General features: G+C 42.6%; 1 protein-coding gene across 2 annotated transcripts; it reads left to right on the top strand.

Annotated features, from left to right (window-relative positions):
- The first annotated feature begins 21,958 nt into the window (after nucleotides 1–21,958).
- Nucleotides 21,959–63,500, top strand: lancl2 (LanC lantibiotic synthetase component C-like 2 (bacterial)). 2 transcript variants are annotated; one of them, XM_033638819.2, is made up of 10 exons: nucleotides 21,959–22,430; nucleotides 24,060–24,264; nucleotides 32,183–32,300; nucleotides 33,605–33,812; nucleotides 36,678–36,825; nucleotides 46,293–46,439; nucleotides 49,954–50,136; nucleotides 56,963–57,139; nucleotides 58,475–58,547; nucleotides 62,447–63,500. In XM_033638819.2, the coding sequence occupies exons 2-10, from the start codon at nucleotides 24,100–24,102 to the stop codon at nucleotides 62,521–62,523; spliced, it is 1,296 nt and encodes a 431-aa protein (XP_033494710.1). In that variant the 5' UTR covers nucleotides 21,959–22,430; nucleotides 24,060–24,099; the 3' UTR covers nucleotides 62,524–63,500. The 2 variants fall into 2 exon arrangements, with proteins under 2 accessions (XP_033494710.1, XP_078019086.1); XM_078162960.1 differs by lacking the exon at nucleotides 49,954–50,136.
- Nucleotides 63,501–66,479: the final 2,979 nt, after the last annotated feature.

Here is a 66,479-nt window from a genome sequence, read left to right as displayed (position 1 = left end):
TATTTATTTAATCTTGAGCCTCCTTGAATCAAATACTGATCAAACTGTGTGCAGAACTGAAACAGTGTAAAGAGTATAAAGCTATCAACTCTCAGTTTTACAGTTATACCCACTTTATGTAATTCCACGACTCCTCAGGGACCTCAGTATGCAGAAATATTTAAATACACCTTCTTCAAAAGTGGCAATATTCCTTTTTCCCTGGCCAAAGTTTTGCAGAACTTTGGAGCGTTATTTTTCCCCTTCTGTCCATCGTCTCTCTTCTCCTTTTATGTTCTTGTTAGGAAATATAATCGACCGACTAATCTTTACATCTCTATTATTCTCACTTTATATTAATGCCATCAGCTCAGCTGTTTTAATATAATCGGCCATCATGTCTTTGTTCAGTCTGTGTTGTGTCTGGAGGAGGACTGAACTCTGCACCTTGTCAATGATCATCTCTTCATAACAGGCTTCTTCCTTCTGTTGGCATCACCTGGTCCATGGCAGGCTAGCTGCAGTTACCGGAAGTCACCACTGGGGGGCGCTGCTGTCTGTCACATAACTGCACCACATCAGAGTGGCTTCAATGCCCCTCTCATCCCCACTCATGACACGATCGCCTGTTACCAATCAGGAGCCCCCACTTAATGCATGTCCCCCGCAACGTCAGAGCAAAATGACGCCCTTGTCTTTATCACTGTATGCGGATTAAAATAAATACGTGAGTAAGCTAAACATGTTTCTGTATATAACTTTATTTATTTGTTTCCACATTGAAGACAACATGTATACAAAAATACCCCTGGGAACAGTCACATAAAATCCAGTATGAAATAATAATGTGACCCCATAAATAAATAAATAAATAAATACTGGAGACTGGAGAAGGACATATGTTCTCCTGTTCAGCTCCCCAGCTCCTGCACTCATCCATCATCCACCCCTCCTCCTTCTCCTCCGTCCCCCACCACTCTGCAGTTTGATTGGATTGGCCAGGATCGGATTATAATTGATTGTTCCCTATTGATCCCTCAGAGGGAAATTCCGTCGCAACGCCCTCCTCCTTTCTCTCCTTCATGTGCCTCTCTTCTCCCCTCCACATTTATAAAGACAGCACACTATAAATCTACATCTGAGTAATGCATTATTTCTCCACCACATCACCTCACGCCCAGCTCTGTGCGTGTCTCCATTTTATTTACATCATAAACATCCAGTGAAATAAAGAGATGCACTTTATGGACACAGGCTATTTTTGGCAGACATTTAAATATTAACACAACTGAAATGGACAAATCCTCAAACCTCTGACTCCACAGCTCCATCTCATCTGTCGGCTGAGGGAGTGACCTCATATAGGATCCTTGTGTCCTGAGGGTAGAAGCTCTTCCTGAGACTCTCGGCGTAACTGGTACCATCTTCCTCAACACGTTCTCACGCCGACCTCGTCACGTATCGACGTTTAGTCATGGACTTTCCACGTCCACATATGACGTCCAAGGTACCCTGGGTGTGTTGGTTGTTGACGTTCTGGGACGCTGTGTCAACTTCAGCCTGTTACATGCATTGTCTGTTTTCAAAATACACTTCTGTTTTCACAGGAAATGTACAGTTTGCATACAGTCTCTTTCGAGTTGTTGTTGGACCCTACTTAGACTTTCGTCACCTTAACTTTCATTCTTGTCCTGCTGCGTTTTCTCCCGACGCCACCAACCGCTGTCAAACTACAATTGCAACCAGCTGCGTATCTGCTGACGTTAGAGGACGGTACTTTTCGTCGGTGTCTTACGACGTAAGTCACTGCCCAAGGGTCGGACTTTGACAGCTTGGGAGTGAGACCAGGTTGTCTTCCCAGTCTCAGCAGGGTGAAAAGGCCGTTATCAGGGTGGCTGGGATCTTAAATGACTCTTTTATTTATTATTTTAGCTTTTATTTACTTTAATTTCACAGATAAGAAACAATAAATTGTGAAGACAATAAAGCCTCAGCAAAAATAACATTTTAAGTCTTGTGTGTGATTTATCCTGGCTTCATATGAGCAGAGGAAATCTCTGCTAGCTGCTAGGCTAATTTATACAAAATGCCATTGACTCGTGCTAATAATGTTAGCATGTTGTATTTGTTGGTCAGTGGACCTTGTGAGCGTTTGTAATGTTACCTTTGTTACATGCTGCTGTTGTCCCTGGTTTTATATGAGTAGAGGAAAAGTCTGCTAGCTGCTAGGCTAATTTATACAATGTAAAATGCCATAGGCTTGTGCTAATAACGTTAGCATGTTGTATTTGTGGGGAAAATGTGTCCAGATAAAGACAAGTGTTTGTCTGTGAATGCTGCGAGTTATAGTGAAGCTGATTTGTGTACTTGTGTTTGAAATTGTCTCTATTAAGCCATGTTTAATGTGTGTTTAATGTGTGTTTTGAATCAATTAAACTTTACAACACTTCACAGAAACCTCCGCCGCTGACTAGTGTTTTGGAGGTGTAACTGCAGAGTGACACAGACACACCACCACACAAGTATAAGTGCTCACAACAGCGTAGGCCACATGTGCAGGGTCTGCGCACAAATATAAATCCAGCTTAAACCACAGCCACCTCATTTCATCCTGCAAAGTACCATACTAATAACGTCTCTTGGTAACAGGGGTCTGATCACAGAGTATGAGCCCACCTGGGATTAACAGTCAATTTACTGTTAAATTAAACTGTTTAACTGATCATTTGGTGCAGGATATATAAAGTCCCTCATTTGAATTCATATGGTAATGTTGTCATCAGCCCCAGTCAGCCCATAAGACTAAAAAACGATTACGAGAGCATCACGAGGGAAACTGCCAACAGTGAGGTTCAGCTGAGGACACCGGGGTGTGTTTGGAGTATTTGGGCCATCTTGCGTATCAGTGTATTATGCAGTGTGTGTAAAAAGATTGGTCTTGGGGGGGTATGGAAAATGATGAGTCAGCGTTGGCACAGTTTACTGTATTTCCATGATGTTCCAAGACTCCCTGCTCTGATGAGACCAAAAATACACATCAGACAAGCTCTGCACGAGGCGTGTGTGTGTGTGTGTGTGTGTGTGTGTGTGTGTGTGTGTGTATATGCTGCTCTCTGGCAGCAGCGCCTCTAATATGAATGCAATTATGGAGCAGCAGCAGTAGTGTTGTTGTTTGTAATTAGATGTCTGTCTGTCGAGACCATAAATTGTTGAGGCTGATGTGACAGGCTTCTCAGAAGTTGTAGCATAAATGCATTAATTAACACCAAAATGTGTAACAATAATTAATAAACCTCAGAATTATTCATGCACATGAGTTACGACAAAATAGTCAGTGGCGTGATTGAGCTCAGCTTCAAATATCAGAATGAATGAGTTAAAAAATTAACAACACAATTTAAATCCACCCTTTGAAAACAGAGATTAATTAATTTAGTACACAGCAAACCACATAATCAAGTTCTTTATAAATGAAAAGCTTTATCAAACTTATAACTACACAAACAACAAACACACACATGAAATGAACAAATGGTAAATGAATGAGCACGATGAACAGTATGAATACAGCGATGAAGATTTAATGAGTAAAGGCTGACCACCGTTTAGGTTTGGGTCTTTTCGTCAGATTTGTTGAAAATAAAAAAATAAGTAACACTGGACTAATCGTTAAAGCATAGAAGAGAAGCACTGGGAGTCCCCTGACCTGATACTGGGAGCCGCTGTCCCCAACACTGCTCTGTTCATCCCACTACAAGCTCTCAGACAATGTGAATGTCAATATAATTAAAAGTCCAGGCCTGGAGAGTGACCACTGGGCAGAGGTCATTGTCTTAATGCTGAGCCACGACCCACTTCTCTCTCTGATTAATTCCTGTGTGTGTGTGTGTGTGTGTGTGTGTGTGTGTGTGTGTGTGTGAGGATATGGCCGGCTATCCCCTCGTAAGGCGAACAGGCTGCTGCACATTCCCCCAGAATTCCTGCAAACTGTCATCATGGCGATGTAGCAAGTTGCCATGGTGATAATCTCCCTCGTCCCATCCACAGACACTGTGATCAAAGTCTCACAGAGCTTGTAGATGAGGTGGTGTTTGCTGGGGAAATGGAGGGGCTGAATGGGGTCACTGTAGGGATGCAGTTTTGCATAAATGTACTCATGTGAATTCCATTTAAATTCATATATAAGTGAATGCATTCATAGACACAAGCCACCAGAGCCCTGCTCACACTGCACTTAGCTCCAGGCTAGGTGAGCTGTTAGCCTGGAGCGCAGAGAGTCACTGGGGATAAAAGTAGCCAGTGCCAAGCTAACGGAGATTGCATCATGGTTTTGTTGTCCGGTCACCACATCTTCATTTTATTTTCATTTTTATTTAAGAGTTTATTTGGAAGAGACAATGCATACTGACAAACATCAGTATAAATACATCTGTAAATACGCCGGAGTTAGCAGAACTGCTAATTTACACCAGTTGTCCCTTGGCAGGTCACAGAATTAAAATCAATCATCACATCATCAGTACGCATGTGCTTTATCTTTACATTGTAACTATGGTGATAAGCGCAACTGAAACAAGACTAGTGATGGCCAAATGAAGCCTCATCAGGGGTGGGTAGAGTACAATTACTGCCATAAAAAATACTCAAGTAGAAGTAAAATTACTATTTGAGAAACCTACTCAAGTAAAAGTAAAAAGTACCTGGTTAATAATTCACTCAAGTACAAGTTACTTTCTGTTTGAATATTTTTTAGGGTGTGCGGACCAGTGCAAAATAATGAAAAAAACATATAATATATTTTCACCTATATAGCAGGCTGTGTGCTTACTTACTTCAATATGCTTGCAGAGATTCGACGATGAGTTTTTGAAAGCAAGGATCTCCTGTTTTTTTGGCAGGCACAGGAGGAACTTCATCAAGTAACTGTTCTTTTTTATGGATTTTGGCACAAAAAATGTGGCGAGATGTGGCCAGGGATGGTCGAAGGCAGCTCCAGCTTGCTCTTCGTTTCGACCTGGCTCTGACATGATCTTCGCGGTCGGGGTCAGGTCAGGACTGGAGGACTGGTGCTTGCTTGTTCACCGGGTTCAGAACATGGCGCTTCAGCGTGGTGTTTGTTTTTCTTCTGTTGGCATCTTTCCATCTGCAGTAGAGACGTGCCTCGCGCGCCACCCTGCATTTAGAGCAGACTAGTTTTAACAAAGGTAAATGGCAAATGTAGTTAAGTAAAAAGCAGATTACTGGCTCAAAAATATACTTGAGTAAGAGTAGAAGTACAGTTTTAAAAAGGGAACTTAAAAAGTACTTGTTCCTCAAAAAAAAAACTTTTTTACTCACATGTGTTACTTGTAACGCGTTACTACCCACCGCAGAGCCTCATGAAGCATTTTCTGTCTTTTTTTGTGCGCCCACCCTCTGGCTCCCTCCTTGGTTAACACCATTAGCTCTGTCACCACTGTTGTTGTTAAGTGTTGTCTAGTGATGGCCAAATGAAGCTTCATAAAGCATTTTCTTTATTCTATGAGCCCACTAGATGGCGCTTTTTGTTCAACAAAAGGTTGAAAGCACACTGAATTGCCATTCTTTGAGCCTCTCTCTTTAAACCACGAGCGCCATCTAGTGGGCTCAGAAAATAAAGAAACTGCTTCACGAGGCTTCGTTTGGCCATCACTAAACAAGACGCTAGCTAGGTACGTCCGATCTTAATGACTCCAAATAGTTCATAGTTTCGAATGATGTGATTAAACCAACTGACTAGAACATGAGCCAGTTCAGAGTGCATGTGGCGCAGGTGAGTTGGGTGTTGATATCAGCAAAGGAAATCTGAGAGGAAGAGGAGAAAGAGTAAGATGTGGTGAAAAGAAGGAAGAGTAAAATCAGGAACAGTAACGTTCATGTAATGACAATGTCGGGAGCAGAACAGAAAGTTGAAACCCAGGTTGTGCAGACTCTCTGTAGCCGTCAGGAGAATAAAGAAAAGGTGTTTGCTTTTGTTCATCAAACGTTTGTTGAATACAGATGTTTCAGTTCTTCACTTCGTCAACAGAGAGGGGACCAGAGGAAAACATACAATAATTTATTGATGTCTGAAGAATCAGGTCCAGACGTTGTCCTGAGTTTCCTTTTCACACATGTAGCACACAACAGCAGACTGGAAATACAACGTTTGGTTTAGGCAAAAGGTGGCATCAGGGTAGAGTGTGCAGGAGGCAGGACATGACGCAGAGCACACCAAGGTCACGTAGCCACTTTGGTCAATTTGGTCACAAACAACCTTGTGTCATGTCGTTCCTTGAATTTGTCTGACGATTCCGGCCTCGACTCTCACCAACAGAAGTTCACAAATCTGTCCAGTTAGTTGTTTTTGTTGCCGTCTTTGTGTAAATGACCTTTCTCCTTCACCCTTGCATGTTTGTTTTCTTCTGGTTTCACACAAGCCATATGACAGACACTAGAGTTCTCAATCTCAGCCCAAGCCTGACGGGTCGGCCGGGTCGGGAAGGGCTCGGGCTGTGGGAAAGAATTATTTTCTTTCTTTTTTTTTTAAATAAAAGATATTAGTTTGAAGAAAGGTATTCGCACATTCAACTGTCTCAGATGCAGGTGTGTTGGAAAATATTACTTGGGTCTTTGTCAAGAGTGTTGTAATTTTTTTCAGCCTATTGAGAACTCTAATAGAAACGTCATTAACACGTTCACTGACTCACTTTGAATTCTCTACCTTTTCTATTCACACATGGGCTTAATCGGACATTACATAGAATTTGTAGCTGCCATGGTGAAGTCTATTTAAAGCCGAATCCAACTGATTTAGACATCTGTGTTCTCCCGTACAGCTCCTCCAGGCAATGTGTTTTTAATTTCCAGTTTGCTGTGTGAAAGGGGCGTTCGTGTATGCTTGTAACTGCATCTTCCGTATTTGTAGAATTGCAAGGCCCGAGGGTGAAGAACGTCTGTGTTCTCTCAAGAGGCTCTTGCTGTTGATATGGACCTTCCAAACAGCTCCATACGACTGTTTGAAATATGGCACAGAGTTTTTGTAAACAGGATATGCAAATGTATAAAGCTAAAGCAGTGCAACTCAGAAAGGGTCAAGGGTCAACAATATGGGTCATGGTTTGGGACAACATCAGTTTTGACTGTAAGCACCACTGGCCGACTTTATTTAAATCTTAATGTCATCTCTATCACTCAATTTTTTTTATATAGCCCGATATCACAAATCATAAAATTGTCTCAAGGGACCATCTGCAGCGTGTGACACCCTTTGTCCTCGGAAAAGGACCCCACCCCCCCAGTAAAAGACTGAAGGAGCTGTAACAGAGGAGTGATTCCTCTCACAGCATGGACACACAAGCAATAGATGTCCTATGCACAGAATAACCAACATAATAAAGTCACAGCATAAACAATCACAATGACATAATGATAGATTATAAGGATGAATCAGGAATGAATGAATGAAACAGAATTTGACAGGATGTCTAGCAGCTTCAAGGTGCTGCCAGATAGATAAAACCTGTAAATTGCCACTTCTGATGCTTATTTGGTCTCTGTAGACCTTGTCAGTGCAATTCTGTTGCTATGGGAACAGTTTTGGTCCCTGTTTATTTCCTATCAGCTGCTACGTTAACAAACACGCCAACAGGAAATGGCTACAAAAGGACCCATTGAAAATGTTCATGTTGTCAAGTTATAAAAGGTCGACAGAGGATTCTGATTGTGTTTCCTCCTCTCACGGCAGCAGCTCTTATCTGTGTGACGGAAAATCCATTTGCATAAACATAGAACCTGCCTGTCGAAGTGAGAGATAGGTTATTGTTGTGTGGCAATGCAATGCAGGCTTTTTAAATCAATAAAAGTCTATTTCCTAAAGGTAGCAGAGTTCTTCTATTGACGGCCTTTTTGCTGAGTCGAGCCCGAGGCTTGGATCAGGTGCAGGTTTTACAGGTCTTGTTCTCCCTCTTCTGTTGCTAGTTGTCAGTGTCCATGTGTGTCTTATTTTGTAAGTAGACTCACACTGCCCACTAGAGGTGGGAAGACAAGACACAGTGCAGCCAATGTGTTGCATTAGCCTGTTGTGTTAATGACTGGTGCTAGATCAAATAGAGCAAAGGCTTGCTGCAGGGGTGTTTCTTCAAGTGGTGTAGGGAGGCCCTTTGTATTGTGGAAACACTCTGACCTTATTGTTGCAGGTGAAAATCCCACTGGCTACATACATATCACACAGCCCAGCATCCCCAGCATTGGTGCAGAGTAACTTAGCAGTGTTTTCTTTTTCTGGTACTTTATACTTTTTCTGTGTTGCATTCATCTGATTAGGGCCCGAACACCACGCTGTGCAAGGTCAACTCAACAGAGATATTGCTTGCTATCTTTAGCTAAACAAAGTGCAAAGTGTAACTTATTTCATTGATGAATTAAATAAGAAGTAGCCGCAAGTTAAGTGACAAAGGTCCAAACTGACAATAATAGAAACATTACATAATGTTAGGCCCTCTGAATATTACTATATAATGATGAAAACTCTGTGTGTGTGTCTGTTCCATGTTTTTCTCCTCACTGACTTGGTCAATCCATGTGAAAAGGGGGGCGCTATAGCAACCGACTGAAATGTCAAACTTTGAATGGGCATATCTCATGCCCCGTATGTCGTAGAGACATGAAACTTTGCACAGAGACGTCTCTCCTCATGAGGAACACATTTGCCTCAAGAACCCATAACTTCCGCTTATATAGATTTTCCGCCATTTTGAATTTTTTGAAAAACACTTCAAATGGATCTCTTCCTAGGAAGTTTGAGCGATCTGCATGAAACTGGGTGAACATAATCTAGGGACCAATATCTAAAGTTCCCTCTTGGCAAAAGTTGGAAAACTTACTAAAACTGAGCTTCTATAAGGCAATGAATATTGCGGAGGGCGTGGCTCATCACATAAAGGTGTATAACATCTCAAGGGTTTCACCCATCACCACGCAACTTTGTAGGCATATGACCACACATAATCTGAGGGGACCCCTCCATTATTGACCCCATCAAACAAAATGGGGGCGCTAGAGAGCTCATTTCTTATCTAGGCCTAACCGCCATATGGATTTTTACTAAACTTGGTAGATATGTAGAACAGGACGCCTCAAGGTGACTGGAGAAATTTAACTCTAATTGGCAACTGGGTGGCGCTATAACAACAGAAAAATGCTTCAAAATGGCTAAAATGCGACAGATCGCTGTGGCTCCCGCTGTGGACCAATGTTGGTGTTTCTAATGTTTGGTATGCCTAAGTCATGGTATGGTATGCTGTACATAATCACAGAAACTGTCAGTGTGTCATTCTGTCAGTCAGTCATTCTGTCTGTCCCACGTTTTTCTACTCACTGACATGGTCAATCTATGTGAAACTGCACATAGGCATTGAGGACTGGCATAGGTAGAAGGTGACAAAGATACCAATGGGTATTGACTAGTATTAATAAATGTCATTAACAGTTTGAGGTTTAGCTAATTATTGATAATCAAATAAATGTAGCCTATAATACTACATGCTAATAGCAGGTAGCGTTAGCTATCTTGGAGCAAACAGGAGCCTGAATGACAGCTTGATGGACAGAGCTATGATCTGTTTAGGGATCAATAACAATGAAGATTTAAACATCAGTCAACTTCATGTTGTGTGTCCTTTTTAATTTGTGGAAGGATTTTTCAGTCAGAGGTGAAACAACAAAGATATGATGGGCTGTAGTGTGATTTGTCATGCCTGCACATTGACTCAAACTGACACCAAATTCTGGCTCCAGTGCAAAATGCAAACGCAGTCACTGATGTGACCTTTCCTTCTTTTACAGGTCACTTATTTTATATCTTGGCTTTAAAGTTGAGTTCAGATAATTAGATGTCAGACTGTCATTTCCTGTAGTCGGCTGCAGTTTGTGTTTATGTGTGAGAAATCCCTTCTCACTAAGGAGGCAATAACAAAAATATCACTTTGGGCAGTGGTGAAAAGTAACAAAGTACATTATTTGATATCTATAAATTTCTATAAATACAGAACTTTTATATGAGTATTTTACAACATGGTATTACTACTTTTACTCACTGAAAGCAGAGAATCTCAGTTCTTCTTGTACTGCTATCCACCACAGTGTCTTTTTGATTCGATCATTGCCAGTCACCAAAAGTGGATTGTTTTTTAAATCCTATAAATAGGGGCTTTACCTCTCTGACTCACTGAGTCAATATTGCATCAGCATGAATAATTGAAGAAACAGCCAATTAATGCTAATGATAATTATCTAATGTGAAGCCTCTGAGACAGAAATCAGATGGAAAAGCTACTGAGCAAAATCCACCAGGGTGAATCATCCGGACTCTCTGGGCTCTGAAGGGAAGCTGAAGTGTCGTTCTGGGGTAAATGGAGTTTGGAGCGTGGGTCAGGAGGCAGAGAGAGCAGAGGCAGAGGCAGGAGCTCTAATAAATTTATATCCTCTGGATTAGGCTTATAATGATAAATGAAGCGGGTACATTCTCAGCAAAGGGTTCCAAGGGCTAAACACCTGGATTTATGACGCTTCACTAAGCAGACATGCTGTAAGGTGATGTCATCCTGTTTGGTGATTGAAGTAGTGAAAGATGCTGATCACACTGATCTGTAAAACTAGATGTTTTCCCTCAGTAAACAGTCTAAAGCCAAACATTAAAGCACATGAAATACCAATTAAAACAGCATGCGTACAGATGGAAGTCCAAGCTGTAAGAATAGTTTGTTCGAGGGAGATATTCAACTCTGCAGCTTCTGTGCTGTGCCCAATATCACAAATCACAATTTGCCTCACAGGGCTTTACAGCATACGACATCCCTCTGTCCTTTGGACCCTCACAGAGAGAAAAATCCTTTAACTGGAAAAAAATGGTAGAAACTTCAGGAAGAGCAAATGAGGAGGGCATGCAATAGATGTCGTACAGACCGGATCAACATGAAAAATTTACAGTGATCCATAGGACAAAAATCCTATGTGCCAGACTTGAACTCCTAAACCAAGTCCCAGACTGAGCTGCTGCCACACCAGCCTTGTTTGTTAAAAGGTGCTTTACATATACATTTATTAGCTTCCGAGAGGGTTGTTTGTGTAAAGCACCCCTCACACAACACAACACTCAGACTGTGCATGCACGATTGCTTCATTGCATTCGGAGGGGAAACAGCTTCAGACTCTCCTGAGCATCAAGAGATGAGATTTCCTCTTTATTGTGGAGAATGTTAATAAAATGCTCTTGCTCGTTTTTCATCTTCGACTCCAGGACTCCTGATGAATTAAAACATATTTAAGTGTTGGTGTGTGTGTGACTGCTGTGTATGTTGTGCTTGGCGAGACAGGCTGATGAATTAGCCATCAGTGAAGTGAGGGAGTGGGCAATTTGAGGCTGCGGAGTAATTCTGCATCTGCCTTTTTCAATTTATACCGGCACATCTGTCTGATCTGCAAAGCAATGTTCTGCTGGATCTAAAAACACAACAGCAAAATGAACATTTCTCACACTATTACTGCAGCAATAGCTCACAGATATCATATCTAGCTGAGGAATAGGAGAAATATTTGAGATTACCAAAATAATTCATCACCTCGGTTCACACACAGCCAGAGAAAAAGCTGAGCCTGCATTTCTGGCAATTGCCCTGAAAGAGCGGCGTATTGTAATGGAAATGAGAAGCAAATGTGTGTCACTGGCAGAGGAGCACAGATGAGTATGGATCTCCTCTCCCTCTGGGGCAAGAGAGGAAAAGAGCAAATGATAAGGTAATAACTTATAATGCCACAATTTGTCAGTAGTCTCACAAATGTCACTTTAAATGAGTCAAAAAATCTGCTAAAATCGTAACATGGTTCCTCTGCTACTAGTGAAAGATCCGGGGTTTGTTTGGTCGAGCAAAAGACTGGAAGCAAGGGGGGAACTGGTGGCCTTGTTTACTTCATAACATATTTAAATATGTCTTATTTACATGTTAAAGCTTGTTGGATTTGAAAGGTTTTGTTGTGAGGTAAATGGTTTAACAACCGACTGTAACAACAGGACTTTTAAGACGCCATATGCAACAACTGTATCCAGCAGAAATAACCCCACCTACAATACTTTAAAAGAAAAAAAAATCCACAAATAAACAAGATATGAGGATATAGCCCCTTTAAACTTTGGAGCTTTGGGAGCGGTGCAGCCGTCAAGGTTTAAAATGACAAGAACTGGGGCCAGATGTATCCTCCTGATGTGGAGAATAAATCTGCAGGAGTGGGTTGTGGGATGGTAGTAGAGAGGTCGTGGACGGGAGATGCTTTCCTGGGAAAGACGAGCAGCTAAGTCCTCTCGAGGGTGAGCTTCAGGTGGTGTCTGTTGAGAGATGTTAACCCTACAGAGTCACCTGGGTTTCAGACAGAATTAGTTGAGTGTCATCAGCATATCTGTGGTAGGAAAAGTAATGTGAGAGGATAACAGAGCCCAATGACTTAGGCTACGTTCAGACTGCTTGGAATCAGAATTGTTTTCTTAAATCAGATCCTGAAGACAAACTGTCTGCATGGATTTGTGTGTTCAGTAGGGGTGTAACGGTACACAAAAATCTCGGTTCGGTACGTACCTCGGTACACAAGTCACGGTTCGTTTTTTTTTGGTACAGTAATGAAAAAAATAGACAACTATTAAATATCTTTTACTTATTGGTAACCTTATTAAAACATACCACCACAGCAGTTAACTCTTTTTACACAATTTTTGAATGAAACAAATATATATAAAATCCTGCTTTTTCACAGTTTGAATGAAAATAGAAATATAAAAGTGAAAAATAAAATCCTGCTGTTTTTTTAACACATTTTTTGAATGAAAAATATAAATATAAATTTCTGCTTTAACAGTTTTACTCAATTAAAATAAAAAGTATAGTGCAGCTGGTCAGCTTTAAAGCCTGCTCAGATTCAGTTTTACTAGGAACTTACTTAGCTTTCCCACTTTGTTAAAGTGCAGTAAACAAAACATGCTTATATCTGAAGTGCAGCTTAAACAATTTTACTCAACTCCAATGGCGTTGGTTATTTCTTTAGCGCGATGGTCAGGGAAATGCTCTTTCTTTTTAAACAACGACGATATTGTAGTTTGCACCAGATTGATTTTTCTAGTCGTGCCGGTTAACGTTCAAACTCGGGTGGTGTCGCTTTAGATGCGTTAGCATGTTAGACGTGTTTCCAAGTACATCTGCAGTGTCGGCACACTGCTTTTGTCTTGTCAACTTGTTTATTTCCATCTTCGTATTTTACCCTGAAACCAAAGTGTTCCCAAACGGAGGACTTAAGGTTTGCGGGTGGGTCTTCAGGTTCGTCAGGCTCACTTGCCATGTTGTCAAAATGCGAGAATGCGCTGCACAAAGTGAAAGCGGAGATTTACGGGACTCGGTCCGTCACTCAATTATGTCCATTGGGGAACTAGATATTTTAAATGGTTCGGCTCGCAAAAACGGAATTAAAATAAAACAAAATAAATGAATGAATAAATAATATCCTGCGCCCAATAATTCAGTACAGGGTCGTGCCGAACCGAAAGTCGTGTACCGAACGGTTCGACACAAATACATGTACCATTACAGTCCTAGTGTTCAGACATTGACCGATTTGCATGGGTCCATCATTTTTCTCTCCAAACAAATTATTTGGGCGTCTATCCACAGACTGTTGTTCCTCATGTTGTCCTCTTTAGTGCTCTGCTAGTAGCAGCATGCTTCTATTCAAAGCTTCTATCACTCTGGATTTTCTGTTGCTGTTGTATGTTGTGTTCAAGGACACTTTGAAAAACAGCCAGAGCATCTGAATTGAGAAAGATCTGTGCAAATCTGATTGGAATCACATTTCAAACCACCTTCAACAACCTGGTCTCACTCAAAAGTCATTAAACTGGCGCTTGGTCAGTGACATTCGGAGTCAGACACTGACGACAAAAGCTGTCGTTATGGTTTGACGATGCACAGCGGCATCAGGGGGAAACGTGGGGGTGCAACAACGAAAGCTAAGGCGGCGGAAGTCCAGGAAGGGTGTGTCGGAGGTGTGGTGGATGGGTCCAGCAACCACCAACTTTCATCCAGGAGGCCGGTGTTCGTGTCCCGAAAGACTGTGAAGCCAAACACTGTTCTTTTCTCCTAAACCCAGCCACGTGTGTTTGTTGCCTAAACTCAACCATGTAGGTGTGTTTTGTCGAAATGTATCCACGGGTGTTTGTTGTTAAAGGAAAAAAAAAAACATCAGTGTTACATTTCCTGTGAAAACAGAAGTGTATTTTGAAAACAGACAATGCATGTAACAGGCTGAAGTTGACACGATGTCCCACAACGTCAACAACCAACACACCCAGGGTACCTTGGACGTTGCATCTCTGCGTGGAAAGTCCATGACCAAACATCGATATGTGACAAGGTTGAAATGGGAATGTGTTGCCTTCAAATTTGGTTTGGGTCAGATTTGCAAAAATCATATTTTATGTGTTTTCTTTCAGACTAAAATCAATCTGGGTACCATCTGGATATGAAAAAAACCTGATTTGGGCTTGCAGTCTGAGCAAGGCGTTTGTGTTAGGAAAAAAGTGGAGGAGACCTAGAGCAGAACCCTGGGGGACCCCAGTAGTGAGGCTACTAGTTGAGTGGGTTGCTTTGAAACCAGACTGGTGAGGATCAAAAAAGTTGTTCCAGTAGAGATTTGCAGAAAGTTGAGTGTAGACAGTTTTAAAAAGAAATGGAAGCATCAGGGGCCTAAATATAGAAACTTCCTCAGTCTACAATCCAATCTTCTAGGACGATATCTAGGATTTGTTGTATTACAGAAACATGTTTTCTGACTACATTTACATTGGATAGAAGTTGAATTTTGGGTTGAAATGAAAATCGGGGTTGATGATATTTTAAATGTCTAGCAAAGATTGACTTTCACATTGTAGGGACGTCAACATTATGATGTTTTGCAGACGTTGGGTTTTGTTCTCCATACCTTATGACTAAATGATATTATTCTACATCAAGATGACACTGGCATGAGAAGTTTGGAAGAATAACAAAACAACCAACAAAAATATCAGCATCATCTGTTGTCAGTATTTTCTGTCAAATTGACATTTGGCATTGAATGTTGTCCTGACTTTGAATTTTGGTCACATTACATCATGTTAGAACTGAAATTCAACCAAATATCAATGGCTAATGATGTTGGTGGCCAGCTGAGGACGGAGGTCAGGAGCAATAGAGTGAAGAAGGCGAGAGGAGGTAGGGTCAAGAGGGTAGGTGGTTGGGTGGTGGTAGGTAATCAGGTAAGTACTTTACTGGGAGAGAGGAGTGAAAAAGAAGTTAGGGATAGGTGATGAAGAGGTGGATTTAGGACAGGTGGTGCGAGCAATAGTGATGGCCAAATGAAGCCTCATGAAGCATTTTCTTTATTTTATGAGCCCACTAGATGGCGCTACTTGTTCAACAAAAGGTTGAAAGCACACTGAATTGCCATTCTTTGAGCCTCTCTCTTTAAACCATGAGCGCCATCTAGTGGGCTCAGAAAATAAAGACAATGCTTCATGAGGCTTCATTTGGCCATCACTAGCGAGCAGGTGGGTGTGAAAATGTGCATAAGACTTCTACAACTACTTAACAAAGTTGCTCTGCAGAAAAAAGGATAGAGGTGTGGGAGTGAGTGGATCAAGGAGGGTAAAGAAGATAGAGAAGAGATTTGGGGGGTGTTGGAGAAAGAAAACTGAACTTTAGATTCAAAGAAAATTGTCCAATGGATTTCCGACAGTACAGTTGTTGAATTTCTTCTCAACCCATTTTGTTTTCTGATTCCTTTTGATTTTCACTCCTTGCTGGAGAGCAGACACACATGTGAAGCGTAACTGACTTATTTTGGAACAAAGAAGAAGCGACACGAGTTACCAACCTATTTGAGCTGCCTGTCAGCAATATGATCAAGGATAGAAAGACTTAAAACATCAAAAAGCCTTTGCTACTTCTTGCTGCAAATAAACTGCACAAGTTTGCGTTATTAATAAAAGGACTCAGGGAATGACAGTCTCAGCTACAGAGCTAGGGAAGGGACAGTTCCTGCTGACCCTCAGGGTGACCCTGCACTGCACTGACCCTGGATGGCTACCAGTCACTCCAGACGCCATCTGCTTTCCCTTCCATGTACAGTATCCCAATATATTGTTGCAGTAGGGTAAAAAAAAGACAGTTCTGGTGCTGCTCTGATGGACCTTTTAAGAAATGTTGCGACTGATGGGACTCCCACAGATACATGGCATTATCCCAGCATTTACATGGGTTTTCAGCCAGTCTCCAAGGGATTAGGACATCATTACTGCCCTTCATGATTTCATCAGAAATCTCCCACTGAGTATTGGATCCAGAGGGAGGAAAAGCAGAACATAGTGATCAGGCAGTAGCACTCTGTGTACAGTAGGATGTGGTGAATGCTGTATAAACTCAGCAAGTGAACCGTGCTAATTGCTCAACCAGCAGATGTTTCAAAGATGTGACATGCTCTCTATAGTCCCCTTCATAAACCTCCTCAGGCTAAACTCAGTAGTTTAGCCTACATTTCTGTTCTTTCTCTGGCATCTGTTCTTATGAAATGTATGCAGATGTAAATCAGATACAAACACCGTTTCTTGAAGACGACCACAAGAGAGAAGACAGCAATTGTTAGAAAGGAAAGGAAAAAGTTGTGAAGTTCCTGCTTGCATTCCCTCTTCTACCAACAGTGAACGTTGGTTTCTTTAAACCATGATCACAGTTGTTCCTGATCTGAACAGAGTACCTCATTGATTTAGCATCACACTCCTATAATGTCGTTAGACTTATAACAGCCAGTTAATTATCTTCATTAAAACAGTGTTCACGTCAATGCAGCAGGTAGCAGAGATATCACCTTTTCGCATTCGCCCTCCCAGTCAAAACGTGGAGCCTACATTACCCACAGTGCAACTCAATAGCCAGCAGTTTGGTGGGAGACAAGTCTGTGTGCTAGTAGCCTAGCATATATACACGAATTACATTTTTCAAAGTCATCCAGTACTGATGTTTTTATACCTTTGCAGCCTATTAGGGGATGCTAACAGAGCTTTAGTCTCATTCAGTTGAGGCTGATCAGTGTCTATTTAGTATTTTAAGGGCTGTGAATGTGACATTCAGGGCATTAATACAGCAGCAAACCCCTATTTGCTATGTATAGATATGTGGAGTAATGCCATCCTGAGCTGTAATTCAAGCTTGTGATGTGTTGTGATTAGCCGGCTCGACCCAGCCCCGCAGGAACTGAGCCGGGCTTTGAACATGGACTGATTGAGACAACCGAATGCCCATTCATTCCTAATAAAATTGCTCAGAGGTGCATGAAGCCAAAAAAGTAGGAAATTACCCATTGTCACAAAAGTGTAGCACACATCCTCCGGCTCCCCCCTCGGTTAACATCATTAGCTCTGTCACCACTGATGTTATCTAGTGCTGTCTAGTGTTGTCACAATACCAAAATCTTTGTTTCGGTACCAATACCAATATGAATTTCGATACTCTTCGGTACTTTTCCTAAGGAAAAGTCCTTTTGGATACAAACCTTTAGAACAATAAATAGTAGGGGTGTAACGGTACCAAAAAAATCATGGTTCGGTAAGTACCTCGGTACGGATGTCATGATTTGGTAACTCAAATGTTCCACCAAGTTTGTGTTGTCTCATGTTGTCTCCCTTTGCGAGGCAGACTTTCTCTTGTCTTTTTTCATGTGCGCCAGCTGCGGATGTTGATACAGGTGTTGTCATACACACCACTTGTGCAATCTGTGCTCCAATAGGAACAAGAAAGTCGTTTGCGTGCATAAATGAGTAAAATAAATTAACTAAATTAATGAATTGAATCAGTTTCAAAGTACTGGTATTTTCCAGTTGCAGTATAGTACCGTTTGGAATACTCTAGTACCGCGGCACTATTTTAGTACCAGTATACTGTGCAACACTAGTGCTGTCATTAAAGTTAGCACTGTTAGCTGCTAGCTGCCAGTTAAAAAAGCTAGATGCCATAAAGTATGAAATTAGCCGGATCTTGGCCCATAGAGCAAGTGCTCTATATACCTATGGGTGACTAACTTCTGGTTTAGCCCTGCACCCCAGTGTTGGGGTAATGTGTTACAAAAGTAGCACAATGCAGTAATTTATAGGTTTTAGCAGCGTAAAAGTAATATAACACGTTAGTGACAGGATTTGGGGTAATATTAGTACGTTTACAATGTCACATAGGACAGTACCACTTCATTTGTCCACACCACTCTGCTTACACCGGTGCACAAACACCCCCCAAAGGTTGTTATGTGTTGTCATGTGATTTTATGCTACTTAATAGAATGGTGCCAACGACCAGCACGTCTGGGTGATGCCGCACTGTGCGTTATCGTGTTCAGAGTTCATTAATATACCTACGACATCTACACTGTATCCCGTTGGCTGCTAGAAGGCAGTGGGGATAAAGAGCTGACCTCTGGTTTGTTTTTTCCTGGTCCTGGTGATCGGCACATCTGGATGATGTCAGTATACAGTACAGGCCAAAAGTTTGGACACACCTTCTCATTCAATGCGTTTTCTTTATTTTCATGACTATTTACATTGTAGACTCTCACTGAAGGCATCAAAACTATGAATGAACACATGTGGAGTTATGTACTTAACAAAAAAAGGTGAAATAACTGAAAACATGTTTTATATTCTAGTTTCTTCAAAATAGCCACCCTTTGCTCTGATTACTGCTTTGCACACTCTTGGCATTCTCTCCATGAGCTTCAAGAGGTAGTCACCTGAAATGGTTTTCCAACAGTCTTGAAGGAGTTCCCAGAGGTGTTTAGCACTTGTTGGCCCCTTTGCCTTCACTCTGCGGTCCAGCTCACCCCAAACCATCTGGATTGGGTTCAGGTCCGGTGACTGTGGAGGCCAGGTCATCTGCCGCAGCACTCCATCACTCTCCTTCTTGGTCAAATAGCCCTTACACAGCCTGGAGGTGTGTTTGGGGTCATTGTCCTGTTGAAAAATAAATGATCGTCCAACTAAATGCAAACCGGATGGGATGGCATGTCGCTGCAGGATGCTGTGGTAGCCATGCTGGTTCAGTGTGCCTTCAATTTTGAATAAATCCCCAACAGTGTCACCAGCAAAACACCCCCACACCATCACACCTCCTCCTCCATGCTTCACAGTGGGAACCAGGCATGTGGAATCCATCCGTTCACCTTTTCTGCGTCTCACAAAGACACGGCGGTTGGAACCAAAGATCTCAAATTTGGACTCATCAGACCAAAGCACAGATTTCCACTGGTCTAATGTCCATTCCTTGTGTTTCTTGGCCCAAACAAATCTCTTCTGCTTGTTGCCTCTCCTTAGCAGTGGTTTCCTAGCAGCTATTTGACCATGAAGGCCTGATTGGCGCAGTCTCCTCTTAACAGTTGTTCTAGAGATGGGTCTGCTGCTAGAACTCTGTGTGGCATTCATCTGGTCTCTGATCTGAGCTGCTGTTAACTTGCCATTTCTGAGGCTGGTGACTCGGATGAACTTATCCTCAGAAGCAGAGGTGACTCTTGGTCTTCCTTTCCTGGGTCGGTCCTCATGTGTGCCAGTTTCGTTGTAGCGCTTGATGGTTTTTGCGACTCCACTTGGGGACACATTTAAAGTTTTTGCAATTTTCCGGACTGACTGACCTTCATTTCTTAAAGTAATGATGGCCACTCGTTTTTCTTTAGTTAGCTGATTGGTTCTTGCCATAATATGAATTTTAACAGTTGTCCAATAGGGCTGTCGGCTGTGTATTAACCTGACTTCTGCACAACACAACTGATGGTCCCAACCCCATTGATAAAGCAAGAAATTCCACTAATTAACCCTGATAAGGCACACCTGTGAAGTGGAAACCATTTCAGGTGACTACCTCTTGAAGCTCATGGAGAGAATGCCAAGAGTGTGCAAAGCAGTAATCAGAGCAAAGGGTGGCTATTTTGAAGAAACTAGAATATAAAACATGTTTTCAGTTATTTCACCTTTTTTTGTTAAGTACATAACTCCACATGTGTTCATTCATAGTTTTGATGCCTTCAGTGAGAATCTACAATGTAAATAGTCATGAAAATAAAGAAAACGCATTGAATGAGAAGGTGTGTCCAAACTTTTGGCCTGTACTGTATGTTGGATGTGTTTCCATTCACATCTCCTACAACTGCGGAGCAATACGGCACACAGTCCCGTTCTTATGCATGACTCTCTGTCCGGTGCTGCTGTAGCTGACCGACACACTGGAAACCAGCAGGTGGGTCTCCAGCTCCGGTGTAGTAATTTGTGCTCCTCATAGAGACTTAATCACAGACCATTCTGTTTGTTGTGCTAACATCAACATTTTTTTGTTGTGTTTAATATTGTAGGCCCACAAATATTGATCCATATCTCATCATGATCAGACTCTGACCTTCTGCCTGACCCTCCCTGTGTCCAAGAATATTCTTTCATTTAAAAAAGTCATGAGCCTCAATCCATTTAACATCAGCGTCAGTTCTTTTGAGGTCACTTTGGTGAAAGCAATGCAAAAGTAGTGTAATAAGTAACTTATTACTCTACACAGAGAGTAATATTGTCAAGTGACATTACTTTCAAATGCAGGCAACTAGTAATATGTAATATATTACATTTTAAGAGTAACTTGTCCACCACTGGTGACGAAAGTGTAGAGCCCACCCTCCAGCTCCCTCCTTGGTTAACACCATTAGCTCTGTCACCACTGTTGTTGTTAAGTGTTGTCTAGTGATGGCCAAATGAAGCTTCATGAAGCATTTTCTTTATTTTCTGAGCCCACTAGATGGCGCTTTTTGTTCAACAAAGCACACTGAATTGCCATTCTTTGAGCCTCTCTCTTTAAACCATAAACGCCATCTAGTGGGCTCAGAAAATAAAGAAAACGCTTCATGAGGCTTCATTTGGCCATCACTAGTGTTGTCCGTGGGGTTAGCACTGTTGGCTACTAGCCGCCAGTTAGGAACCACACAACTCATATACTCTCAGATCCTCTTTGTAGATCAGAAGCTGTACTTATGCAGATAAGATCCATATTCAGAGGTTAGGAACTCTGGAAAAATGAAACTGACTGACCTAACTGCCTCATGGAGATCCCAAAAAACATCACTGAATGATTAAATTGATGAATCATGAATACATAAAATCAAATTTCATGGTATTCCATTTTTACTTTTCAAAAAGGGTATTATCAGCCACATACAGACAAACTAGGAGGCTTTATCTGCCCTCCCTAATGTAGATAAGCCCCTTTTGTTTAGAATATTCATTTAGAGCTCATCCATTTCCTGCGATGGAGAGTATAGCGTGACAGAAAAAGACCAGATAAGAGACTGAAAGCTTCACTGGGAGGCAGCAGTAGGTCAGACTGCTGTAGATGTCCTGGTGTATATTGGACTGGATTACTGATACACAGTGAGGGCGAGCGCTGATGGGAAATAGTTGAATCCAATGCCATTAGTGCCATGATCTCATGAATTGTTATAGTGGTCAGCCTGTTTGGAAGGAGGGAGTCAGAGAGGCATTTATGTAAAGTGCTGCTGGAAATTATTGTCGAGATGATGCTGAAATGTTTCCCTTTATCAAACTGATGAAATCTAATGAGAATCAAATTAAGTTAAACTCTCTGGATGTGTCTAATTAAAGGTGGCTGCCAGTGTTTGCTGCTCATCATGCATTACAGGGTGTGTGCAATGAAAACCGTACAAATGGAGGCTGTTGAAGCACATGGAGAAAGTGACAGAGAGGGAAAGGGGGATGAAAGAGGCGACAGGGGGAGGTGGTATGTGTGATGGGGGTGGATTTGTTGCTATATTGCCTAATCCCAGCAGCATCACACACCAACACCATCTGTCACCTTTCACATTTGGAGTCAGCTGCCTTACTGCTGGGTACCGACGGGTACTGGCGGGGAGAGCTCGGGTGGTGCGGGTTTAGGACACCTCCTGCAGCCTGTGGTCTGCACGGTGCGCACGGGGTCTGTGTCTCACGCTCGAGCGGAGGCGGAAGGAGGGTTTCTGATTTGCCAAACAGCATCAGCAGCACTCTGGTGGTTCTGTGCGCTCACAGAGGAGCGGGGAGGATGCAGAGGAGGGAGAGGCTCAGAGAGACACGGTGATGCGGTGACACATGGCAGCCTGCACCGCCTGCACGCTCTGACTGCGGCTCCCACTTTCCATTCACCGGGAAACGGGAGAGGCTGCACACTGGGATGCTGAGAGGCGCTGCTGGGAGGCTGGAGGCTGCTGCAACCACCGAGCAGGATCAACCACAGACAAACAAGCGGTAGAAGACACTGGGGACTGTGGAGACCGCTGATCGGATAGCCTGCTGATTATTCTGCTTGTTGGTAAGCCCGATCCTGGCCCCACCTGTCAGTACCTGCAGTGTTCAGCAAATAGCTGAGGCTGCTAATATTATTAATGATCCATTTTACAGCAATCACAGTGCAGCAACAATTGTTCTGTGATTCCACTGATGCATTTTGATCTGCATTTCATTGTTCTTACTTTACCTTCATTTGAGCCACCAAAACAAAGGAGGTGTTGAATTCCAGCCATTTTTAATAGCATTGAAATCCTTTGCATACATTTTTAAAATCTGTTTTATAACCAATATTAACCAGTGTCGGGGCCTATGTGGAAAGCTCAGCCTACTCAAGGTGACATTCGTTAGCCAAAGTTTTTTTCTACCCTCAGGTGTTTAACTTAATTCCTCAATAAGGGTCAATATTAGCTGTTAATTTAAGATATTTGAAAGTTTAAGGTGAGCAAACTTTTTCTCCCTGGATTTCCTATAAGGACCCCAGTTTAGTCTGAATATGTAAACCAAAAATAAATAAATAAATTAACAGCCGAATAATAATGCCAAGGAACCAGGGATGGCAAATATTCATACTGTGTTTTTTTTAACCCTGACATAGACACGCATATCCTCCCAAACAACTAAAATTAGGCGAGAAATCTGCATTTTGAAATGCAAAATTTAAAATATGGTCATAACAATAAAGCTGTAGGGCCTATGAGCTATATTGTCTTCAAATAAAGGCTGCTATCCCATTCTCTAGCTAGCAGGAATAGTTATTATATTCTTATATAATTTATTATATTTTTGTTTCAACCTTTTGAAATTAAATCAAACATTTTTTCTTCTTTTTTATTTTCAATTTTTGGAGGCTTTAAGGGACTGTTCTTTACTTATCAGAGTGACCAGGGTGTTGCTTTTTTTTTAAAATATTTATTTATTAATTTATTTTCTTTACAATCCCCAGCGCTACAAATATTTCTCCTTGAGCCTCCATGAGTGACTGCTGGAAACTGCACAACCCTCCCTCCACCATAAACAAGTTATTAGATTTTAAAACTTACCCTATAATGTTTGAAAGTTGAAAAACTTCACTCTTGTCGTGTTTTAGTACAAGTGCTTTATTTTGGGACAAATATGATTTGGATGAAATATCACTTTTTTTAAGCTCAGATTTGGTTATATATTTTTTCTGACAGAAGCGATTGTCACACATGATGTGTCCAAGGACTGTCGGAAATTTTAAAATCCAATTTTAATTTCTGTTTTTACAGAATTTGGTTGTGATAAAGGGTGTAATTTTGGTGATTTTTCCAAACCTGCCTGCAACAGCGGGGAAATAAACACAAAATACAGCCATTTAAACATGTATGCCACTCCCCTGAGCCGAAATAAAAAGTTACGTCCCTTCTCAGAGCTTTAAAAATGATTTGACATGCCTCCATCTCTTTGCACCTCCTCCTCCCCCTTATAAGTTACGAACAGTCCCTAGTGATGATGTAGTGAGGAGTAGATAATACTTTACACATTGCAACAAACTTTAAATATATGAAAACACATTTTCCTGATTATTTCCCATTCTCATATTATTAATTCGTCTCACTTTGGTGTCATTTAAACATGAATATGATATTTTCTGAAACGCGATTTTTTATTCCCACTTTTGGCCGTACAGTGTGCCTGCTGATTTTTATCCCCGCCGAGCCGCCGTAGCGATGGGAGATAACATGTCCAAGCGGCTGAAGCTGATCTCGGCTACAGAGGCAGAGATGGAGGAGCGCTCTTTCCCAAACCCGTACCCGGACTGGGACCAAGGAGTCCTCACCTCCAACTCCGGAGCAGACGGAGACTACAATGAGCCGTTTGACGCGGAAGGAAAGGTCAGAGGTTATTTTTTGTTTTAAAATAACTTCCGCTGACGTGCTAACTGAAACTGAAGCTAACGTTAGCTTAGCTCAGCTGTCGTAGCTACTGTCTGTAGACTGGTCAACACTTGTTGTGCTCCTCTCTGCAGTGGTTTGGGTGTGTCTGGGACATGTTGAGGGACTGGTGGCTGCTTAGAGGAGCAAACTGAGCCTCACTGAACAGAGCAAACATTCATGCTAACGTCATGTGTACACGTTGAGAACATGGGGCCTCATTCACTAATGTGTGTTCGTAGAAATGTCGTTACTTTCGCCCAAAATAAGTTCTCACGGACCGGTACCGGACAGTTATGTCGTCATTACCGTACATATATCAGTGTACCAGAATCATCCTAAAGTGTCAGGCATGTGCCCGCTGTTTACAACTATCATGCGGCCACGCCCCCTGTCTCTGTGTACGGAAATGTGTTTGCCTGTTGGTGCAGTTGGGTCCTGCATTGGGGCGTGTACCCAACAGGTAACCCACAAAAGATTTAATTTCATCCTCAATTTAAAGGCTGTAGTTTGTGTTACATGAAGCAGTAACTCTTAAGCTGCAGGCATACATGATGGATGGCAGTGTGGGGCCACCAGGCGGTCAGAGCTTCACCCTCGGCCCCACCTGCAGGAATTGACCCTAGTGTCCCCAGTCTGCGTAAGGCTCCTACACATGGAGCCCTCCATCAGTGCCTGTGTGAGATACAGCTTTGATTCTTAGTGGGTGTTCAGACACATAAACAGCTCATCGCCAGAACAACACAAGGAGCTTTGTTGGTGTAGGTGTGTTGCTTCAGGTGCCAGTGAGTCAATAAAAATGGACCCAGCAGGGCCACCGTAGTAGGTCCATGAGTTTGAAGGCTTGATTGTACAACTCTGAAAAGTTATGTCATGACCTGTCTCAAAGCCATGACAAAAACGAGGAGACGTACGGTTGTGAAAGTAAAACGAAATGATTTTATTACAAACAATATAAACTTAGGTAATTGGCAACATAATCAAATACTAACAGAACTAACAAATAAACTAACTAAACCACAACATAATGCGCCGAGGAATCGTGGGCGCAGTGATGCAGCCGCACCAGGTAGGTCATGGAGCAGAGCAGAGAGCAATGTGAGGAGCAGTGCCAGCTCTTATACACCTGTGGACTGGCCAGGTCCCCCCAGGTGTGGCAAGCCCCACCTACGACCTGCAGGGAAAGACAAGACAACACAAAAGAGGGAACACAGAACACAACAGCAGGCCCTAGAGGCAGGAGGCCGTCACAGTTACAACAGCAGCAACGATTATATCTTTTGACTCAATGATGTGAGTTAAACTGTAAAATACAGCACTGTCATATCAAAGTCATCTAGACTAACTGTTTTCCACTAGTAGCACTGGTGTTCCCTGCTGTAGTTGTAGGTTTTCTACCTAATGAACAAAAGTGAAAACCACAGTCATTTCTCTCTATTTTCTCTGGTCACACAGCACCAATGTCAAAAGTATTTGTGTCCCTTTATTGCATAGATGGCATAGTTTTATGTGAGGACCCTCCTTATATCAGTGAAATACTTCTTTAAAGCCGCTACAAGGAACTTTTAACTGGATATGCAAAAGTTTCTGTTTTCTGCTGATGTCTGTGCGTGACCTACAACAGCAAATGAAACCATCAGTGTGAAGATAAGCTATTTCTCTATAGTGTATATCCATACCTTTAGGAAACTGTGTCCGGGTCCGCCCCAGGTCGCTTCCAGGACGAAGCGATTTACGGCACTCAGACGACACACGTCATCTTACCTAGCTGCTTACATTTATAGTGACTCTTATAAATAGTCGCTATTCCTCCTCCTCGACCCGACGTCCGCGGGGAGTTAAAATAGCAGCAATCATCAGGTAAAAGTTCTGTGAAAGCACTGGACTCACCAACAGTCAGAGCAGGGGCCGCAGGGCTGGAACACCTCATCCGGGCCGACAACAGGTACCAGCCAGGCACTGACAGGGTACAGCGAGTGCCGAGAAATAAAGAGGCGAGGCACCGCTCCATACTCAGTCCAAGAAGCCGTGGAAGTGCTCGCCAAACAGGCCTTCAGCCTTACCAGCCGAACGCTGCGTTTACCCCGGTGGTGGTGGCGCTTACGCCGGAGAGGTGGAGCTGGGGCGCGGCAGAGGTGAGCTGGGATCCCCGATAGGAGTGGGGGCAAAGTTTTCCCGTCTTGTTGTTTCATTCAACCCCAAAACAAACACATGCAAGGTAAGTGTCTTTACGACAATACACGCTAGAGCTCATGGGAAATGTAGGCTTCATTCTGGCAAAACACTACCGCTTTTGTCCACAGGGTCGCCAAAATCAACTCAAAATGAAGGTTCCTTGTAGGGGCTTTAAGGTCAAAAAAAGGTGGCACTCCAATTTTAACAGTGGCTGGTTTGACCATGGAGATGTGAGTGAGGGTCAGTAGACACATAAGACGTTGTCTGCAGACCACCTGAGAACCACAGTAGGACAGGATTGGACCCAGCTTGGCTAACCAACAAAAAGACTGTGGTCAAACTAGCCGCAGCTAAAGCTGGAGACCGACACAGGTAGAACAGAGCAAAGTCTTGGAGAGTAGAGCAGTGTCCAATCTGACACTCTAAACTAAAAACAGAGCACGGTTGTTCGAAGAAATAGAGTACTCTGTTTGAAAATGGATGAACGAATTAAGTTAAAATTGATAGCACACTGCTGCTCCGTCTCCTCAGACAGAGTGTCCAGAGTACGCTCTTCTTTCCCGAGAGTGTGGTGCTCTGAATAACAGGACGGTAACAACAATACTCAGAATTTCTGAACTCGCTAGAGTGCACTCTGGTGTTCAGAGTGACTATTTACAAACCCACCAGTGGTAACTTTGTTCGGAAAGTAACACATCACACTGGCTCCCTCCTGTTGTTTCACATGACACATGATGATGAGTTGAAAACACAAAAACACGGGGGCATATTTGCATGTTTCACTAGTGGTAATTGCCATAAACTCTCCAAAAATGGTAGCAAAATGTGAAGAAACAGTCTCAGGCTGGAGAAATGTAGCAGGAATGTGTGCCTGCAATGGGTGCATGATATTGGATTTTTTGCCGATATCTGATACGCTGATGTGTGACGACTCATTTCGCCGACAACAGATACCAATATCTATTGATTTCAGTGATCATCAAGTCTCTTCTGTAGTGAAATTAACATACATGCATACTCTTATCGTGACGGCCCACCAGCAGATATAGACATGAAATACAACACTTTTCAGTTTATGTAATATTCATTCATTGTACAAAATAAGAAGAAGCATGTTGGGTGATTTTTATTGTTCATTCTAAAGCCGATATTGGCCGATACCAATGATGTGTTGATATTATGGTGCCTCCCTGATATAAAATATACCCCAGTCGTGCTAATGACGGGTTGTGTTTTGTATAAATTGTGTCAGGCGGAGCTCCTTGTGTCATTTTTAGTTGTACTCCCTCGTTCTCCTCTTTGGCTTTTTCTGAACATACCATTGTTATGCTAAACAGTAACATTTATTCTTGTGAAACAATCCTGTCACTTTGCCTCTGCTTTGTTCTCTATCCTTCACCATTGATCCCTTCATCCATGGATGACTGTAGCAGTGAGTCAGAGCAGGGAGAACAGAAAGGCTTGGTCATAATCCTCCCTGTTCGAGGACAGAGGACAGGCTCTGGTCAGGCTCTTTGGGTTTTAGCCTTCAGGACTGTCTGTTCTGTTCAGACTGGACTGGGAATAAAAGGATTTTCTGATGGACAAGCAACTGAATTGGAGCAGAATGCAAATGAGAGCAGACTGCATGTTTATTGATGGTACTAGATTCCTGGGGGAAATCAATTTTTTTTATCAGGAAGGTTTTTGATGCTATGAGGACTAACTAGTGTGAGTGTAAATGTACCGACATCCAATTAAGAGCAGGACAGAGCTGTATATATATATATATATATATATTTATTATCGATGATTGATTGTTAAGGCTTTTGATCGATCACAAATAATTTTGATTGATAGTCACAGCGTTTCCCCTACAATGCCTGGCATATGTCCGGCGAGCCGCCGTGCCAACGAGACCCCCTGCCCGGCGAGCACGGTGGCTCGACGGGCCTACGAGACCCCCGCCAGACCTATGCCCGGCAAAAAATCATTAACAGACGGAGGCTCTCATCGCTCTCCAAAGCCTCGGCGGCTTCCCTTGAGGCCTCTGAAAACACTACGCCATTGAAAGACGGAGGTTTTGCTGAAAACTGAAGCCTGTAACTCTGGCTGGCAACGGTTGTAAACACCCAGGGGTAAACTGCGCATGCGCGCCATTCTTCCTCTTTGGCCTGGGGGGTTGAAGCTCAAAACTGGGGCAGCTGCGCTCTCTTGCGGCAACAGTCTGCACTGCACTCTTTTGTTTTCTCTCTTTTGAAATACTCGCTTATCAATTAATCGATAATTGATCGTTAATTTTTTTGATGATCGAATAATGAATTTTGATCATTTGCACCTTATGTTAGAAATACAAACACACTCTTTAATCCTTTTCTGTACACTTTTGCTCTTGTGATTTTGGTTTTGGATGGCAGTGGCTCAGTCTTTATGAAAGGGTGGCCCAGTTCAAGTCCATAGCGTTTTTTTAAGTCACTGACATGAGACTCGCATTGGTGTTTTGGTTCACTTGCTCACTCCAGTGGCTCTCTCCCTCTCACAGACACAAATACATAAAAAGAGACTCACAAACTTTCACGTCACACACACTCCCCCGCCCAATAATATTAAAATTCTCATCTGCAGGGCTCCAAACCGCTACTATTTAGTTGCATTTCCAACCATGGAGCACCTTATGTGACTTGCAATTATGCCATGGTAACAGTTTAACTTAACGAGTTTACCGATAGCGTGAGCAGACAAAGCGTTTTACTTTGTACCTCCAGGGTTCCAGCCTGCAACTACTTAGGCACATTTTGCAACCATGGAGCACCAGTGAACTGTTATGAACTGTAGAGCTGTAAGTGTGTTTCCAGCTTGCAGTGAATAAATCTTCACGTTTAAAGGTGCTGCGGCAACAGCTTGACGTAATGCCAAACGCTAACAGCTAACTGTAAACAAATAGAAAAAACATTAACACTCACGGCCCGAGACGAGCCAGGTGCTTCAAAATAAAAGCACCATTGGTTTCACTTTGATTTGTTTAATTATAACTTTATTTAACTTAATCACAACAGTATTTTAACTTTATAATGACAGTAGCTACTTTATTTAACTTAACTTCTAACTGTAGTTCACGTAACAATTTTGTATTTTAGAAGTCTACAATACTTTAGAGGTGATTTCAAAATATCAAGATATATATCATGTGTCACGATAAAGCCTTAAAATATCACAATATTATTTTTAAGCTATATTGTCCAGCTGTAATTTAAGGATGTGAGAGTTGATATCGTCTTAGATTTAGGGTATTGTTATATCGTAAGTGTTGTCTTTTCCTGGTTTTAGAGTCTTAATTTCAGTAAAGTGATGTACTTGTACACTAGTCGATTACTCAGAATGCTGATGATATTTATCAAAAATCTCACTATGTAAATATTTTGTTAAAGCACTGTCCTACAGTATCATTGTGATGTGTCGAGGTACTTCGCCCAGTTGAAATGTCTTGGCTTCATGCGCCACTGAGCAACTTTTGTGGGAATAAACAGGGCCCCGCCTCCAACGCTGTATCCAGGTCTCTGGATACAGCCAACTGCTTGGAGCACCAACTGCTTGGAGCGCCTGACTACGGCAACCCATCGCTCTGACATCACAACGCTTTCTCTCTGCATAAACAGTGTCTCTCTTGAGAAATTCAAAACTTGACAAGCCTGCTGGGAACAGTAACAGTTGGTGAGCCATGATTATGATAATTACTTGTGACACAATTGTTAGTGCAGGCCTCTGTTAGGTTACACAGCCTTATATCCCAACGTGCATTGAGAAAAATGGTGACTGACTGCAAATGCAGGCTGCTACCAGCGTATGAAAAACAGTCTGCACATGACTGGCTTCCATCAGCAGCAGCAGAGATTGGCAGGGGCTGGGAAACCTATTCTCTAAGCGGTCCCTGTTAATTTATCAGGCCAGTGGATAGGAGTAAATGGGCCTTGAGTCCAACAAATAGCTCCTTCGTTCCCTGCACACCCCCGGACTCCCATCTGCGTTTGTTTGAAGAGGTGGCGAGTGAGAAACACTCACTGAAATCTCTGCTTTGATTCAGGAAGCTGCCCGGCTCCTCGTCTCATACAGTTCACACTGTAGGCTGAATGGAGCCTGCAGAGAATGAATTAACCCCATATCCTGCGTCAAACCAGGCTTTGAAGCATGCTCTGACCTACACTGTGCTGTGAAATCTGTAAGGGTAAATAGAGCCTTGAGCTTTGTGCAAATAAGCTCATTAACATAGTGTGTTTCCTGATATGAATCCTGATGATGAAGAGTTGGGTTCATAACTGCGTGATGCCTGACACATGATTAGGCTTTCTGCTAGTGATAGAATGGGACGGACAGGACACACTGTGGGGCATTGTATGACCTTTGGAATTAGCAAGGCAAATTTAGACGTGGACCTCATGTAGGGCCGGACGAGATGGCCAAAACTGTGGCATGCTTTATTAACGTCAGTCGGATGTTACGGCGGCTCGTTTCTACCTAAAAATCGATTTATGTCAACATGTGGATTTCAGGTCATTTTGAGCCTTTGTTTGATTTTTAATAAAGAAAGTTTTGGCTTTCCGAATATGAAACTGTTATCACCAAATTTGGATGATAAGTACAATTTGGAAGCTAGTAAAGGCATGATGACAAGCTAGCACCAAACTTTTGTCAACCACATACAGCCCCTTTCCTACTGCACAAAAAGCTGTAGTGTGTGTGATGGGAAAGTTTCCAGTCAGCATTCACACACTGGTCAAATGACTCTGCATTAGTTACAGGTATTTACCGGCTCCAGCTTTGATCGGCAGTGATGGAAATACAACACCCTGGTGAACGCCCCAATTTTAGCCCCTTTGTTGCCAATGCAATGATGCGCCACCACAAAATACCGTCCGTCTCCGCCCTAGCAGCGCTCAAACATCTTTCCAGATTAGTCTGCGCAAAGTTTGAAAAACAGACTGAGTAAGTAATCGATATAAAAAAGAAGAAACCACCTTAACATTTTCACTGGCCTCCATGCTGCTTTCTACTGTTTACTAACCTGTTTTCAGGCCTGTCTGTGATGTCGATCATGACACACCAGAAAAATACAGAAAGGCGTATTTGTCTGCTGCAGAGCCATGTTCAAGGCTCTTGTCTACTGGCAATGGGAAAGGAGTCTATGGCCTATTTTTTGGTGGTTTTCCTGTGTTTTAAAAACCCTTGCACACGTGCTTATTTGGGTGGAAAATGGATTTATGTCTCCCTCAGATTTTGAATAAAAGACTTACAGCTACAAAGCAGGGTCTGGGACCGTGGGTTTTCATCTCATTTCTAATAAAGTCTTTGCTTTCAGAATATTAAAACCCACTACTGCCTAGTTCTAAGCAGCTTAGCATCATGCATTAAAATATAAACGTTTAATGTAAAACTTTTGCCATCCGAACATGCTACACATCGTTAGCTTGATTAGCACCAAAGTGTATTTTATTCAGATTTACTGGCACAGTGAACAATAGAGACAAAAAAATGGTGACCCTTTTGAAGTGCGCCTGTGTCCATTCCTTCATTAACTATTTATATCACAGATTGACAGAGGCCGAGTTGACACAGTGACATTGCTTGCAATCAGAGAATAATCCAGAATCCACTGGATTAAGAAACCAACAGATATTTTAACCTAGAAGCTGGCTGGAGTTTATGAATGCGCTGTCTCTCTCCTCCTCAGGTGAGCGCTGCATTCCAGAAGAAGGTCCAGAATAAGATCAAAGATCTCCTTGAGCAGATGGAGGAAGGCCTGAAGACCGCCGACCCCCATGACTTCTCCACCTACACCGGCTGGACAGGTCTGTTGCCATCAGGGCTGGGGCATTGAAAACTGGCTTCAAATCTGAATCAGCTTCAAAATTCAGATTCCAAAAGAATCATCAAGAATTTTGATTCTGCCAGTCGAATCCTAGACAACTACACATTGGCGCTTTTTGTGGACTGGACGACGCTGCGTAAAGCAATACATTTTGTTTTTGTTGTGTTCAGACACTATGGGAAGATCAGTAAGAGTTGTGAGCAAATTAGAGAGTAGAGCAGAAGTATTCCCATCGCTTGTGAAGCAATGTCTAGAAAATAAATTAATTTTTACTGTAACGTGTTTCATTTCTGCAGGTGACAGTGTTACAATTACAGCACAGGGAATTAAAAAAGAATAAACAGAATATTATTGAATCGTAATATTTAATGACAGCCAATAAATTCATCTGGATGCAATTAATGTACGGCTTCCAATTTCCTGTAGAAAATGCGTGGATGCTGACAGCTGAAATGAATTGCTAAAAATGCAGAAATATGGAAAAATTTGCTAGTGATAGGAATAGTTGAAAAAGTTGAAATGGGTCTAATTAGTATGAATATCACTGAAAAGTCAGATTATACCAATATTTGGAATATATGAAGGTTTTAAAAAAGCTGACTCAACACAGTAGCATTTCAAAGTGCAGTGGGTTTAAGAGATTTGAAGATTCTCCCCCTTAGTTTATATTGTAAAAAAAAAAAAAGTTGAATATTTTAAAACGTTTAAGTGTTAGGAAATAGTTAAATAGTTTGATGGTTGAATGGTTTTTGTAGCTGAAAGTATGCAGAAGTAGTTAGATGCCAAAAAACGTACGGAAGAGTGCAGAAGCATTCACACTAATTATATGAAATTTGTCAAAGTTTTTAAACATAAAAGTTCTTTTTCCTGTGAAGTTAACATGTGACGTGTTTTGACCCCGCCCCCCAGATAATTGAAATTGAGAATCATTAAAAACTGGAATTTTATAGCAGAAAATAAACAATCCAAACAATACCCAACCCTAGTTGTCAGTGGTGATGGCCAAATGAAGCCTCATGAAGCATTTTCTTTATTTTCTGAGCCCACTAGATGGCGCTCATGTTTTAAAGAGAGAGAGAGGCTCAAAGAATGGCAATTCAGTGTGCTTTCAGCCTTTTGTTGAACAAAAAGCGCCATCTAGTGGGCTCATGAAAATAAAGAAAATGCTTCATGAGGCTTCATTTGGCCATCACTAATTGTCAGTATGATAAAACTGAAGACATGCTAATTCCATGTGTCAGCGTCAGCCTATCACTGATCCCCAGTGTGCTGTCTTCACTCCAGGCATCGCCTTACTGTACCTCCAGCTGCACCGGGTGACCCACGAGGCCGCCCACCTGCAGAGGGCACTGGACTACGTGAAGAGGAGCATGAGGATCCTGAATGGCCGTAAAGTGACATTCCTGTGTGGCGACGCGGGGCCGCTGGCAGTGGGCGCGGTGGTTCACCACAAACTGAATAACACTGCTGACAGTCAAGACTGTCTGTCCAGGTGAGTGGACTGTGGATGTGTCCAACACGGTGCGTCTAATGTGGGCAACGTTGCCTTCTGAAACAATGAGTAACAAAATTTGTGGAGTCACAGGAATATTTCATGATACCGCTGCATGTAGACATGGTAGAGCTTGAGGTTTCTGGCAGTGTAGGAATTTTTTTGGATGAATCTTACACAGAATTTGGGTTTGATCGTGGATGTAGGGGCGGGCGATACAATGATATTCGGTCGTGAACAATTAAAAAGCGTCCCAATGATCAGCCTTTACAGAGGAATCGTCAGTATTGTGCTGCAGTGCACATTTTGTCAGTTGCACTTCCATGGCTCATACATCCATGTTTATTAGAATGTTGCACAGTGCTACCTCAAAAGCCCTATGCCTTGAAACTTGAAAACTTGAAACTTGAAAAACAGCGTGCATGGTTTTGCTGAGGATCTGTGTCTCATGAGCTACCTGACTGTTACAATTCCTACCAAATGTTATGTAGAAAGAGTGCACTTAACTTGAGTGTCGTTAACCTTTTGAAACCAAAGTTCATTTTGGTAGCTCTTATTCTAGCTCTCAATGTCCTTGAATAATCAAAACCATTTCAGAATTCCTGTGTAATGTTCAGACTTACTTCATACTTAGAATTGAACACGACTAAAGCCTGATTTATGGTCCTGCGTTGAATCAACAACGTTGCTACGTCGTAGGGTACGGGGCTATGCAGAAGGCTCGCCGTAGGCCCCGGCGTAGCCTGACGTGCACCTCCCCAAAAATGTAACTACACGTCGAGGCGACGCAGACCCAGCACAGACCGGCAGGGCTGTGATTGGTTTGCTTGGTAGCAACGCATTTCCGGTTCCGTATTTCCAGATTGCGCCATCCCCACCATCTTTAAACATCTTCTGTTGCGATGTAGATGTTGCAGTATTAAGGCTCATTATATATATATGCCATTATGCTCAACGTTCAATACAGATACGGATACGGCTGGAGCCGTCTGTCCATGCTCCGCGTTCATTTCTCTGTGACCGGAAAAGCCGGAAGCTAAACAAAGAATCAACTAGAGACGACGACAACCACTCAGGAAAGGAGCGCAGCCTCCTACCGCTCTGGCGGTGAATTGCACCGCGATGAAACAGAGTGACGGAGAAGTTCGAAGGGTTCACGACGTCGTTGAGTCAACGCAGGACCATAAATCAGGCTTAAGAATCTTCCTAGTGGACCAACAGTCCTCATCAGTGGACTAGTCTCCTGCATGTTTCTGATATGAATGTAATGATTAAATGATATATTTTGGTGGTTTGAGTTGAAGGTGTGAGAAAGAATAGTATCAGTAACATTGTTAACACTGTGCTACATTACAGAGAAATACAAACTGTACTAATGAACCTTCATTAATATAGGCCTATATTTTATCTCCAAGTGCACGTCACACACTGAGCGAGCCGCCTGTTAATGACGCTGTGGGCTAATGGGCATGTAGCTACTTCCATGTTTCAGATGATACGTCATGTTTGTAGTCGACCAATGAAGATGAGTTTACATATCACCTTGGGTTCGTCCTTCACCTTCTCAAAATGATCCCACACTTTGGATTTCCTGCCCGACATGTTATTAACTAGCCTGTGGAATAACCGCAGGTACCAGCCCTGGAGATTAACCTGACTCCTGTCTGACTGCTGAGCGTGGACACTTCCTGTGTCTGTCCTTTCAAAGTAAAGTCACACATGGTCCAGTCATATAGGTTTGGATTTATGTTGACGAGGTGCAGCTCCTAACAGAGACCTAATGACCTTTCTGGTCGACTATGAGTGTGTGTGTTCATAGTAATGAAGGAACATGTCAGCCAGTTTAACACTGTGGCTCAATGATGTGTTTTTGGTGGAGCAAGGCTGGTAGTTAGATAAAAGAATAATCAAATCTGACACCATGACTCTAACCAGCCTAATTTTAATCATGTTGATATGTTTGATAAATTAATTTCTTCATCCTGCCGCCCACCCCATAAGCACAGCAAGAATGTACCTCTACAGGCCTACATACACAACCAGTGGAGTTGGCTTTGTTCCATTTTTAACCATGTGTGCTCAGTATAACTCGACAAAACAACTCCTGTGGTAAAGAAATGCAGTGTGGGAGCTGGTACACAATAACATGTCATGTTGATGGTGTGCACACTGGCTTCAGTCAAGATACAGGACAAAATGATGCTAAATGTAAATACTGTTGGGTAACAGCAGCCTTACTGGGAGCGCTCAGCGTGTGTGTGGGGACAAAAAGCTGTGAGTCAGAGTCAGTAAACCATGAAGTAACAGTGAATGCAGTTGGAGCTACAGTTTGTCAGAAAATAAATGCTTCTCAAGAGCCAGAGTTCCTGACATTTGTTAACCAGCAGCTGAGTGTACTGATGTGGAGGTTAGCCACAAGGTTAGTAACTAATCTGCCTCCTCTGTGTTCCCGACCAGTCTGGAGGCTGATTCAGATCATTTCAGACAGTTATAGATGTGATTGTTAAAATAACGTCATTGAATATGCTCAATAAATAGGTTTCTCTGTCATTATCCATGATTTTCTGTGTATTTTTACTACATTTCCACTGTGAGGACGGAGATTTTGGTTGGTATTGATGTGAGGAGATTTTGTCCAGACAGAGGAATAAAATAAATCCAGCTTTGGATAGACACAAAAAATACTTTCCCTGAGCTCTCTCAGATTTTACAGTGTAATAAATACACCCTAAGAAACTCGCAAAATGTCAACAATATTGAAAATCATTCCTTTGGGATTTCTAAATACCCTGGTATACTGTATTACTGTGATACCGCCCAGGCCTAATCTCCAAACATTTTTATATATATATGTGTGTGTGTCAGGCTCCTCCAGCTGCAGAGGTCGGTGCTGAGTCCCGAATCTGAGATGCCAGACGAGCTGCTGTATGGCCGGGCCGGCTACCTCTACGCTCTGCTCTACGTTAACAAAGAGATAGGAGCTGACACGGTGGATGAGGGCACCATTACAAAGGTGAGACACACGCCTGCTCTTAAATTAACTTAACTGGTGAAACTTTGTTCAATGCTGGTTTTAACCCCTGAGGCCTGACTCTCCTGGATTTATTTTGATTCTCTACCTCATTCTAGCAGCCAGCATCAAGTGCCATACATCATTTTAATCTGAAGTCAAGTCAAGTCAAGTGTTTTGTCTGATAATGGTTAAGTATACAATGTATAAAGCCAGTAAAAAGTTTGTGTTTTTTTTTTTTTTTTTGTTACTGTGAACACAAACAGATTTAAAAAGTTGTAGTTAGATGTTTTGGACTTGCAAATGAATTTTGGTCGACACCTAACCTTCTCTTATAAAGTTACAGCCATTTATTATAAGATTAGCCCAGGCATTTTTTAGTTAAAACACGGATACTTTCAGTCCACTTTATAGGGGATAAAATTCCCACTGTACATACGGACAGCGCTACAAAATGGCGAAGTCACTGTATAGTTGACTATATTGTGAGTAGTGAGTGATTTCAGACACTGTACTGATTATATAGAGCTTCTCTGCTGCCAGGTTGAAGATGTGTCTGAAGGATTCATTTCTTGAAATCTGCAGCTTCTTTGCAGCAAAATCCAAATTTGAAGCGTTGTCTACTGTCATGGCTTCATGTGAGTCTTGACAGACGTGGATGTAAACTGTAACTTGTAGGGCTGCCCCCTAACAGTCCTCAAAACGTTAGTCGACCACAAAGGTCGTTAGGCAGCAAGATTTCATTAGTCGCTTAGTCGCAGAAAAAAAAAACGTGAGCTGCGCCTCGTCAAAATAAATCCAAACCTGTATGACTGGACCATGTGTGACTTTACTTTGAAAGGACAGACACAGGAAGTGTCCACGCTCAGCAGTCAGACAGGAGTCAGGTTAATTTCCAGGGCTGGTACCTGCGGTTATTCCACAGGCTAGTTAATAACATGTCGGGCAGGAAATCCAAAGTGTGGGATCATTTTGAGAAGGTGAAGGACGAACCCAAGGTGATATGTAAACTCATCTTCATTGGTCGACTACAAACATGACGTATCATCTGAAACATGGAAGTAGCTACATGCCCATTAGCCCACAGCGTCATTAACAGGCGGCTCGCTCAGTGTGTGACGTGCACTTGGAGATAAAATATAGGCCTATATTAAAGGGAAATTTCGGTTTATTTCAACCTGTCTCCTATCGTCCTAAATTTGTTTCAAGTGACTAATGACATAAAAATAATAGTTAGCATGTTAGCCGTTAGCCTAGATACAGCCGGGGCCGGATACAGCCAGGGCTCTCACTCTGTAGCAGATGAGGTGAAACTGTGCTTGGAAAGCATCTTTAGATGACAGACATGTTTTTCCTGTGAGGCTGCTGTAATAACCATCTGTTAGACATCGTGCTGAGACAAAAGGCAACTAGTACCAGGGCACAGAGGACACACACACACACACACACACTGGATAATAATCTCTCCACGCTCTATTTTGATTATTTATTTAAGCACGCACACACACTGCAGAAAACTGCAGGGCCAGCTGTCCCCTTTTGGTAAAGCGCCAGGCCAAAACACATATACCACACACACACACACACACACACACACACACAGTGTGACAGAAGGGCTGGGAGAGTGGGCAGCAGCACTGGGCTCACAGAAGTGTTAGATAGAGGTATTATTATGACTGATGAAGGAATAAAAATGTGGAGCTTTAAAGCTCCAGTTTCCTGCAGCACTGCACTGCTGTTCATCTCCCCATCATTTGTGCTCATATACCTGTCAGCGCCACACACAGCACGGCAGCACTCTGCACACTTTACCAAACAGTGGCTGTGCTCCAGGGTGCTGTTAAGAAATGTGTTTTTCTCTTTTAACTCTTACTTTGGTGTTGCTCTCTTTGAAGTGCTCTGAGACTTCTTCTTCATGTCAGGATTTAGCCTCTCTGACTGACAGCTTGAAGTGTAGACGCTTGGTGCTGAACAGAGGGTTTCAGCTGAGGGGTGTGTTTTTGAGGAGTGACTATTGTTTGGGCTGCAGCCAGATACAGTATCTCCAGTTTGTGCCAGCTCCAAAAGAAAGGGGGAAATAAGAAGATGGTGTGTGTGTGTCTGTGTGTGTGGGAGAGTCTTTTCTAGCAAATGCCAACCTAACTGTTTGCTTCGGCAAAATATTATGTTAGTAAGCTGCTGTCCTGCTGTGACACTGCATTTGCTTGACTGAGAAACAGTCAAATCTCCCACAGTCCGATGCTGAAATAAAATTAATTAGAGAATAAGTTCAATCCACTGCTAGATTCACAGTCAGTGAAAAGTAAAACTTCTCTCAGAGCCTCACCAGTAGTGAGCTAAAAAAGGTGGTTAGTTTAGAAGATGGATTTTATACATACCAAAATAATTCTGAGAAAATGTCACACAAATGTCTGATGGGATAAGATAATGAAGTGATGACATTTTATTGGCAAAAAGTCAACCTTCTTCCTGTCGTTCATGGACAACAACCAGGACAAGGGACTTCCCATTCCTCTGGTAGTCCACTACAGGCTCACTGGATTTGGTTATTCACTGGTTCTATTCATGTCAATATTGTGATAACTTGCATTTCCCCAGGAATGGAAATACATTTCATTAAATTCCTTCAAAGTCCTCACTACATAATATATTACATAAATCTGGACAGACTTGTTTTTCTTGTGTTCCACGGCCAATTTTGCAGCAGATGGTTATAGTGGTGGTTAGTGATGGCCAAATGAAGCCTCACAAAGCATTGTTTTTATTTCCTGAGCCCACTAGATGGCGCTCATGGTTTAAAGAGAGAGGCTCAAAGAATGGCAATTCAGTGTGCTTTCAACCTTTTGTTGAAGTGGGGTCATGAAATAAAGAAAATGCTTCATGAGGCTTCATTTGTCCATCACTAGGTGGTCAATAAAGATGCAATTCTATACAATGTTAAATGTAATTTAATATCATGGTATCAACCGAGACCTATAATACATTTTTCTGAAAAAGTGTGTTGCTTTTAGTGGTGCACATTAGGGATGGGGAAAAATTGTTTGCAAGTCTGAGTTGGTTAACTTCCAAAACTTCCAAAAATTGATTCTTTAGACATTTTTTTTTACATCTAGCAAAATTAAAGTGCTGCACATCCTGTCTGACTTTTGTTGTAGATCACCTAGCTCGAGTTACAGCAAGCAGTATGGCTCCTGGTTAGTTGCCCCCTGCTAACGTTAGCTCAGTAAGGTGTTGGTTATTTGCAGGAGAATGCTGACGTGACACTCTAGTGGGGCAAATTAATTATATTAAACTGTGGCGGTGGGCCACACCACCTCTCTCAGCGCACAGCAGATTGGGGTAGAGATTGAATTCAGCCCCCCTATGTACAGAATCGGGGATTGTTTTGAACCGAGAATTGATTTTGAATTCAATCATGACCTTAAGAATCAAATTGAATTGTGAGATACTGAAACATTCACACCCCTAGTTCACATTCATTCCTCCAAAAAAGATAATCAATATATAGACAGTATTTTTAGAATTAATCAAGACTGATTGAGTTGAATCAGACTGACTGAAATATGCCGACAAACTGACAGACTCTAAAGCTATATGATGTCATTTACCAGCAGACTGCTTTCCAGGCCCCAGCGGCTGCCTGTCTCACATACACTGATAGCCAAACGTTCAAGTAGCTCTGAGTCCTATCCAGAACTCTTAGATTAGATTTGTCTTGGTAAATCCTCTTGCTGCTGAATCCCAAAGGCTTCAGTTTGTTTACAGTGATTAATTTAAGCTGCAAACAGATTAATTCCTCCTAAATTACATTTTCAAGAGAGACAGTTGATTGCTTATTGAGGGGTGTGTGTGTGTGTGTGTGTGTGTGTGTGTGGGCTGCCGGTCTTGAAGCCCATGAAGATTCTTTCATTCATTCATTATCTGTAACCGCTTATCCTGTTTAGTGTCACAGGGTTTCTGGAGCCTATCACAGCTGACATTGGGCATGAGGTGGGGTACATCCTGGACTGTTCAATAGTGATGGCCAAATGAAGCCTCATGAAGCATTTTCTTTATTTTCTGAGCCCACTAGTTGGCGCTCATGGTTGAAAGAGAGAGGCTCAAAGAATGTGTGCTTTCAACCTTTTGTCGAACAAAAAACGACATCTAGTGGGCTCAGAAAATAAAGAAAATGCTTCACGAGGCTTCATTTGGCCAGCACTACTGTTCAAGGCGTAAATATCACCGTTTTGCTGGCTTGCTTGGTAGTAACAGTGCAGAAACAATGTCTGTAAACAACCGGCAGGATGAGATCATGGGTGGAATGGGCGTCATGTTTTGACGACGTGTTTTGTGTATGACTGACTGCCAGGAGATTTCGAAAGCAACTGATAGCACTTAGCAGCTAACTCAGCGAAGAAGAAACAGCGGCTGAAAATGTCTGTGAGAACAATGAGGTCTGGGAGCTCCTTACCCTTCGAGCAGAGGACGAGATCAGCAGCCATGTAACAGGGAAGGTAAAAAGGTCACACTTGAGGCTGACGCTGTTGTGTTACACGTCACGCCCATCACTCTTCTTTTGCTTCCAAGATGCAGACGTACTGTCTAAAATCACATGCTAGAGCAGCATGATGTTCTTGTTGTTTGGTGCTGTGTCAACATGCAAAGGAGGCATGAAGAAGGGACTTTGTAGCGGCCTAACAGCGCAATCTCTGCATAAAAAAGGCCCATGAAGATTCATGTGTGTGAATAAATTTAAATGAAAATGTTTTTTTCTTGCCTCCACGCTGGCGATAGCTGTGGCGAAGGCATTATGTTTTCGCGTTGTCCATCGTACGCACGAATGTCTCATCCTTGTGAACACGATATCTCAAGATGCCCAGAGGGAATTTCTTCAGATTTGGCACAAATGTCCACTTGGACTCAACGATAAACTGATACGTTTTTGGATTCAAATGCTAATTCTGACAAAACTTCATACAAAGGTTTAACAGGATAAAATAATGAAGGGATGACATTTTATGTCTAAAAGATCAAAGGTCAACTTCACTGTGACATCATAATATTTAGCATAAAACATTTTTCTGGCACTTTTTTAACGTCATATCTCAGGAACAGAAGGGTAGACATTTGGTCAGATACTGAATTGGTGACTCTAATCTTGAAACTGTGCTGATTATGTAGATCTTCTGTGTGTGAAGCAAATAAGAGAAACTTGACTGGTAAGCACAGGCATACAACCGCAGGCAGTAATAAGTGTCATTTATCCACTCTAAAGTGCACATTTTACGGGACGTTAGTTTAGATGCATAAAATAGTGAAGGGACGTGTAAATGAACAAGCTGGCTGCAAATCTGCCCTGTCATGAGAGGCAGTGCTGCTGCAGCAGAACAGTTTTCCTTTCTTTTTCACTCACTCTATCCTGCTCGGGGACAACACAAACTGCTGACTCAGAACCTCCAGCCCCTTGTCACACCCCCCTACACACACACACACACACACACACTTGTGCTGTTTACATTTAACTGCATTTGTTGTCCTACACTATTGTCATAATCATCTGCATGGTTGCGTTAAGGCAAAAAACACTTGGTCAGAATAAGGGACTGACTTGCTTGAATCTTGAAAAAGTCAGCAGTGACACGACACATCTAAATGAACCATTATCGCTCCTTAATTTTGACTGAATTGCGAGTCTCCGTGCTTTTCTATCCCCATCAGATATATGGCACATGTAATTGAGTTACTATTATTGTCATAGTTGCATTTGTTTGTGTAGACACCATCGCCACCTACAGATGATGTATTAGGCTGTTGAAGGGTTGTCCCATTTCATAGGGAAAGATTTCAACCACTATCCCCTTGTAACTCTGTTCTGTAAATGAGGGGTAGGGGTAAAAATAAAAAATGAGATTGGGCCATAGGAAAAGGGACCCAAACCACTGACATGAGACGATAGTCTTACTAGTTGTATTTAGAGTTCTGTACGTGCCTAAAGCCTAGATCAGACCAAAGATTTGCAACGAGATGAGTTGAAACCAGCAACTACTTGCAATGCGCCATTCTGCAATGTTCTGAAAACCTGCCGATTCTCAACAGCGCAACTAAATCAGACAGTGTGTCATCTCTAGTCAACAACTCTCTGTGCTTCTGATCTGTAACGTTGACAGGAAGTGACCACCATGAGACGGTGTATCATCTCTAGTCAACAACTCTCTGTACTTCTGATCTGTAACGTCGACAGGAAGTGACCGCCATGAGACGGCGTATCATCTCTAGTCAACAACTCTCTGTACTTCTGATCTGTAACGTTGACAGGAAGTGACCACCATGAGACGGTGTATCATCTCTAGTCAACAACTCTCTGTACTTCTGATCTGTAACGTTGACAGGAAGTGACCAGCATGAGACAGCGCATCATCTCTAGTCAACAACTCTCTGTGCTTCTGATCTGTAACGTTGACAGGAAGTGACCTCACGATGAGACGGTGTATCATCTCTAGTCAACAACTCTCTGTACTTCCGTTCAGATTTGCAGCTTTTCAGACTTATTTTGTGGCTGAATATAATTTGTAGCTTCTTAAAATCTGAATGAGGATAGTGATAGTGAGATACTGGCTACAGTGATGAAACAAAACCAGCATCAGATGGACTGTATTCATAATCATTACGCCACAATAATATAAATAAACGTGTGTGGGCGGGGCATAAACACATACAGCGAGCAGCAGCAGCAACCCACCGTCCCACACCGGCACACCTTGAGGACGGAAACAGAGGGCTCGGCGGGGACGGACTACCTCTGCACCTCTACCGCAACAAGCAAACATGCTGTCTGCCGTCATTTTGACTTGACCAGCGGACTTCACTACAAGCTGATTGGCTAGAGAAACAGGTGACGTGCTTTACATTCTAAAACCAGCCACTGGTAATTTGACCAGCTGAGTTGCAGGTGACACCATCAGCCAGCTGGAGTCGAGCTCAGACAGGTCAGTTTATACCGCTGCTACTTTTCTCTGCAACGTTCTAAAACGGTTTCATCTCGTTGTGAATCTTTGATCTGTAACACATGACGTGCATGGCTGCAGATGGTTGGCTGAGTCAGAGAGAGAATGGCGGCATTTCTTGATAAATGACATTTAAAAAAACAACTAATTTGACTGGCGACTGAAGCTTAACTCAACAAAAAGGCCCAAACCTGACCTGGCACCTGCGACCTTACAGTTGCAGCTCAGGCAGCAGATCTCAGCAGAAATGAGCGCATATATACAGCACATGTTTCCACTGTGCCCACAGAGAAAGTGATTTCATCTCTGGCTTCCCTGTTATTGAGTTCAGCTGTTGACCTCAGCTAATTTGCTCCTCTCAGGGGTTGCTTGGCCTTCTGTTACTTTTCCACATTGACTCTTTCATTATGGGAGGCAGTGATGCATGTGTGTAGGACTCGGTTAGCCCTAAACAGATTTCAAATGTTAATAGAGTCTTCCATGTCCAGAATTAGCCTTTGTAGGTTAGAGCCTCTTTTATATTTACATTTACATATTCGTTGTATTGACCTTTCTAGCTTCATTACATTTTAATGCTCAGCACGACCTCCATCACACGACAACCGTTTCTACACAGTGAATTCATCATCCATGTGAAGGATAGTCTGAATGTAATTCCAGATGTCCAAAAATAAGCTCTGCTGAGATGAGAAATTCAAACACTTAAGGGGCCGTCCACTAGAATTCTTATCGCTCTTGTCTTGGATTTCATTAGACTATAATTTTGTACGGCAAGTTCAGCAGTCTTGTGCTTAACTAAAAAGGCAGAGTGAGAAATTGGATATTAATTCTTTATATTTTAAAAAACTGGAAGGAAGTCAAGTCCATACAGTTTATCACCTTAACTTAGAATCTTAAAATTCAGCATCCCATGTCCTTATACCATATAAGACTGTACGATTTTGGCCAATCTGTATGAGCCCTCTCTTCTTCCTTCGTATCCAGCCTCTCATACAACTCACTTTTCCCTAGCATTTGCCACCTCTTTCTTCACCTTGCACCTAGTCTTCCTGTACTCCTGTCTACTTCCTTCATCTCTCTGACTGTCCTGCTTCTTTTCCACCAAAGTCTTCCATCATGTACTTTCCTTTACTTCTATATTCCACCACCAAGTGTCCTTGTCTTCTTTCCTCTGCCCAGATGACACACCAAGTACCCTCTTAGCTGTCTCCCTCACCTCTTCTGGCAAACAGCAGTCTTCCTTCTTCAGTTTGCACCATTCGATCCCTGGCTTTAACTCTTTTCCTCTTCGTAGTCCCCAAAGTCATCGTACAGATCACCATCCGATGCTGACTCCCCTGCCACCACCTTGCAGTCTCCTGTCTCCTTCTAAGAAACTAAGAATGCACTGGCATGTGCATCCCCAGTTGCTGGGTTAACTAAACATCATCATCCAAAATTGTCCAGCTTTGTACTGGTGTCTGAAGCGTGTTTAAAAAGTACCAACCCTGCTTCATCTACCTGTAGATGCCTCTTGACACGCCCCACCCACCCAAACACCACTGTGGACCAAGCAAACCCTCTTGTGGCAGCAGTACTCCCCAATGGCAGTAGCCCTTCCAGCTGGACAATGTGTCATGCCACACTGCAAAAACTGCTCAGGAATGGTCTGAGGAACATGACAAAGAGCTTAAAGCCTTGACCTGGCCTCCAAATTCCCCAGATCCAAATCCAATCAAGCATCTTTGGGACATGCTGGTACATCATCTCGCAACCCACAGTACTCAAAGAATCTGCCATGAAGACCCTGGTGCCAGACACAGCCGGGCATTCCTAGACTTCCTGTGTCCATACCTTGACATGTCAAAGCTATTTCCTATCTGTAGAGGCCCCACCGTGGATGGGCGGTACGTCTGAGGTATTTGCATGTCCCTCAGATGCTCAGTTGTATTGGGAACTGGAGACTTCGGAGTCCAGGTCAATGCCTTGAGATCTTTGTCATGTTCCTTGGGCCATTCCTGAGCAGTTATTGTGGTGATGCATGGTGCAGTGTCCTGTTGGGTGGGCCACTACCTTCGGGGAGTGTTGTTGCCATGAGGGGCTTGGTCTGCAAAGTTGTTTGGGTGAGTGGAGCGCGTAAAGTAGCATCGACATATATGCCAGGACCCAAGGTTCCCCAGCAGGACACTGCATTGTACCAAGATTATTCACTTCCCCTGGTTTTAATGTTTTGGTTGATCTGTGTAAATCAGATCTCTAAGTTTTATCTATTTTTAATGCTAGTTATTTGCAAATGTTAAAATCTAATCCTAATGAGATTCACGAAAGAGTTTCAAAGGATTTGGACAGAAGCAGATTTGATGAGAGTGAACATTCTCCAAGTTAAAAGCTTGAGGACACAAGATTAAGCTGTTAAGCTGTCAATTCAGTTACCAGGAAGAGAGCTCACATTTTGTCAGGATACAGTCAGAGCCATCATTTGCCTTCTCCCTCTCCAATCCTCAGGTGGTGACTGCCATTGTGGAATCAGGGAAGAACATGTCAGCAGAGCAGAAGAAGACGGACCGCTGCCCTCTGCTCTACGAATGGCACAAGAAGCAGTACATTGGTGCTGCCCATGGCATGGCTGGCATCTATTGCATGCTCATGCAGGTAAGACAGGCTGAATGGTTCCACTGGGTGGTTGTTGGCTTTGTAAACTTGGACATGTTTTCAGTGTGTGGTGTAAGCAAATAGTCAAATATTGGACACTTGCCACACTTTAGAAAGACTTCAATCACTTAGTGTCTCTTGTACTGTACAGTGAAATTTACTTATGGACATGATTAGAGTCCGAAATTTACACCCCCCAGGGGCCGACAACAGGTACATTTTCCCTCAGACTATCTGCGACACTGGCAGTTAAATGTACAGAAACAGTTGTGTAAGAAAAAAACATGCTGAGTCTCTACCGCGTTTTAGTGTTATTTATATGCAGTTATAATGCATTTTTTTTATTTTCTGAGCCACTAGATGGTGCTCATGGTTGAAAGAGAGAGGCTCAAAGAATGGCAATTCAGTGTGCTTTCAGCCTTTTGTTGAACAAAAAGCGCCATCTAGTGGGCTCATAGAATAAAGAAAATGCTTCATGAGGCTTCATTTGGCCATCACTAGTGACAGTGCTAACCACTACACCAGCGTGCAAATGTATTCATGACACAAAAAGGCAATTTATCATTTTGGCCGGTGAAAATATGCTTAGCTGGTGGATTTTTCCTTCTACTGGCCACCTCGGCCAGTGAGTCAAAAAGTTAATTTCGGACAGTGGATGTGATACCTGCACCTTACTGTGATCGGAGCCCGTGATCAAACGCGCAGTTGGTGATAATTCTCTGTGGGCTCGTCACTGCCAGCCTCCTCTTTGACATCACTGTCATTTAATTTTTGGTCCATTGTGGTAGATGAAATATTTATAGGTCACAAATCTGCTTCATGTTTATAACAGTTTTCATTTCAAGGCACAGTTTGGTTTCTTTTTAGGTCACATCATACGCAAGACTCACATAAAGTCAAGGTGCAGAGGCAGAAACTCGTACTCGTACTTGTCGTCCTTCGCTTATCCGGATCCAGGTCGCGGGGGCAGCAGCCTCAGCAAAGAAGCCCAGACAGTCCTCTCCCCAGCCACTTCTGTCAGCTCTTCCGCAGGAACCCCGAGGCGTTCCCAGGCCAGCCGGGTGATGTAGTCCCTCCAGCATGTTCTGGGGCGGCCCCGAGGTCTCCTCCCGGTTGGACATGCCCGAAACACCTCCCAAGGGAGGCGTCTGGAAGGCATCCTTACCAGATGCCCGAACCACCTCAACTGGCTCCTCTCGATGTGGAGGAGCAGCGGCTCTACTCCGAGTCCCTCCCGGATGTCTGAGCTCCTCACCCTATCCCTAAGGCTGAGCCCGGCCACCACCCAAAATTGAAATCTAAAACCAAATCTAATCAGGCGATAAAACCGACCTGACCTGACATGACCAACACGATGATGACACAGCTGAAGATGTGACGAGATTATAAAAATGCAGAGCTCCCTGCAGTGAGGACAGAGAACAGAGAGTGCCTCTCTCAGAGACAGAGATCATATCAGCACTTCCATGCTAGTCTGGTTAATCAGTCTTTGATTGCTGATGGAAATAGTGTAGTCGATTTCTATGATGAAGCTTTTATCTTAAGTGTTAAAAGATTCAGATTTAATTCCTGGATTTAGCTGCATTGAACAGTTCAATCAGGCCAGAAGTTGCTCTGTATTGGACGACAGCAACATGACAGGCACATATTGATCACATTTTAGTCCCGGTAGTGTAATGTCACCTCAGCTGAAGAGGCTCATATCTAGCTGTTAGTCTATCAATAGCTCTTCTTACATGCCCACGACTTCTCTCTCAAACAGAATCTATTCCTATGCTCTGCTGTCCACTGTGTATTGACTTGTTTGACAGGCTGAAGCAGCACACTGCTGTGATTGAAGGCAGTGCCACACTTTGGCTGCAAACCAGCCATTTTGCCTGAGTCGGCACGCTTGTTCTGTTCGCTGCCTTTAAAATGTGATTCAAGTGATTTCAGTAAGCATCAGACGTGTTCCAATCTTCATTCTTTCATCTTATCTCTGAGGACATCTTCTTCGATTGGAGAACAATTATAAAACTAAATGAGTATTTGGCTGTTATGATATTAGCACAGGCTCTTGTCGTCAGAATTAGAACCACATTTCCTGTAAACGTTGCATTGCAGATAATCTTCTTCAGTCTGAGGTCAGGCCCCCTTGGCAAAGGTCTCCTTCCTTTCATTGTAATGTGTCAGAATGGGTTTAAAGGCCCTGACACACCAAGCCGACAGTCGACTGTCGACCAAAGTCGGGCTGGGTGAGCGCCTGTCGCCCTAGTTTTTGCGGTGTGTCCCGCGCTGTCGGTGTCAACTGCTTTTCGGCCGATTGAGCATATTGAATCGGCGGCGGAGCTTGTCGATGAGAGAGATCACTCTGATTGGCTGTTCAGGTTTTATTTCCTCGCCCCTGTAGCGAGTGAATCTGCCTGTAGTGAAACCGGGGCTAACCGGTGCTTCCTCCTCAGGCTCCACTTCACTCAGCTGCTCCACAGACCCGCTGCTTCTTCACACTTTAACCTGAATAACAAACCGGAGCTAGCTGGGAGCGGCTAGCGGAGCGTTAGCCGCAGCATGACAGGAGGGAAGCACAGCCAGTTAGCCTCCGCTAGTCTCTGAGCTAGCCCCGGGTCTCCGTTTGGATCCAACCGGAGCACCGAGCCCTGGTTTGTTATTCAGGTTAAAGTGGGAAGAAGCAGCGGGTTTATCGGGCAGCTGAGTGAAGTGGAGCCTGAGGAGGAAACACCGGGACCGTCTGGATGTAATAGTCCGTGGAGGTGCTGCGGTGCTCGGCTGCACAGATAGGAAACCCCTCGGCTGACAGGATGTGCCACTCTCTCACTCCGCTCTCTCTCACGCAGGCGCAGAACGTACGTGCTACTTGGCCGTCGGATGTAGTCCGTGTAGTGTGTTCAAATGCAACTGACACAGGGCGACGTGAGGTGACGTAGACGACGCAACAGTTGGCTTTCGTCGCTGCTAGTTCTTTGATGTCGGTTTGGTGTGTCCGCACCTTAAGATACACTGATGCTCAGACGTTCGCCACATAGACCCTTTCAATCAGCTCTCTGGTGATTCAGCGTCTTTACTTGGCAAGAGACCCGTCCTCTGATGAGTGGACATTAATCAGTAGGTCAGTGTTTTATTGTTGGTCTAACGTCTTGTGTTTGAAGGGTCTCGTTGTCCTGGGCTGAGAGCCAGTGGAGGAGCTGCTAACTCTTACAGGCACACATCACAGAAGTGCTGTTGGCTGCTCAGCTAAATCAGTTCTTTGTGAGATTGGATCAAAATGTGGCTTGTGAATGAGTATGAAGTGGATCTCAATCTGCCTGCACTGTACCAGGCAGGCTGCAGTTTGGTTTATTGTGAACAGCTGTTAACTTGAGCTCAGGTGAACAGCCTCATTAAAAAACAAACATATTTTATCATATATTTTGCTGTCTCAGTGTCTACACACAGTTGACTACAGCTACAAGAAGGCGATGATTCACCGTGATGACCAGTAATGATTTAACTTAACATGGTCTCTGTCTGTCTCTAGCCAGGAGCTAAGGTCCACTCAGACATCCTGTCGGAGCTGGTCCGTCCCAGCATCGACTACGTCCGCCACAAGAGGTTCCGTTCAGGGAACTTCCCGTCATCGCTGAGTAACGAGAGTGACCGTCTGGTTCACTGGTGCCACGGAGCCCCTGGTGTCATCCATATGTTCATCATGGCTTATAAGGTGAGACTGGCGTTGTGCCGTGTGCTTCACATTGTGCAGTAACATCACCAGTGAAGCAGCGGTAAACAGAATCTGTCTGGACTGACCTGACATGAAAGCTGCTGCTGTGTGAAACCACCCTGTCCGACACTGGCCCCCTGTGGCACGGCTCTGCACTGCATGGACATCACACTGTGCTCCAGATATGTTGGCATGTGCAGCTGCCACTTTCAAGAGAACACTTGTAAAAGTTGTTAATCGATTTTATTCAACACACACTTTATGTTGTCACTGCTGAACTTGTGAGGGGATTATGACAAAGGCAGAATAAGAATTCTTCCCTCCTGACTAACCACCAGCAATCCTGCATTTTAATAACCTTGCTGTGCACACACACACACACACACACACACACACACACACACACACATGCATACTGCAGTAATGCATTGTGGGCTAATTTCTTCTTTTCTTGGCCCATTAGGGAGCCACTTGGCAGCTAATGCACTGCTATTCCGGCATTTTCATTCCTCTCACTAACACAGAGACTCTTTGGCACCACACAGAGAACAAAGCACAATGGGAGACATGGTTGCTTATCACTGTCTCACTGTTAACAGAACACACAACACAGCTCTAGTTTGTTGTTGCACCAGAAGCATTTCAATCATGTGGTTTGTCAGTGAAGGTTTCAGGTAAGCTGCTGCAGCTGTAGTGTGTGTTTAAAGCTGGCGTTACACACCAAATACTGATTTGGTTTCAGAGAACATGAGCATGTCTGACAGTTGTTGTTTCACCGAGCAATACTGTTGGATATCTGTTATTACAACGAGAGATTACAAACTTTTTAAACATGGAATTGTCTCCGTCACAGGAACGCAGCACTAATAATGCAGAAAATAAAGGAGTGCCACATGACATGGCTTTTCAGTATCCCAGCTATATGATTGATTTGCTCATCTTAAAGGGGAACACCACCAAAATTATAGACTCACAAGTCCGTCTTTAGACGCTTTGCTTAACTAAAGACTGATGACTTTCTCCCTGAATTTGTGTTTAGATGGGCGGATACAATTTCAGAGTTTAAAAAAACTCCCTACGTTGCAGAACCAATAGTAAATCCGCAGGGCGGTCCTTCGGTGGCTCACTGAACTCGTGCTTGTAAACATAGTCCTACTAGAAACACGTGTAGCAGTACAAAATGGTCGCTGTAAGTCCTTCATTTCCACAATCTTGTGGACTGAGCACACGTTTGATAAAACGGAGTTTAATCTCTTGGCATCCATTTTCAAGCTCTCTGTGTGTTTGTGTCCTTGCGGACGAGAAAAGGGGGAGCGCACATTTCCGGGAGGGCGTGTCCTTTTCAAAAATGCAAGAGGCGTTGCTTTGTTGCCGGCCGTTTTCTCCGGTGTGTTAAACACACTTTAGAAAGGAGTGTCCCCAGACTATCAGAAGCCGGAGATCTCTGAATATCTGGTGGCGAGACTACCAAAATTACAGATTCCAATATATTATTTCCATGGCATTGAAAAGTTAGATTAATATTTGTGAACATGAGTTACTCTCTCATAAAGCCAGAAACCAGAGAAGTAAAGCCCCGTTTCCACCGAGCAGGACGGTTCAGTTCAGTTCAGTACACTTTATGTACATTTCCACTGTAAAAAGTTGTGGATGGTACCAACAGAAGCGTTCCTTAGCGTCCCCATGTTTGGTCCCCCCTCTGTTGGGGTACCTAGCACACAGATCTGGTACTAAAAGGTGGAGCTGTGAACACTGCAGTCTGATTGGTCAGTAGAGGACGGTCACTCTGCTCAGGGCTGAGTTGTGTCTGGTTTTGAGGCTCATGTAACCACTGTTCATACTGTGGAGAGTTTTATTAGTAAACTGTAACTATAAAATGAAAGGATGTTTTGCTGCCTCTCACAGCAGCTGGAGTCTGAGAAAAAATAACTTCATTCACTGGGCCGACTGCCGGCAACTTTTAAGGTGGAACGTTAACTTGTAATGTTACTCAATGCATGAGTTGATGACGTGAATCCATCAGCACACCTTAAATTTCACTGTGACAACTTTGACCATCACTTTAGTTTTTATATGACACACACTTTTAGTAATGACTTTAAAAATATAGATGAATTTGGAGCGGATTATGTGAAGGTCATATATTCTAATCCTCACTTCCTGTGGGCTACAGCAACACTAAACCCCTGAGCTTGCCTGAGAAGGACTAAATGCACAAAGCTGCTATTTTTAAATATCCCATGGAGAGAGACTCTCACTGCAGCCTGTTCTATTTTGTTGTGAAAATGTGGGCGTGCAGCCTCGTTCTGTGGACGATAAACCAGGTGCAGACTTCCATCTGTGTCACCGCTGATGAGGAAATACAGCGAGTGCTGGACGGAGCAGTGAGTGACAACAACCCCGCCCACATTTAAGAGGACTGTCTGAACAGACCGAGGGTCTAGGTACCACGTCTGAAGGGTTACTGCTGGTTCCAAAGGTGCTGGACTGAAAGTGGAAACAGGGCTAAGGTCTCAAACTTGTGATAGCATCGATTATAAAGTCTGGAGCCTTTTTTTATACCTGAAGGAGCTTTATTCTGCTGTAGTGTTCTCAGCTCTGAAACCTAAAATGTACCCGCATTCCCCTGGGTTCTCTCAGTGTCATCTAGAGCATCTTGCACCATTCATTGTCGATGGAGCAGCTCTAGACTTTCCTGCCTCTGTCGCCTGTTTGTTCCGTTTACTGGAGATGTCTAGAGCTGACCCTGAGGACCATTATCTGGAGTCCACCCAGACATATTTTAATGGATCAGTATCATCTAGAACAAAGCAGATCAAAATCTGATCTTCACGTCCTCTCTGCTCTTCTGTCCACCTCAGCCTGCTGTTGTTGGAGCATTTCTCTCTGGTGACAGTCAGGCTACACACTGCAGCAGAAAATGATTTAATTGCACTGGTGAGTTGGCAAAATTAGCCAAGCTAGCCAAGGTAATATATCAAGGTATACCAGCTGTCACCAGTTCAGGTTTATTATGTGAGTAATTTGATGTCAGGCTGAAATTAAACCTGACTGTTGTTTGGTTTCTGTGTGAGTTTGTGTCCTCTTCAAAGATTGTTTATGAGCCGATAGGAGCATCACTCTGTGACAACACTGCACCACGAATGGACCGAGTGTTTCTGTAGTTCTGACAAATCCAGAGTGATACATCTGATCTTCAGCTGATCATGTCAAGACAGTTTCAGGAGTCGCATTCTCCCACTCAGACTCCTTTATTTCACAAGCTTATCAACTTTAATAGTTTGAATACAGACCTTCAGTATTTAGATGAAGAAAACTAAATTGTGTGTCAGATACATATTTAATCCACATTTAGGTAAAAAGTATGGGAATGGATGATTGATTTGATTTTGTCTTTATTTATTGTGTCATGCACACAAACATGTGCTGAACCCTCATGGGTTTACAATGACGCTGCAGTGATCAAACCAAATTACGGTTATTTTACTGCTCAGTCCGTTAAACAAAATACTCAGCCTTGTATCTCAGGCCTGGCAAAGACATTCAGACACTAAAAAGGTTACCCCTCTGAAACAAAACTAAATTTTTTCAACATAAATAGAGGTCATTTTACTCAAAAAAGTACATCCTTAACTCTCCATATACAGGACAGCACACCTCCTCTGGGGTGGCGTTAAACCTTTCAGTCTCTAAGGCTGCTTTCACACCTGCCCTGTTTGGTTCAGTTCAGTCAGACTCAAATTTGGTTCCCTCCTCAGTGCGGTTCGTTTGTACAGGTGTGAACACAGCAATCGCACTCAAAACAACCAGACTGAGACCTTCTTGAAGAGGTGGTGTCAGTCCGGTTCCAAAGGAACTCTGGTGCGGTTGGTTTGTGGTGAGAAGGTGTTCCGACCTGGATGTGAAGCAACTGCAGTCACATGACACATTGTTTGGGTTAAACATGAGCATGTTACAGTCCTGGAGGATTATTAATGTGCACCTCCTCCTGTACTGCCTTAATATGCACATTCAGCACATCCAATGCATCAAAACATTGTTTTCTAGTTGGAGCCGCACCTCGTTTTCAAACTGTATGGTTTGACTAAAATGAACAATGACAGCAATATAGTCCACGATGAGCAGCGCTAAAATCAACCTGCGTAGTTGTCCCTCCATTGTGACATTAGAAAGTGTCACATTTATCTTGCAAGTGTACTCTTCTTCAACGTTTGCTTTACTTCCTGGATTTTTCCCACATGGAAATTCTGACCAATCAAGAGCAGCTTTCTCACACAAGGCATTTGATCTGGTCCTCTTGTAAATGCTGCCGTGAGAACACTTGAGCGTGATTGTGACATATCAGTCTTTTACTTAATGCGGCTGAGGTTGTGTTTATGGCTTCAACTAACAATTTTTCATCATTTATCAATGGATTAAATATGTTTGGTGTTTTTGCCTGATAAATGACCGAAGGACTAATCAGTTATCACAGTAATTAATTCTATCAACTAATTGATAAACACATTTTTTGAGGTTGCAGTCTGTGTCCTTCTCTGTCCCTTTCTCTCCATGAACACAGGCTGCTGCTGTTCAAAGCTCTGCTTCCTGTTTGAAGCCATCACAGGCCTCACAGTGCTGCGGGAGGCCGGCTTTTATCATCACACCCAATCAGAAATGCTGTCAGCTTCCCACTGCGTTCACTCCGTGTCTGCGTTCATCTCAGCAGCTTCATACATGTCTGACAGGTCATCTGTCAGCTCCCTTATTAAATGTAACGGCAACGCTTTTCTCTGGATCAGATTTATTACTGAGCCTGAACAGTGTGGGGAAATAATCTAATTAATTGCGATATTTTTTTAGATCTGTATTACGATTCAGCAGTTTTTTTTTAAAAGACATTCCTTATCGTCTATTATTCACATACACAAGCAGTAAATCAGTGACCAACACAACAGTGGATACAGTCAACATATAAACTCATCTTTCATGTAGCCCACACTCACATGTTGTTATGAAATGAATGAATTTATTTTAGGGATGCACCAATCGATCAGCTGATAGTCACCTTGTAGGCCTATCGTAAATACGATGACACTCACTGATGGCAGTGGCTGATGTTTTTGCGTTGCATCAGATCAATTTTGAGCAGGTTAAAAAGCACAGCTCCGGACTAACAGCGTCGCGGGGACAATGGAAAACATCTTCCTTGGGACGAAAGATCGCAGTAAACTCATTATCATCACATCAGAAGTCGCACCCTATTGTTTTCCTGATGATGCTACACTGTGAACAACAGGTCTGTGTTGACATCAGCAGGAGGCGGGCTAGTTTGTGTTGGAAGTTGCATTAAGTTATTAAAGAGATATACAAATTATTTTCTTCTTTTCACGTGGTAATGTTTTAAATTTATTTTGTTTGTAGGAGATGAAAATGATTTATTTTATGCTGTTTTAGAGATCTTGATTTTCATTTTAAATCTAAAGTGTGACCTTTTTGAAGCAGTGAAGTTAGTTTTCTACTTTTGACATGCCATAATTAAAAATGTATTTTGTTTGCAAGAGATGGAAATTATTTATTTTATACCATTTTAGAGAACCTAAAACCTTCTGAAGAGATGCAGGTTATTTTTCAATTTTCACATGGCAATATCTAAAATAATTCATTTTGTTTGTAAGGAATGCAAGATATTTATTATCTAGCTTTTTAAGGAACTTGCTTTTGACATTAAAACCAAAATGTGGCCTTTCTTGCAGGACGTTTTCATTTCAAAACTAGAAGAGCACTCGGAGAGTGCAGACCTCCATCAAGCAGCTCGGATTTCCCGCAATTTTATTATTTTATCCACTTTGCTTCAACCGATCACCACCAAAATTTTATCCTCTGTTCCTTGTCCCATTATCCACCTTTCCTAAAAAAATTTCATCAAAATCCGTTAAGAACTTTTTGAGTTATTTTGCAGACAAACAAACAGACAAACAGACCAACGCCGGCGAAAACATAACCTCCGTGGTGGAGGTAATAATTGTTCCTTAATCATAATCGAGGTAAAATATTCAGTTAATCATGATATTGATTTGTGGTCATATCACAGAGCTTTATGACACAGAGCCTCTCCTGCTCTGTGCTACATGTGTGAAAAGGAAACACTGGACAATGTCTGTCTGTTGGTCTACCACACGCTTGCTTTGCACACAAAGGGCCTCACTACTCTTACAACACTGTAATATGTAAATATGTGAGTTTTAGTGAAGCCTGACCTTCGTCATTTTCTCACAACAGTTCTGTGAGCATCAAAGCTCACAAGTGGCATTTTACCAGTTTTTTTCTTTACCTACTCTCCTTCACATATGTCACATGGAGCGCAGTGCAGTGTGTGGGCACGTGAAGCCCACAGGAGCAGGTGTTTCCGACCTTGTCTGTTTGAATTGGATTAATTGTTCAGCCCTATTTATTACCTTCTAATGAGGTGTGGGCATGTGGGAGCATTCAGTCTTTTCTGTGGGCTCAGCTCTTATCTGTCCTCCAGGGAGAGATACAACACACCAACCATTCTGTCAGCGATGTTTTTATATCTGGTGTGGCTTAAATGATTCGAGGGTTGTGACTCCTTCCGGTTCTGATGCCAAAAAAAGTATTGTTGTTTTGAAACAGTGATTTCAGCAGATGAGACGACTACCTGGTCCAAAGTAGACAAAACTTTAGAAGATGACAAATCCTGACTGATGCCACAAGGAATGAGCAGCGACGTCTGTCATGACTTCGATTTGCAAGAACAGCGGTTGTTGTGAGCTCTTCCTGTGTTCCAGGTTTGACGATTCATTCTGCTTCATCTGTGTCTCCCCAGGTGTTTAAAGAGGAGAAGTACTTGAAGGAGGCTGCAGACTGTGCTGAGGTGATCTGGCAGCGAGGCCTGCTCAGGAAAGGCTACGGCATCTGCCACGGCACCGCTGGCAACGGCTACGCCTTCCTGTCCCTTTACAAGCTCACGCAGGAGAAGAAATACCTGTACCGCGTCTGCAAGGTAGGAACAAGTTACAGCATCATGACTTACCGAACTGGGAGTACAAAAAACAACAAGAGTCACTGATTTGAAAACATACTTGGGCCAGTTGTAGAAATGCTTGAACGCATAGAGTGTGAACAAGTAGTTACGCAGCATCAGACGTAATCATGTGACGCCGGCAGCTCCATCATTGTTAGGTGATGGTTAGGAATTAAAAAATGCCAGTAGTGATGGCCTCATGAAGCATTTTCTTTATTTTCTGAGCCCACTAGATGGCGCTCATGGTTTAAAGAGAAAGGCTCAAAGAATGGCAGTGTGATCAAGGAAATGCTTCATGAGGCTTCATTTGGCCATCTCTAAATGCCGACTGTGTTAAGGCCCGAACATACTCGGGCAGAACGTACGCGGAACGGACTCCGTGAGGAATGTCTGCAGTCATTCGGGCTTCCATAGTCGAGCGCAGTTCCGCGTTGTAGTTTCCTGTAAAAATGTCTGTGAAAAATCCCCGCATTGTGAAAAATACATGCCGAGCAGTCACTGGTGCACAGAGCGGAGTCCGCGCGGTCGTAAAATCTGAGCTTTGCGCGCACAGGGCTTGCGGACATCCGCTTTGAGTCCACACGGACCTCCGCGGAGTCCGTTCCGCGTACGTTCCGCCCAAGTATGTTCGGGCCTTTAGAATGAATTAACATGACATTAATAACAACAAGGAGCACCCTTAAAATGGATGCACACATCAGTAGTCTGGTAGCGTTATAGGAGTGTGATGCTGAGTCTGTTAAGTTCTATTTAAAGCGGCAGTGTTTAACATTTTTGTCAGCTAAAGGTTGAGATACTCGTAAAATGGTAAAAAATAAATAAATAATGAGTTGCATAATGTTTTCTATGTAACAGCCTTGTAAGCTGCTCATGTCGTGCACCTTCATCAGAGTTCAAGTTGTTTAACAGTACATTATTTCAGTTTCCTGTTGCGACCAAACAGCCTTCACACTGTTTAACTGAATTCATTATTTCTGTTATGAAGCAGCTGTATTTTATTTTACAGCAGGACTGCGGTGAAATGTACATTTCCTTACCATTAACAACCGTTAGCCTCGATGGTCTACTGTCTGTTGATTGGATGGAATCATATTTCAAGTCCTCCTCCCCAAAATGAGTTAGATTTCGGTGCAGAAGTTGAAATGATCAGCTTAAAGACAGTAGATGTTCTGATGCTGGAATAAATTACATGCACTGAATGTGTTGTTGGTGGCTCTGACTTAATGAAGAAATTATTTGATGTATAATTTTCTTCACATTTTCTCAGACATGCAGAAGGAGGTATATAAACATGTTCATATTTCCTTCCTCCAGTTTGCTGAGTGGTGTTTGGCCTATGGGACCCACGGCTGTCGCATCCCAGACAGACCCTACTCTCTTTTTGAAGGTATCAAGTATTTATCTTTCAGCTTTCCACCAGACTGATGATAAACTGCTCTGACATTTCCTTCCCCTGCACAAGCCCCATCGATTGAATCAATGTACAAAGAGCAGAGATTTAAATGCAACACTTTTGTCTTCGCTCTCATATTTCACCGGTTGAAGTAAAAGATCCAAAGCCCAGTTCAGACCAAAGATTTGTGACGAGACGAAATAGTTTAGGAATGTTGCAGAATGGTAGTGATGGCCAAATGAAGCTTCATGAAGCAATTCAGTGTGCTTTCAACATTTTGTTGACGAAAAGCGCCATCTAGTGGGCTCAGAAAATAAAGACAATGCTTCATGAAGCTTCATTTGGCCATACTACAGAACGGCACATTGCAAGTAGTTGCACGTTCAACTTGTCTTGTAACTAATCTTTGGTCTGAACTGGGCTTAAGACTTTTAATGCACAATAGATACATGTGTCTCAAATTTTTGTCATTTTTTAAATTTGTTAAAATCCATGTCAGTGAGCACTTTTTCTTTTCCAAGATAATCCATTCACCTGACAGGCGTGACTAGTGACAGGTGTGACTAGTGAAGCTTCATTTGGCCATCACTAGGTGTGACATCAATATGCTGATTAAACAGCATCATTACACACAGGTGTGTCTTTGGGTGGTCACAATAAATGGTGACTGATAATGTGCCATTTTTTCAAAGACATTTGTTAGGATTCCACATGACTAGCACTAGAAATGCATTTTTATTTTAGTCACAGATACCCCAAAGAATCAGTCACAATCTGGTGTGACGCCTTTTGTCACACAGAGTTGATCAGGTTTTTGATTGAGGCCTGTTGAATGTTGGTCCACTTCTCTTCAGTGGCTGTGTGAAGTTGCTGAATATTGTCAGGAATTAGAACACGCTGTAATTCACGCTGACCCAGAGCGTCCCATACATGCTTAATGTCTGGTAAGGATGCAGGCCATGCAAAAGCAGGGATGTTTTCAGCTTCGGGGAGTAGTGTACCGATCCTTGCAACATGGGGCAGTGCATTATCATGCTGCAACATGAGGTCATGGCGGTGGATGAATGGAACCACAGTGGGTTTCTGGATTTCGCCACAGTATCTGTACCTTCAAACCATCATCAATAAAATCCATCTGTTTTTGTTCTCTGTGATGCCAGTCCTTACTATAACCTAGTGATGGCCAAATGAAGCCTCATGGAGCATTTTCTTTATTTTCTGAGCCCACTAGATGGCGCTTTTTGTTCCACAAAAGGTTGAAAGCACACTGAATTTCCATTCTTTGAGCCTCTCTCCTTAAACCCTGAACACCATCTAGTGGGCTCAGAAAATAAAGAAAATGCTTCATGAGGCTTCATTTGGCCATCACTGCTATAACCCCACCGCCACCATGGGGCACTCTGTTCACAACATCAACATGAGCAGATAGATCAATCCTTCATTTGGTGATTAAAGCACCAAATTTGATACTGATTGTGACCATCCCGAGGTTCACCTGTGTAGTAATGATGCTCTGTAATCAGCATCTTGATATGTCACACCTGAATAGATTGTCTTGTGAAAGAAGAAGTGCTCACTTACGTGGATTTTATCAAATTTGAGACCAAAACTTGAGAGAAATACATCATTTGAGTGCATAAAAGAATCGTAGCTCTTGAACTTATACCTGTGAAGAAACGAGAGCAAAAAAACGTTGCGTTTTAATTTTTGTTCAGTGTAATAGCAGACCTGTAATCTGTGTTACAAACATTCATTCACACAGTCTGCTGCTGCTACCTTTTCATCCTAGGTATACAGCACCCTGTGTAATTCTATCAGTGTGAAGTTAAGAGAGGCTTTTCACTAAGCTGTAAAGACACAACTAAGAATACTACTGGCAGCATAACACTGCAGAAAAGCTCCTTTCAGTAGAAACGAACCACTGACTGCACAGAGGCAGGGGGTCTAATCAGAGGTTTATGGAGATACAAAATACTACTTAGTTTAATGCTTTATAAAATAATCAACGTCTTCTTTTACTGACTAACGGGAGTAAGTGCTCTCATGATAACCAACACGGACTCTTATAAATAGGAAGACTGAAACGTTTATTAATGAAGAATAGGGTCTTCATAAGTGTCATGCTTTATCTGTGGTTCATTCATCAGCTGCTTGGCGACCAGCTGACTAGTAACATGAAGTTATGTTGAGTCAGTCTTTTTTAACCTGACTCGTCTCACTTCTCTCTGCTGGTAGGCACATGAGCAGAGCAAATGTGTGTGTATATTGATCACAGAAGGAAATTTACTGGTATTTCAGCATTCATCAATATGTCAGTAGCTCCGATGTTTTAGTAGGTACAAACAAAATCTACACCTGCTTCTAGTGATGGCCAAATGAAGCCTCGTGAAGCATTTTCTTTGTTTTCTAAGCCCACTAGATGGCGCTTTTTGTTCAACAAAAGGCTGAAAGCACACTGACTTGCCATTCTTTGAGCCTCTCTCTTTAAACCATGAGCGCCATCTAGTGGGCTCAGAAAATAAAGAAAATGCTTCATGAGGCTTCATTTGGCCATCACTAGTTGTCATCATTAGAAATTACAGTTTTGATTCGTATTGTGTTCTGTTATGTTCACAACAGTATTTTCTACATTTTTTTGGGTAATATTATGGTTGCTCTTTCGTATATTTTTTTTCCTACATATTTTTGCTATTCCTTCTTTTGTTTACTTACTTTGAATAGTGACATTATTATTGTCCTCATCTGAGATAAAGTTAAGCTGTGTGATTACAGAGAGATTTGCTCTAACACTTCGCACATATTATGAGGCTTTAGATTAGATTTATTATTAGCCTCCTCTCTGTGTTTCCTTTTTAAGGAGTTACTGCTGTCAGTGGTTGTTATTTTGTTTTTTCAGGACCATTAAGGCTGACTTCTATGCGGGATTAACCCCTATTTCTAATATTTTTGTGATGTATTTGTTGTTATATGGATTGATTGATTTATTGATGTGTTGACCACACCCATGGGTGTTGCCCGCTAATTTTATAAATGTGACTAGCTGAGATGTCTCAACACGAGTGACCCGATGAAGAGCCGGTAGGCTTGAAATGTTGTCCTTTTATACTATGATGATAAAATAAAGTTTTTTGTTTTTTTTTTATTCGGAGCAGCTACAGTGTTGCAAGTCTTTTCTTTCATCCTGATCACGTCTTTTCTACTCGGCACCTGGTAATATGGATGTACGTGTGACTACCTCTCCTAAATAAAAAATAGACATAAATATTGGTTGTCATTAGTGATGGCCAAATGAAGCCTCATGAAGCACTGTCTTTTTTTTCTGAGCCCACTAGATGGCGCTCATGGTTTAAAGAGAGAGGCTCAAAGAATGGCAATTCAGTGTGCTATCAACCTTTTGTTGAACAAAAAGCGCCATCTAGTGGGCTCAGAAAATAAAGAAAATGCTTTATGAGGCTTCATTTGGTCATCACTAGTTGTCAGCACGATAAAACTGAAGACATGCTAATTCCATGTGTTATCCTCAGCCTATCACTGATCCCCAGTGTGCTGTCTTCACTCCAGGCATCGCTTTACTGTACCTCCAGCTGCACCGGGTGACCCACGAGGCCGCCCACCTGCTGTCGTCATTAGAAATTACAGTTTTGATTCGTATTTTGTTCTGTTATGTTCACAACACGCAACACGCAAGTTAAACACGACAAAAGATTAGAAATATGACGTTTCACAAAATTAGTTGCCAATTATCAGAGTTAAGCTTCAGATTAGGTTTCTTAAAAATGTGAACAAGTTCTTTGAATCGACTTAATACATGTTTTCTACATTTCTGGCATCGCATTCGCACAAATGTATCTTCTGTTTGAGTGGCTGGCAGTAATGGATGTTTCTCCTCTCAGGTATGGCGGGGGCCATCCACTACCTGTCAGAGGTGGCAGAGCCTGAAGCCTCCTGCTTCCCTGCCTTTGAGCTTTGACCTGCCAACTGATGTGACTGAGGATGATGAAGGGGAAGAGGGACAAAGTGTTTTGGACCAAACTTGAGTCTTTGCTCAAGAGCTGGACAAGGATGTATTTGTGATGCAGCTTTCAACCTGGGTCATGAGCAAGTAGTGACCGAAATACACTGAAAATGAACTGAGCAGTGTGAGTTGGGTCATGATATTGATAATGTGCAAAAGGACAAAGGGAAGATTAATTTTGGACAAAACCACAGGTTGAATGTTGTTGATCCAGTGAAAATAAAAGCCAGACTGAAGAGGACATATTTGTCTTTCTGAAGATGGACACTTACATCCTGCGGAGCCTATCATTGGAACTCTGTCCAAACATGTGAGTCTTTCAGCTCTGAGGTCCCCCGTCATCCTCCAGTGTGTTGGGGCAAAGACATGGACCCCATGTCTCTTCCTCACCCAATTAATCGCCAGCTGGCATGGACACACAAGAACACACTCTAACCCTCAGCCTTTAATATCATAGCACCTAGGCCAAGAAAGAGGGTGAGTGTGTGTGCGTGTGTGTGTGTGAAGTGAACTAAAGCTGTTTTGGTATTTCTATGCCTCTGCATGCTCACTGTAACTGGCTCTTGGTGCCTCATATTCTGTCCGTGTAGTGATTTCCCCTTCCTGTGTTTGTAGGTGTGCTGTTTCACTTCTCCAGGTGTTTGTCACATGGTGGAGAAAGGTTTCTCTGTCAACTTTCATTTTATGAACACAAGCATAGTTTAAAGATCACCAGACATTTGCGAAGCTAACCAGTATATCAGCTGTTAAGTCTTAAGTTTCTCTTTAATTTCTGTGTAAGGAACTGCAATAATATGACAGATATAGTGCATATTTTTTTCATTTCCAAGTGACAATAACAATGTTTTTGGTGAGTTTTGGTTCAGAATGTTGCGACAAGACTGTCCACTTCTGTGGTGACTGACTAGAGAGTGTCATACAGTATTGTACACAAGCCCTTGTTGGCCCTTTTTTGGACGAGTCTATTTAGTTTTTGGTGTCAGTCATTAGGTATTTCAGCCTCATGTCGTGTTTAGTACAACATTAATTATTTGGGAGGCCGTGTTGCGCTATTTAGTCCTATAACACTCTAGAGGCTAGTGCTTTGCTTGCTAAAGTTAGCACTCATTTCCACTTAGCGTTCATTTTTGATGATGTTATTTCAGCTCCTGCACACTCTGTGTTGTCTTTGTCCCACGTGATATGATGGAGGGGTCCAGTTCGTGTTAGCGGTCTCTTCTGAGTCCAGTCTGGCACAGGGTAACGTAGTCCCCCAATGCCAGATGGATCCCTTACAGACTCATTGACTCAAGCCCTAAGCCCTTACAGACCTAGGACCAATTCCATTTCTTCCCCTTAGCCCTTGTCTTGGTCAGGTTAAGAGCTAACCTGACGGAGAATTGGGACACCACTTCCCCTCACGTGAACGCGCAAAACCAAGGGGAAGGGCCAAGACTAGGGCTAAGTGGAAGAAATGGAATTGGTCCTAGGTCTGTAAGGGCTTGAGTCAGTGAGTCTGTAAGGGATCCATTTGGGATTGGGGGATTGGGTCATGTAAGAAGGGCTGAAGTCACAAAGGGGACTAATGTTCAGAAACGGCAAACACTGTGCCCTTATTTCTGGTAACTGACCCTTCGCTAAGCCGTGTGTGCAGATGAACGGTGTCTGGCTTCGCCCAGAGCTCCCAGCCCATCTGGTAGCAGAGGTTCAGGTGCTGGCGTCGGCACAGAGAGGAAGCCAAACACCGTTCAATGCACAATGCGGTCACTGGTTCCTGTACAGCAGGGTCGGTCTTTGTTTCACTGTTATAATCGTTAAGTCATCGTTAACCTCAACGTTAACTTCTGTGGTGTTCAGTTTGTCACATTTATAGCATCAGTCCGGTTTAACACTTAGTGGTGAGACGGACGTGCGCAAGCAGGTCAAGTTGGAAAGTGTTAAATGTATGCATTTCATTTTCTGACATATTACAGAAGATCACATTTAAATTTCACTTATCTGAAAAGAGGGTTAACTCACCGTGGGCAAGTATTAATGTTGAGTCCTGTGACAGGAAAGAAAAACGCTTTGGTGGACACGTAACGCCACCAGGTTGTGGACTGATGATTTATTTAATCTTAAGATAACCTGTGCAGGTTTTTCCCCCGTCAACAAATCAGTTGGTAGATGAGTATGTAGAATTCCAGTCTACCAAAATTTTCTTTGGTTGGTTAAAGCCCTAGTGTGAAGTCACAAGCCACTGTCCCCCAGCTGAGGCTTTCCCCCACAATGTGACAAGTGACTGATGGTTTAAAATCAAAGTTAGAGCGCCGGTTTGTGCATTGGTCCTTTACCTAGCAGACACAACAATAACGTTAGCTTGCATCTGTCAGCACGCACTGGCTTTCAAAACATTTGAAAGTGAACAGTAGGTACGGCCACATGAGGTTTTGAGTACAATATATTATGCCTTAAACTTTCCCCACCCAACCACGCCTCACTTTGGTTCCTCTCTTCGCCGATAACCCACTACTGTTGTAGGTACAAACACAGCTGAGGAATCAAACCTCTGTCTCGTCTACATTTATGAGTTGTCCGATAAGAAATAAGCCCTAACACCTAAGGTGAGATCTACTGACAGCACCCAAAGTAACGTCTGCGTCATCAACTGAAACAGAACGTCCTGGACTATTTAGAGTACCATCTAGAAACTACATGAGTGTTGCTACCATTTAGGTTCAGGTGCCATCTGGGTTCAGGACTCTGTCAGAGCTTAGCCTAAAACTGATGTTTTTGAAATCTTCAGCTGATCGGCAGGCCAACAATTTGCTGAAAAAGCAAATATATTCAAAACCACCTTTGAAATAAGAAATTCGAGATGTGGTAGCAGTAGCTGAAAAGGGTTGGTAGACATCACATAAACTAAAGAAAGACCAAAGAAGAAGTCGCAGGTTCTCAACAAGGGAGGTTTCTAACGACTGATTTCCCTGATGTCTAAACAGAAGTTTAACTAAAAACTAAAAGTAAGAAAACACCCTGACAGGCAAGGTCATTATTTATTTATTTATTTATTTTGCTGGCAACATTGGCCAAAACCTGAATTTACCTCTAAGTTTGTTTTTTTTAAATAATTTTGCTATTTTTGCTGTTTTTTTTCTATAGTTTCATTATTGCTGCAGAACAATGGCAGCAAGTGATGTGGAACATCAGATATTTGTAGTTAGTTAACTGAAAAAAGTAAAACCATTTATTATTTGTCTCTGTATTGTGCACTCAGCTTGTCATTTTGCACAGCTTTGTCACTGTTAAAACAGACCGAATAAAGGTTAAAGTTTAATATCTCCAACAAAGAAGATAATATCTCCAACCTCGGAGATAATATCCCATGTAAAGGAAATAGTATATCCTACCCAGGAGATAACATGTACAAGACAATATCTCCTACCTAGGAGATAACATCCAACCCAGGAGATAATATCCCATGTAAAGGAAATAATATATCCTACCTAGGAGATACCGTCCTATATGAGGGAGATAATATCACATATGTAGGAGATAACATCGCATTTGTAGGCGATAATGTCTCCTACCTAGGAGATAACAATAGGAGGAAAAAGGAGGGAGTATCAACAGTATAATAGTATAATAACTAACCCTTTAAAACCTGAACAAATTGGCCCAATTCCTTTTGAAAACACACACACAAAAGGCAATGAGCAGCTTTACAAGAAATAACCAAACAATTAGCAAATAATTAGTTAAAGTTACAGAAAAATGTCTTGAAAAATAGTTTTCATTTCATTTTTTCCTTTTTTATTTAAAAATTCTTTTTTTTTGTCAGTTTTTGCAATTTTCATTCAATTTGCAGGACATTTCTTGCCAAGCTGTTCATTGTCTTTTCTTGCACGTTTCCAAAAGAAATCAGTTCGCTCAGGTTTCAAAAACGTGTGTGT

Source organism: Epinephelus lanceolatus, chromosome 20, assembly GCF_041903045.1.
Source record: "Epinephelus lanceolatus isolate andai-2023 chromosome 20, ASM4190304v1, whole genome shotgun sequence".
Classification (NCBI taxonomy): domain Eukaryota; kingdom Metazoa; phylum Chordata; class Actinopteri; order Perciformes; family Serranidae; genus Epinephelus; species Epinephelus lanceolatus.
The sequence above is the reverse complement of the archived record's forward strand: the minus strand, read 5'-3'. Positions and strand labels throughout refer to the sequence as shown.

Bases quoted from the DNA above. Each gene is read 5' to 3' on its own strand.
- lancl2 (XM_033638819.2), top strand. From the start codon at position 24,100: ATGGGAGATAACATGTCCAAGCGGCTGAAGCTGATCTCGGCTACAGAG. The intron at 36,826-46,292 runs GTGAGACACACG...TCCAATCCTCAG, and splicing joins ATGAGGGCACCATTACAAAG to GTGGTGACTGCCATTGTGGA. The intron at 46,440-49,953 runs GTAAGACAGGCT...GTCTGTCTCTAG, and splicing joins TCTATTGCATGCTCATGCAG to CCAGGAGCTAAGGTCCACTC.